General features: G+C 36.5%; 5 protein-coding genes across 7 annotated transcripts; 4 read left to right on the top strand and 1 right to left on the bottom strand.

Annotated features, from left to right (window-relative positions):
• The first annotated feature begins 3492 nt into the window (after positions 1 to 3492).
• LOC116109031 lies at positions 3493 to 6172 on the top strand. Of its 3 annotated transcripts, XR_004124710.1 has the most exons (7): positions 3493 to 3818; positions 3898 to 4049; positions 4444 to 4568; positions 4856 to 4946; positions 5050 to 5097; positions 5545 to 5680; positions 5835 to 6172. XR_004124710.1 is itself a non-coding variant. In XM_031395283.1 (6 exons), exons 1-5 carry the CDS (start codon positions 3772 to 3774, stop codon positions 5558 to 5560), a joined length of 354 nt encoding a protein of 117 aa, XP_031251143.1. In that variant the 5' UTR covers positions 3493 to 3771; the 3' UTR covers positions 5561 to 5680; positions 5835 to 6172. The 3 variants fall into 3 exon arrangements, 1 of the variants encoding a protein (XP_031251143.1); XR_004124711.1 differs by lacking the exon at positions 5050 to 5097; XM_031395283.1 differs by lacking the exon at positions 4444 to 4568.
• A 1994-nt stretch (positions 6173 to 8166) lies between these two features.
• On the bottom strand, positions 8167 to 13193 carry LOC116109022 (ubiquitin-conjugating enzyme E2 22). The gene is made up of 7 exons (XM_031395278.1): positions 13077 to 13193; positions 10475 to 10605; positions 9966 to 10110; positions 9807 to 9884; positions 9594 to 9706; positions 9350 to 9453; positions 8167 to 8785 (listed from the first exon to the last, which is right to left on the bottom strand). Exons 2-7 carry the CDS (start codon positions 10475 to 10477, stop codon positions 8419 to 8421), a joined length of 810 nt encoding a protein of 269 aa, XP_031251138.1. The 5' UTR covers positions 10478 to 10605; positions 13077 to 13193; the 3' UTR covers positions 8167 to 8418.
• A 14304-nt stretch (positions 13194 to 27497) lies between these two features.
• LOC116109024 (dihydrofolate reductase-like) lies at positions 27498 to 28757 on the top strand. Its single transcript, XM_031395280.1, has 4 exons — positions 27498 to 27652; positions 27971 to 28063; positions 28166 to 28264; positions 28359 to 28757. The coding sequence occupies exons 1-4, from the start codon at positions 27524 to 27526 to the stop codon at positions 28656 to 28658; spliced, it is 621 nt and encodes a 206-aa protein (XP_031251140.1). The 5' UTR covers positions 27498 to 27523; the 3' UTR covers positions 28659 to 28757.
• A 1882-nt stretch (positions 28758 to 30639) lies between these two features.
• On the top strand, positions 30640 to 41176 carry LOC116109035. Its single transcript, XM_031395289.1, has 2 exons — positions 30640 to 30806; positions 38528 to 41176. The coding sequence occupies exons 1-2, from the start codon at positions 30800 to 30802 to the stop codon at positions 40615 to 40617; spliced, it is 2097 nt and encodes a 698-aa protein (XP_031251149.1). The 5' UTR covers positions 30640 to 30799; the 3' UTR covers positions 40618 to 41176.
• Positions 41177 to 42271: 1095 nt separating this feature from the next.
• LOC116108975 (lysosomal Pro-X carboxypeptidase-like) lies at positions 42272 to 44531 on the top strand. The gene is made up of 9 exons (XM_031395213.1): positions 42272 to 42687; positions 42769 to 42955; positions 43045 to 43178; positions 43265 to 43377; positions 43473 to 43716; positions 43806 to 43961; positions 44075 to 44154; positions 44232 to 44281; positions 44374 to 44531. The coding sequence occupies exons 1-9, from the start codon at positions 42292 to 42294 to the stop codon at positions 44529 to 44531; spliced, it is 1518 nt and encodes a 505-aa protein (XP_031251073.1). The 5' UTR covers positions 42272 to 42291.
• Positions 44532 to 62083: the final 17552 nt, after the last annotated feature.

Genomic DNA, 62083 nt, shown 5'->3' with positions numbered 1-62083 from the left:
CTGTGTCGCTCTTCCTAGTCTCACCAAAAATATTTGGGAGTGTGTGCTTTATCCGTGACATTTGTCCTAGTATCACCAAACTTGATGCCAAATATCTCAAGTGCATTTTTATTGGTTATTCTCGCACACAAAAGTAAGGGTGTTCAAAATCGGGTAATCGAACAGGTTAACCGATTTTGTGAACCGAACTGGTTTTTCAATTCAGAAATTTTTCTGGACCGAAACTGAACCAGTTAAGGGGAAAACTAGTTAGTAAAAATCAGTTAACGATTTTGAATCAGTTTTAATTTTATATTTTATATTTTATATATTTTTTTTCATTTAATATTTCTATAATAAACCAGCTTTTTTATTTTTTATTTTTATAATAAACCAGTTTATAAGACCGGTTTTGGTTAACTGGTTTCCATATTCTCATAACTCGGTAACCAAACCAAAAAATCAATTTTTGTATTTATTTGTACCGAAACCGAACCAATTTTTCAGATAACCAAAAAATCAGTTCGATTCGGTTTCAGCATTTTTTTAACACCCCTACACAAAGGGGTTATTGGTGTTTTTCCCCTACCTTAGGGCATTTTTTTTCTTCTTTGGATGTCTCCTTTGTTGAGTATGTCCCATTTGACAGACAATTTTCTTGGTCTTCTCTTTCTTCTAACGATGATGATAATCTTCTCATTTACAATATCAATGTTCCGTCTTCTGCTCCATTGTCCTTTACCCCTGTTTCTCTAATCATAGATGTGTCATCCAGTATTGCCCCTACTACATCGAGTTCCTCATCTATGGATCCCTCTACTGACCCACCACTATCCGCTCCACCAGTCTTTAACCTTAACCTACCCATTGCCATGCGAAAAGGTACTCGAAGCTCTCGTCCCAATCCCAAATATTTGTTATCTTATGCAAGTTTGTCCTCTCCCTTGCATAATCTTATCTCGACTCCATCTCTATCCCCAAGTCTGTCTATGAGGCTGTGAATGACTCTAGGTGGCATAGTGCAATAAAAGATGAGATGTTGGCTCTTGAACAGAATCGCACTTGGGATCTTGTTTATTTGCCTGAGGGAAAACACACGATTAGTTGTAAGTGGATTTATACTGTAAAAGTAAATCCTAATGGCTCCTTGGCTAGACTGAAAGCTCGTTTGGTTGTTAAAGGGTATGCTCAGAAATATGTTGTGAATTACGATGACACCTTCTCTCCTATGGCAAAGATGACTTATGTATGTTTGTTCATTTCTTTAGCGGCCACCCATTATTGGCACCTATATCAACTCAATGTGAAAAATACATTCCTTTAGTGTGATCTCTCTGAGAAGATATATATGGAGCAACCACATGGGCTTGTTGCACAAGGGGAGAGAGGTAAGGTATGTCGGTTGAGGAAGTCCTTGTATGGCCTAAAAAAAAATCCCTCGTGCTTGGTTTGGGTGTTTTATCGATGTTGTTCACCAATTTGGACTTCAGAGATACAATTATGATCATTCTGTCTTTTTTTAGCATTCTGCCTCAATTCGCATATTGCTTATTGTTTATGTTGATGGTATAGTTATTACAGGTGATGACTATAATGGAATTATTGCTTTAAAAACCTTTGTTCAGAAACAATTTCAAACAGAGGACTTGGGTTGTCTACTATACTTTCTTGGGATTGAGATTGCATGATGCAAACGTGGCATCTTCTTATCCCAAAGAAAATATGTTATTGACTTGTTATAGGATGCTGGTATGGTTGATGTTTGACCAAGTGACTCTCTGATGGATATTAATGTTAAGTTGGCTCCACAAGATAGGCAAGACTTACAAGAGCCTGTAGGTACCGTAGATTGGTTGGGAAGTTAAATTGTTTTGTTATCATGAGACCTGATATTGCTTATACCATGAGTGTGCTTAGCAAGTTTCTGTCAGCTCCATGAACTACCCATTGGGATGCAGCCATGTGCATTTTAAGATACTTGAAGCAAACTCCTGGTAAGGGTGTTATGTATCGTGATTATGGCCATATGAATATTGAGAGCTTCTTTGATGTAGATTGGACTGGGTGTCAGTTTGATAGAAAGTCCACATCAGGTTATTGCATTTTTGTTGGTAGAAATATGGTTTCTTGGAAGAGTAAGAAGCAAAATGTGATTGCACGATCTAGTACAAAGGCAGAGTATCGAGCTATGGCTTTGGCTACCACAGAGTTGATATGGTTACAGTCTTTTATCCTAGAGTTGGGTTTCCATTCGACACAGTCAACACGATTGTGGTGTGACAATCAAGCAGCAATTCATATTGCCACTAATCCCGTATTTCACGAACGCACTAAACACATAAAGGTGGATTGTCATTTCATACGCGAAAAGCTATTGCAGAAGATTATTCATGTAGAACTTGTGTGTACTTGTGATCAACTAGCTGATATTCTCAAAAAGTCCTTAAGAGCACTCGGGTTAATTCTATTTGTGACAAGCTAGGCATGACAAGTATTTATGCTCCAGCTTTAGGAGGAGTGTTAGTGTGTATGAGTTTATATACTTAGTACTTAGAGGTAGTTTTGTCTTTGTACATACAAATAGTGATATATGTATATTGTAATAGACAGTAAAAGACATGAACTGAAACATATAACTTTTCTAATTTTTAAATTAACACTAAACATGTATTTTCTAGGTCTTATTATGATTCTTAATGCTTCAATTCTTTTAGGCCTAAGAGTTGATTAATTTAATGGACTAGGTTGAGATCGAAAGATGAAATCTAGTTTGTCTAATGTAATAAAACCATAGATTGAACAAACGCTAAATATAGGTTACCGTGATTTGTGTGACTATAGTAAATTCCATAAAGCTCAATGATCCCTTAAGACTTAAATTTAATTTAGAGATATCTTGAGTTAGTAATAAAAAGTTAATCTTATAATTGTTTGAGAGAAAGTTATTGGAATTCTAGGGAACTTGGTCTTTAGAAAATGCTTAACAATGTTAGCATTAATTATCAATACATAGGACTAGAATTGGCATGAAGTCTTTGTTCTAGGTTTAGTCATATTGTTTGCAACCAATGATTTTTGTTTTATCTTATTTTCTTTCAAATTTAGTTTATTTTAGATTGTTAGTTTTAATTGATTCATTCCTAAAATTTCAGTTCATTAAATAGTAATAAGATAGTTTTTTTTAGTAATTGGTTACTAGTAATTCTCTTGGGATTCGACATCCGTTATTTATACTATATTATTTGCACGATTTTGTATACTTGCGGATTGGCAGACAAGACTCACAAGATAATATATTTGATGTATTTTTTGAGACAAATTTCCTCTCGAGTCGTTTTTCAAATTTGAAGTTATGTATTAGAGAAAGGGAGAACGACTTTTCCCACCCACCGTTATGTTCTGTTAACAAATTCTGTTCTCAATAAGGGCACGATGGTCAATTTACACCAAACCGCAAAAATCAAAGTTTAAAGTTGAAATGGTTGCCGTGTATCACTCTAAAGCTGGCTTAGGAAAAAAAAAAACGAAAACAAAAAGCCTTTGCCTTTTCTCCCTGTTCTCTGTAATCGAAGCTTAAGCAGCTAGGGTTGGCGACTGGCGGCTGTTGAAGACGACGACTGAGCAAAGAAAAATGGTTGAAACCAACGATTCATCTTCGTTTCACTTCAGCCATGGCTTCTCACGCCGGAATTCTCCTCGTCACAAAAAAGCTCAAAAAGAATATTAAAGAAGACTTTGGAGCCTTCGTTGAGAAGCTTCAACTTCTCCCTCCGCCTTAACCTGCTCCTCCCAATGCTCCTCATCCTCTCAATTTTTCTCACCTTCGTCGTCTCTGACGTGTACGCTCTCTCGCTTGCTGCTCGGCTCGTAAAATAATGATTTTTTTTGTGTATTTATTAATTTGTGTTTGTTTAATAGATTTGATATCGAGGTTATGTTACCGGTCTCGGCCATCCGAAGTGGGCGACTACAAGCAGTGCAGCTTCTAGAACGGTGCCGGTGGATTCGACTCTCGTGGAAGGAGGTGCCACTTGCGTTGGTAAAACGGTGGTGGATGAACTGGCTTATAGGTTTGTAATTTTTGTTCATTGCTTCAGTATTTGAGTGAGAAATTTATTATCAAGCTCATGAGAAATGGCCAAAAATAGTATTAAAGTCTCGACATTTTTGCTTTTAATTTTAGATTTTGTATCATTGAAGATTGAAAAGTCCAATTTTTGGTTTAGAAGTCATTATGATTAAAAAAAAAAAAAACAAAAAAAAAAAAAAAAACTTAGTCAAGGTGGCATATAAGCCATTAGAAGAGAAAATTATAAGTCATTACTTACTGTTTTATCCTACTTTTGGCGGGGTGAATGTTGGAATTTTTAATATTCTGTTCTTATTTTCTTTTCTATATGTTAAATTTTTGTATCGTTTGGTTTACCGTTGGTTATGGATTGTTTTTGGGTGCTTTATTTTTAGTATCAATGGAGTGAGCAAGCATTATGGGACACCAACTAATCCTGTAGCACATGCTCGAGTACCTAGTGGATCATGTAGTGGGGCTTTTGTGGTTGTGGCAGCTAATCTTGTTGACTTCTCTTTGAGTGAGTTTTTCTTTTTGTATCGTTTAATAGCTTATTTATCTCTTACTTTCCCTAGCAGGTACGTGATTGATCTTGATAACATGATGGATTAAATTAATGTGGTCAAGAATGTGTTTGTAGTCGTTAAAATTTCTTAGCACTAAAATGTTCCATTTCTTCACAATTTCTCTGGTATATGCAAGTATACCTGGCTCTTAATGACAGTAATAATGTCAAAGATTCAATAATATATTTTCTATATCTATAATATGCGTTGATATTAATTGTTTTGTTTTTGTGTTTATCAGAAAAGGATAAATTTGGTCCTGTTTTGTCATGGGCGCAAAGAGTTAAAATTGTTGTGGGGGCAACAAGAGAGTTAAATATCTACATGAAAAGGTAGAGCCTCGTATCATCCATCGTAATATCAAATCCAGCAATGTATTGCTTTTCGATGATGATGTTGCTAAGATTTCTGATTTCGATTTGTCAAATATGGCAGCATGTATGCATTCCACATGTGTTCTTGGGAACTTTATCATGCTCCAGAGTAAGCTCTTTTTTAACTGTTGAAAATATGTGCTTTTCTACTTTCTGCATCTGTGTATGATAAAAATGACTACAAATTTATATTATGTATTAATGTTCTAATCAGAAATTAGTTACATAGAGGCAAGATGAGGTAAATGCGTGGATTGATCAAAGAACCTTTAAGATTGATGAATAAGAAATAACGTACCTACAAATCAATAGTAGAAAGAAATAATTTTAATGTGTACTATTTAACATTCACAAATAACATGTTTTGGCTAGCACCCTAAACATTGGAAGGTGATGCAATTTATGTATGGTCATTGCTATATATGCCACTCATCAATCAACAAGAAGACTATTTAGAGAACTACTCTGCACACTTGAAACCTTGGTTTCTTATTTTATTTTTTTACTGGAGCACCTATAAATACTCCCGGCCTTAATATATGATTTTGGATTGCAGATACGCTATGACTTGACAGATGAGTGCAATGAGTGATGTTTATAGCTTTGATGTTGTCCTGTTGGAACTATAATTGAGCGGAAGCCTGTTGATCATACCTACCGCTACCGCTGGACAGCAGAGCCTTGTGACATGGGTATGAACTTCATCTTTGTTCTTTTCTACCACTAACTCTTTTTGGAACATACATATTTTTTCTATTTCGTTATTCTCTATACTGATAGATAGCAAATTCATATATGTGTAAGTTTCATTCAAGCTGATTTTTATGCAATTCTGGATTGTTTTAGGCAACTCCAAAACTCAGTGAAGATAAGGTGAAGCAATGCGTTGATGCTAAGTTAAATGGAAATACCCTCCTAAGGCAATTGAAAGATGATAACTTTGACTGAAAATAATTCGTCAAATTCGAGCTTTCTTGGTGGAAGAGCAAAAGATTGTGAAAGAAGGTTTTGAAGATCCAGAAAGCAAAGTAAATGCAAGTTTCAAGGAGCTAGAAAGTGGGAGGGTGAAAGCAGAACTTTTTTGGATTTTAAGAATGAATTAGAAACTGGAAAAGCTGCTTCTTTTGTATTGAATTCCATATATTTATTGAATTTGACTTGACAAAATTTCTTTTATATATTTATGCACTATAATTTTACAATCTGGATTCTTATTTTTAAGCAAATTATTAATGCTGCTACTTAGCTTTATTTGGGTTTAAATTGACAAAATATAAATATAAATGTCAGGACAAACCGGTAATTTTAAAGGTTTCAAATTTTAAAAATCTGATAGTAACTTCATTTTTTAATAAAAAAATTGAAGGGACAAATTAGTAATTTAAATTTAAATATATAGTCGAGGGCATGCCAATAATTTCATATTTAAAAAGTGGATATATTGGTAATTGAATTGTTGACACATGTAAAATAATAAAAAAATTATTAAGTAAAATAATAAAGGATATTTTTGTCTTTATAGTCAAATAGTAACGGATTTTCTTAACCGAACATAATGGTGGGTGAAAAAGTGTCGTTTTGAAACTTGACGGTTGGAAAAGTGTTGTTTCGCCAAACCTTGGGTGGGAAAAAGTCGTTCTCCCTTAGAGTAACCAAACTCTCATAAAATGAAACATTACTTACAGGTATTGTAGCTACAACAAAGTGAGAACATTTGTCTAACATGACTTAAAAGTTCTTGGGGAATGGTTTTGACTACCTCTTTAATTAGCAAGTGCAATGTCAATCTTTTAATTTAAAAGAAATTTGGTAACTATATTTATCATGTCAATAGCATCATTCAATATGAATATGTTGTAATTAAAATTAACGGCCATCCTATTTTCTAAAATGTGCAAGTATGTAAGCTCCACATCAAACTCCATATATTAACCAAGCAATGCATGCTTTGCTAGGGTTAATACGCTAAAGCAATAAATATCAAACATAATTGTTAAGAAATTTGGCTTGTTTGTATTTCCTAAACCTTATATAAAGGGGGCTAATCAAGGGATTAGTATGTGTCATTGGTGTAGAACGTTACAAAAACATTGGTTTAGAAAAAGCATGTGAGGGCAATCATTGTAAACTATGTTGATTACTCGTGGGGTTAAATTTCTAAGGTTTTCTCTATATTCTATAATTGAGTAAGCGAGATATGTAATCTTGAGTGATTATATTCTCTTCTTTAATAGTGCAGTGAGTGCTAGGGGAGTTAAAAAATATCCGATATCCAAACTAGAATCGAAAACCGAGATAAATTGAATTGAAATAAAAAAAAAAAACTGGGTACTCGAAAATCAGGTTTGGTTTCGGGTTACAATATGAGAGAAAATAGGATTTTCGGTTCGATATTGGTTCGAATGTGCTTAAACCCGATTACCCGAACCAGTTTAGGGTTAAAATAAAAATCTTAATTTAATTTTATCTACTTCCCAAACCCAATAACCCTAGTTATGTACCCTGACCCATGGTGTGCTATTTCCACTCCACTGCTTCGGTACGGCGATGCTCTCGGCTCCCCTATTTGTCGTTCCCGTGCCGAGGTAGAGTATACATATTTATAAATAATTTAACTGTTCATTGTAAGTTACATAGGATTTTAGAGTGCATTTTCCAAGTATTTAAGAGACAAGCTTAATGTCTGAAAGTCCCTTTCACTTAAAAGGGGTGTAACCGACTTGGGTGAATGACTCAACACCTGCCCACCAATTTGTCATACTACACATGACATACCGGAGGGATATTTATCTTCATTCTAAATAAAGGTTTGTAGCACATCTTTATCATCAAGCTTAATACAATTGATTTATATTTTTCCTCTGAGAACACCTAGCTCTTCAAACTTAAAAGAACTCAAAAATCAACTGAATTAATGATTGGTTATAATAGTTTGACCCTTTCTTAAGTACATTTTTATTTTAATTATTCAATTTAAATATTTAAATGCAATTATATCAATATTAAAAGTAATAAAAATAATATTTATTAGTAATTAAAAATATTAATGCATCTCATTAACAATTGAACAGAACAAGAAAAAAGAAGACGACTCAAATTTCTTTTTACATAAACGTAAAACCAAGCCTCTAGTACTTACCACCCATTTTTTAAAAATTGGGAAAAGTTACAGCAATAATTAAATTATGAACCACACGATATTAATATTCTGTAAATTCTTCACAATTGAATTTTCTTTAAATAAAAAGAAGAAAAGTCAGTACAAAGGAAAAATGTTAGAAGGCATGAATGAAAAATAAGGAGAACAGCTGAATTTGATCCATCACTTTTTTCCTAATGGAAGTATCCATTACACCACACACAACTCCAATTCTTCTCGACTGTTCCATTATGCATGCCTCCACCAATAACACAAACTTCACCTATAACACTATAATCTCTTCAAACTTTTCTTTCTGGCATCTATTTTCTTCTTGTCTGCCTGCACTTTTGTCAACCCACCACCTTCTTTCTTCTGTACAGCTGGTGTTGCTGCAGCAGAACCACTGTTCCCTATATCGGATACAGGAACTGCAGCAGCCGGCTGGTCCTGATTATTTCCTCTGGTAGCTGTTGCAGGGGCCAAAGGTGATGGTGTTGGTGATGGCAATGGCAATGCACCACCTGTTGTCATGTTCTTCTGATCAACATTATGAACCGAGGTGTTGCTCTGGTCCACATTCAATGCTGTAGTTGACTCTGAAATAGCTCCCGACTTAAACTTTGGTTTTGGCTTTGCATGAATCCCGGTGTAAATCCTGCATATAACAACAAAACTTTAGGGACAATTATAGTGACAAGTAAAATAATTAGCATGATGTCAGCTTTTAATCTAACTACACAAGGTGGTCATGGTATACGTTCCAAAAATACGTCCATTTCATAGACAAACTCGCACATGTAACAGCCAGTTAATTAGAATTCAAAAATTCCCATCTGCATTAAACATGGATAACCATTATTATCCATACTAGCGGACATTGCATAAGGTGGGCACAATAATGGTAAGTTTATTATAAGTACTATTTATGGCCAAGGCAATTGAAATTAACCAATGCAGGAAATTACAAGAGTTTGTTCCACAACATCCTCAAATAACTAGACATGTCACACATACTGTGGAGCGGTAGTTAACGACCAAACCACATGCATTATTTTCATCCATGACCACTATAGCACAAAGGTGTTCCTCATAACACTTCAGATAATTCACCTGTAACGTTCCCCTGATTCCACACACTACAATAGAAAGCACATAACAGAATAAAGAAGGCTCACACTACAATAGAGAGCACATAACAGAATAAAGAAGGCTCTCTCACCTGGCATGTCTGGCATACTCCTCATAATTTTCTAGAAGCATCTTACCAGCCTGTTCATTCAAAGCTGATTCTGGAAATGGCTCAATCAATAAACACCGGACCACCTATTATCACAAAATTTTAGAGTAAGAATACTAATCACAAACCCAAAGATCTGAAACTAAAATAGCTAAAATGGACTGTTTAAGACTCAGGGAAAAAAAAAAAGGCAGGGAATACCACTACAAGTGCTAATATAACTTACAATGAGAACATGTCGTAATCCGAGACTTGGATTCCAATCCTTTTTAAGCGTATTGACACAAATTTCACCATTTGTTGCAATGTTCGGATGGAAAATCTTAGTCATGAAATAACCTACAATATCCATGTATCAAATATTCAAATTGCATGACAAGGATATACATTGTTCAGACACGATAAACATATACAGACATAACAATCTGCAACAACAAACCTTTAGGAGGAGAGTGGGGGAAGTCATGAGACAATAACAACTTCATGCGGAAAACACCATTTTCATATGGAGTTCCAGCTGCAAGGAACAAAAAAACTTACTTCAGCATTACAGTAGGCCTCAGAAGATGCAAAAATATGAAGGACAAAGGTTACATGCCTGGGCCTTCAACATCAGCATATATCGTTGAAAAATCATCATCATTTACTCCAACTTTAATGCCCTCTGGGGGTGATTCATCAAGACTCTTCAATTCCTTTGCAAGTTGCTTTATCACATTTGGTGGAAGATTTTCATTAGTGGCCTAGAACAACATTACAAAACAAGTTGTTAGAAGCCAAACAAAACAACTCATGTCATAAAGAATATCATCAAGCTTTATGCAAAAACTCCGGTATCCAGGATCCAGTCACCAACTGATGAACATTTACTACATCCTATTATATCAACTAATCGTGATAAAATGAAACAATATGCAACATTTTTCAATACTTCTTTCCATCATTAAAAGCTGAAAAAGTTGCATGGCTGATCTCAATACTAACATCATTTATCTTAGCATTTCCTGGCCCATATAAAAAATGCATCGTTTAACTGAGTCTAATACATCGTGAATTGTTTTATAGATTTCCACATTAATAAGGTCATATAAAAAACAAAAAATTTACCATAGCTACAACAGGAAATGGGATCCTTCTAATAACTTCTGCTAGGAAAGAAATCAAAACTCCAGCAAATTATGTGCCAAAAGCTTCTTGAACATTCAGTGGTAAGAAAATCAGGGTAATGCCAAATGTACCTGAAAAATAATGACAATTTCAGTCACTTGTCTCAAATTTAATAATGTAATAATTAGAAAAACTGACATCAATTCCAATCAGGAGTAAACGAAAAAGTAGCTATCATTCAAAGATGTTTATTACATATAAAACAGAGAAGGGGGCCCACAACGATGCACTAGCTATAACTACCCATGTACATGCAATTTGGCAAACAAGTCAGTAGATAGAAGACAAGAAATCTGATTTAAATTCAAAAATCAGAACCTTTCAACAATTCAGAAATAATGAAAACTACATAACTAACAAAAGCATGAGGGTGTCAATGGGCCTGATCCAGCTCCAGCAGACCATGAGTAGTATATAACAATGGCAAATGCAAAATTTTGGGTGGATTTGTTTAATCATATTGAACATAACATCCATCTTTCTAAAGTGGGCCAACAGCAAGTTTCTACAGCTTAAACACAAAGTTTTCAACAGTCTGCAGCCATCAAAAGATGTTAACAAATACAGTCACCCATACTTTCTGGTGTTCAAAAGATGCCAATCAAAGAAGATAGGGTCAGGTAGAAAGAAAGGTGCAAGGCTGGGTAGCCTAGCCTAGTTTTCGAGCAAAAAATTTGTATTTTTTTATACTAGTCAAATATAATATGATGTCAGCCAAACTCTAATTCAGAACCAGACCCCGGAAAGGGATTTGAGGTTATTCATGTAAACAGTCAGAGAACGACTGGAAAATTCATACTGTTAGCTCAATTATAAAACATAGAATTTCTAGATATATATCTACTTAATAAGTAAAATTTCCCCCAAGTGCAACAAGTAGGTTGCAGGGCTTCTGTTAACTATTCATTGCAACCCTGCAAACAAGTCCCCTCAGCATATATTCACACATAACTTAATACAAGGTAAACTCGTGCACAATTGATCCAAAGAAAAAACATTTTGCGCCTTTCAAATTCATGCAATCTCTTGAAACATAAAATCATTTATAGAAAGGCTCGCTGTTGAGCCAACTTAATATAATCAAAATGTATAACACTGTAGTTAACATTCAGTACACGCATCCTCCCAAATGCAAGCAGAAAACCAAAAAAATTCCTAAAGAAACATTCTCGTCTCTTAAAATGCCAAACAGCCTACTGTATCCTTCAATAGCTAAACTTTGGCAGATTATTTCTAGTAAAATGCAAAAGAATTATCAGTACTATTCCAGCGGCTGTAATATCTGTACTAAATCATGGAACTACGGTCATGATTCACAATCTCACAATAATAACTCTGTCACAAAAAATCTCCAGCAAATCTACTTCATGTAACAGTTAAAACAGATCATAATATTCTGCTAGCAATCACTAGATCCAGTATTATAATTTAAATGGTAAGGCAAACATCTTAGTTGAAAAAAAGACAAGACCAATGGGAAGACTCAATAGAAGAGCCAAATTTTCTAGCAATTTAAATGAGAGCCAATGTGGGTAATAATTCCCACTAAAGTTACTACACTAAGCACTCCTATATGCAATATGAATCTAACAAATTGGAAATGCAACAATTATAACTCTTACATCCTATTAAATTGCATTTTAAAGCTTCTCCCACCTGTTTCTAATATATTTTTCATCTTGCACCTGCTTTATTTATTTATTTTATCTTAAAACTAGCTGAGATGAGCAAAGCTGGACTTCTATAACATAGGAAAGCTCCGAAACTCATCAAAATAGTAATCAACAACCATAAAAATCAAATTGAAGAAAGAAGCATAATTGTGTAAGAACATAAGATAGAGATGAAGCAAAAACAATCGGAGCAACGTAAAAAACTAGAACTATGAACGAAGCCAGATAAGATGAAGAAAATGATAACTAGAAAAAAAAGAAGCAAATCAAAACCACTAATTCATAAGATATCCTAAAAATGCATAAAGACAACAGTGAGAGAGAACACCAGTAAGAACTCACAGAGACATAATAGAACCAAACTAGTAATTCATGAAATCAAATGAACCCATTTGCCAAATCCCTAAAAGTCAAATGGTTGATAGACTCATTCCCAATTCAATATAAGCCCTTACACAATGAACCTAATCAAAACGTACAAATATACAAAGTTTATTCGTAAAACGAAGAAAAGAACCTTTAATATACATGTATATAAAAAATTAAAAAAGAAACCCTCAGAATCAACAAAACTGAATCAAGAAAAGTATCTGACATTGCCATTTTACAAAGAAAGCAATCACATACAGTGAGATTACATATTCCAACATAATGCATCAAAGAAAAGCTAGTGAAATAAAGAATCAACTCATAAACAAGCATCAAAATCCAATCTTTACATCAAACTAACATACTTTTAACTCAGATTAATATAAAAAAAGATAATGACAATCACATTCAAGAGTTTAAAGCAAAGAGTGACGAATGATCAATCATGCAAATATATTGACAAATCCATAAAAGAAGCAAGAACCCAGATGGGAAATCACCTTATCTCATGTAATTATCCTCTTGAGAGAGAGAGAGTGAAGAAGAGTGAGAGAGAGAGAGAGAGAGAGAGAAGAGAGAGGAGAGAGAGAGAGGCGTGGTGTAGATGAATGTTGAAATACACAGACTCAGAAAGCGATGTCTTCTTGGAATGATTGATTATATTTATATTTATTTTTAATTGAGAAATAAAATAATATGAGTTTTTTTTTTTAAATTGAATTATTAATCTATTCTATTTAATTATTTCATTTTTGAAATGACGTGTCGCTGCACCAGATCCTCAGGATTTCTAGTCGTTGGATTCTTAATGTTTAGTTTTAAGACGGTGTAGTAACGCTCCCTGATTGAGCGTGTTTACCACCATCCTTGAAATTTATAAATAGAACGTTGACAGAGTAATGTTTGGAATTCATAGTACATATACGCGCGTGGGATTAATAAATTATTTTTCTTCTTTCAAAATGTAACATTAACTATATAGCAAGTTGGAAAATCTGAAATGACAATTTTAGCCTTACTACAGTATTATAATATTAATTATGTGGCCTTGCTATAAATAAATAAACGTTATAATGGAAGATATTAAAGAGGTTTTAAAATTTTAAGAAGGTTATTAATGTTCTAAATTTATTTTATAAATTTTAATAATTGAATTTTTTTGTATATATTGAATTCATATTATAAAAGAAGTGATATATATAACTTTTTTTTTTTGTTTCTTTCTTTGTATAATAAGGATAGCTCTAATAATAGAAATGGTGAAAGAAAAGCACCCACTACTAGTTAAGAGAGTGATTCGGTTGTTAACAACTGCAAGTTTATAACGAAAAAAATATTGAAAAAACTTTTTTATAGTAAATTATAATTACTTAATCAAAATAAATGTATTTGGAAAAAAAAAAAAAAAAAAGAGGTCGGGAGGAAATAAATCAAAATCATATGCCATCAAGCCTATGGTATAAAGGGGAATGTGAATTTTTCTTTCCCAGTGTTCCTTTATGAGAAAGTGTACGATAATTTTTATAAGAGTGTTCTTGGCTCACATTAAAAAAGATGAATATTGAAAAAACTAAAAAATAACATGAAAAATAATAAGGGCAATGTGTAATTTCCAGTTGAGTGGTGTAAGGGGAATCTAGTTAGCTTTAAAAAGTAAGATTTAAGGAGGTTAGGGGTTGGTGGAGGTTGAGGTCCGAAGTTTGTGGGTAGTGAACAAAAGTCTAGCCTTTATGTCCTTTGTGGTATTAAATTTAATTTCAATTTGAATTTAACCGACGCTTTGGTTGGTGACCGTTAGACTTGCCCACTCCAACACCAACTAGCCGTTAACAGTGCCGGGGCCCGTGACAGCTCCAATGTGTTGGTGTGTTTGGCCAAGCAAACAGATTCCATTTTTGGTGTTTATAGTTTTTTATTGCAATATTAATTTAAGGATAATAAAAGTATATGCACGAAAAATAAATTTACAAAAATTATTAGCATTTGTATAAAAGATTAATACAAGAGATCCTACCAAATTGAAAACTATTAAAACAAAAAACAGAGAAAAGAAAAAGACTCTAAGAAATGTTCTTAAATATGTTTTAGAGTAAACGACATATTCCCACCCAAGTTTGACGAAATCCCAAGTTAGTACCACTGGTTTCATTTATTCCAATTCACACTCTTAAAGTAACAGTGTTATGAATTTTTAGGGTTTAGAGGGTATAATTACCATAATGCCCTAACCCTAAATTAATTAAAATTATGTTTTAACCCCTAAAATAGTAGTATTACAAAACTTACTATTTTATTTTCAAATTATATCAAAAACACTCTCGGTCACTATACACCATCACCGAAAACAGCTCGATCTGGGCTGTTTCCAGCGACGTCGAACCCCTGGTCACCTCCATCACCTTCCCCGTAGTCCGTCGTCCAAAACCCCTCTGGTTCCCGACTCATTGCCCATCCAATCACCGGCACCGTTAGGCTTAGGGTTTCGGTGTCTTCACCGGATTTTGGTCGATTCCGGCGGTGAAAATCCAATTGGACACCACCAATGCAACCACCGTCCCCAATCTTAAAACCCCTATGTCTCCAGCAACCGTTTCGTCGTCATTCGCTGGCCGAGAGTTCGTGTTCATTGGCCGTTTTTCGTTGCCGTGGCGGAGATCGGCGAGTGATGAGAGGGGTTGTGAATGGTATGGTTTTGTAGAGGGGGAGGAGGGGTTTAAATGGTGGTGACTAGGGTGATTTTGGATGGAGAATCACCGGAAAAGAGTGAAAAACGTCGAGAACGACGGCTGCTAACGTGCGCCGGAGGACTGTTAGAGGGGTGGTCTGCTAACGTGCTCCGCCCATGTAAAATGACCAATTTACCCCGTTACCGTTACATCAAACGTTTTTCCGTCACTTTAAGGGTGAGAATTTGGAATAAATGAAACCAGTGGTACTAACTTAGGATTTCATCAAACCTTGGTGGGAACATATCGTTTACTCTATGTTTTATAATAATATCTAAAATCATTCAACATATGGATCAAATAATTAAAGGTATGCAACCGATACATAATAGCTAACCTTGTTGGTAGTAACGCATATGATTGTCTTCTATTGTTGTTCCATCTTATATGTTATCATCCTATTGTGATCGGTTTCTTTTCTGTCATCTTTAATGTTCATTGTTTTTTTTCCATAGATTTTTGTCAGACTATAATTTAAATTTTACTGCATTTTATTGGAATTTTAAGAGAGAAATGAAATTATTGTTTTATAATTATGAGGAATTAATTGTTTGAGAATATAATATAATAATTGGTTAATTTTGTGGATTTTGGATGTCTTAGATATACTCCTTCAAATGGAAAAAAAATTAGCAAGAACAGGAACTTTCATGGTTGAGAGCGTTAATATAATAATTTGTAAAGGGTGACGATCCAATAAAATCAAGTCTGTTACATTACCATTTAATTTATGTGCCGCTTTAGAAGCAGATGGCCATGCATTAATCACAAGTTTCAATTACTGAACATTTCAAAGCACGAACTTCATACAAATTAGTGTAAGTAAACGTATCACATCAATTTAGTGTAATACTGTTCATCCACACCAATTTGGTATGACACTATTTATCTACTATAAATATATTTTATTTTTTATTTGTATTTATTGGATAAGGGGTACACCCATGATGGGTTACCCAAGCGACGTGTGTGAGATGAATTGTCAAATGCAGTTTCTCTTCTAACCGCTACTTATAAAAGAAAAATTCTTTCTTTGAGTCATGAACACTGTTACTCTAAAAAAACGCAAGAAAAATATACGCTCTCTCTCTCTAGAATTTGGAAAACAGAAATATGATTTATGGTCTTTTTCCAGATTACTTTGTTGCTTTAGAGATAAGGAAAGGAGGTATTTATGCTGTGTAAATTCATTGTAGTTCATTTATATACAAAGTGATTGCAATGGTGACTATGATCTTGGGATTATGTTAGGTATATGTTATTCTATTAATTTCAAAATTGGTATCAGAGCCGTGGTTCATTGTTTGAAATTCATACTGATGTTGAAGATGTTATTGGTTTTTCAAATGCAGTTCTGATTTTTTTCAAATTTTGTACGTAAAAAGTTGTCTTTTTGGTAATGATTCTTAGACCATTAAATTCCTTATGAAATTATGAAGAAAATGGTTTTTGAATCATAAAAAAATGGAGTTAAAATGACTTAGATATGCCTCTTTGAAGTTTCGGGTTTCGAATGGGTTGATTTCCGGGTCGGGTACCCATTGTAGACCCGGACAGGGTTGAAGACGACACAAACCGACACGTCGTTTTTGATCCACCCTTATGAATGACATGTCGTTTTTATCCTGTTAGTTTTTTTTTTGAAAAAAAATTCAAATAGGCGTGGGTGGTGAGACTTGAACCCAAGTCTTCATGGTTGAAGCCCAATACCCAACCACTGAGCTAATTTTGTTTTGATGTTAACCATATTCACAACCCATTATATTCCTATCCGGCCCAACCATAATCCAAATAAATAAATGGGTCAAGTTGACCCGTGGACCCGATCCATATGACCGAACCGGTTAGTCAAACCGATCAACCCAACCCGCAAAGTCAACGGGTCAGTCAAACCTGGTCAAGACCCGACCCGAAAAGTCAACGGGTCAACTCGGGTCAGGATAGACCCGTTTAGTGTGAAACGGGTTGACCCGACCCGTATTGTGTGTGAGCGCGTGGAAGCTCCTCCGGCGCGTGGGAGCGCGTGGGCATCCTGTTGGCGCGTTGCCGCTTCTGGGGGCACGTGACAGCTTTGCGCGGCGTGGGGGGCGCGGTGAAGTATTGTAAATTTTTTTTCTTTTACTGTAAGAATAAAAATGCATACTTGGTATATTGTTATGAGTCTAATTTGTTATGAACCATAACACGTGTATTATTTATCAAATATAGTCAACCTTTATTTGATAAATAAATAGTTTTTTTTGTATTTGTTACAGAAAAATGTTACGTTATAGATGTGCAATGGTTGCTAGAAACCCGCTCAAAGGGAAAGGGTTATGAACATGATTAGAACTCTACAAACTCACACATGATTTTAAGAGACACAGAGGATGGTTGGTGCAACTCGTAAATCATTTCATTCATGTGAATGAAAAGATTCAGGAAATTGTCTGGATAGGGGGATTAAAGGAAGATGAGTCAAAATTCCAGTTCTAAGAGAGACTTTGGTTACCCTAATCTCGTTGGTCTCCTTGATATGGTTGGACCAAGCTGAAAGTTCATAACTTTAAAGATGACAATAAAAATTATAGACGTTTGGTCAACAACTAATCAAGGATACATAGATTGGGGTGCAAAAAGGACAGCTGGGGCATCTATAGGAGTCTCCACTCGTAAGGACATCATAAGAAACTGGGAGTTCCCCTACTTAGGGTTAATTACAAGTTAGATAAAGACCTTAGGATAAGGATTATCGATCCTTCCCAGTTTTAGGAATGTGGCTGTACACTTAATTTTTTTTTTTTTTTTTTTTGTTTGTTTTGGAATTTGTTTGTTTTAATTATTAAAAGTTGAATTCTATTTACATAATGTAATTAATTTGTTTATTAAAATTTAAAATTTTATGTGAATTGATGTTGATTTATATTTATATAATTGTGACTAAATATATTTTTAGAATTGCAATTAATTATATCTATGATAATTGGAAATTTTGGATGATGATTGTTGACATTGTTAACTTTTGATTCAAATCTAATTAAAATTATTATTGGTATAATTAATTAAATGAACATGTATGTTCCGAGCATTGAATAACATGCATTATCCAACGTGTAATTTTGTTTAGAAATGGCATCTGATCTAAGAACATTGTCGCCGAACTAACAAAGGAGAAAAATTCAACGGCGACAATTATGAGATATGGAGCATGAAAATCCAATATGTTTTGGAAGAAAAAGAGGTTCTGAAGCTCTTACTACAACTGGAAGAGCCTGAGAGGGAGTCACGGCTCAACATAGACGAGACGTGCCGCTTATGACATATGGAAGAAGAAGAATTCCACTGCTCGCATTACTTTGTTGAGAGAGCATAGACAATGATCTCATGAAGAAGTACCGGGATTATGATTAGCAAAGGACATGTGGTCCGCACTTGCTACAAAGTTTGGCGGTATGTCCATTACCAAACTCCGGTCACTCACTATAAATTTGACACATATAAAAAAACCTGAACATACTAGGAGTACATTTACGGCATTTGTCAACATGATAAGTGAGTTAAGAGATGCAGGTCATGTCCTAACAGATGAACAACAGGTTCAAGCTGTCATAAATCATTGCCTCAAAATTGGGAACATATGAAAATACACCTTACCCATAATGAGGGCATCAGAAATTTAGAAGATGCCATACGCCATTTGGAACTGGAAGAAGATCGCCTTAATGCGAGTAAGGCAACTGATGTGTATATGGCTGGTTCCAGTTCACATGGTGGGAAGGGATTTAAACGTAAATTCCAAGGTGGATCCCAAAGAAAAGGCAATACTGAAAAGGCTCAAGGAAGAAGAGAAAGTTCTTCAACACGGAAAAGGAAAGCATCCTGCCAAGAAGAGGAATATGGCAAAGGTGAAATGCTATAATTGTGGTAACAAGGGACATTTTGCTCGCGATTGTAGCGAGCCAAAGAAGGTAAATTACTTGTTTGCACAAGTAAGTTATATAAATGTTTCCAGTTCTGTTTTTCTAACTGAGTCTCATCCTTTGTGGACTGTAGATTCAGCAGCAACAAACCACATAGCGAAAGACAGGAGTGCTTTCGTGGAATTTTGACGAATACCACGGGAAACAAAATGGATATATGTAGGTAACAATTCAAAGTGGAAGTTAAAGGGATCGGCACATGCAAATTGATCATGCGTGGAGGTCGAATCCTATACCTACATGACGTGTTATATGCACCCGATATTCGTCGAAATTTGATTCCCGTGTTAGAACTTGTTAAACTTGGTTTTAATTTAAATTTTTCTAGTACTGGTGTCCATTTATTTTTGGACACAACATACTATGGTTGTGGTTATTTTTCCGATGGTTTATAGTACTTGATGTTGCTTATAATAATAGTAATGTTTGTTTTTCCTTATTACATCTTCTAATAATGATGAGTGAATGTATGGCATGCAAGGCTTGGCCATATTGGCCAACAACGAATGAATATACTAGCAAGAGAAGGCTTGTTAGGTCTTAACAAAGTAGACTTGACTATTGTGAACATTGCCTAGCTGGAAAAACAGCAAGAAAACCATTTGGAAAAACGATAAGAGCTGAAGTTCCATTGCAACTAATTCATTCTGACATATGTGGTCCAATGAATGTGAGGGCTAGACATGGGGCTGTTTTATTTCATCACATTTATAGATGATTTCACTCGATAGGTTATGTTTTCTTGATTTCTCAAAATCAGAAGCTTTAGAATGCTTCAAAAGTTTAAAAACTTAGTTGAGAATCAATTAGATAAAAAGATAAAAGTTCTACGAACCGATCGGACGTAAATATTTATCTGATCAGTTTAGAAATTTTTGTGATGAAATGGGAATAGAACGTCAATTAACTATTCCCATAACTCCGCAACAAAATGGTGTTGCAGAACGAAGAAACAGAACCCTACTTGAGATGGTGAGGTCTATGATGGCACAAACAAACTTGCCCATTACCTTTTGGGGTGATGCCTTATTGACTGCCCCATATATCCTCAATCGAGTACCAAATCTATACTACTACACCATATGAGTATGGACAAATCGGAAACCCGATTTGAGTCTCCTAAAGCCATGGGGATGTGCTGCCTATGTTCATGATCCTTCCATAAATATGGAAAATTAGGTCCAAGGGGAAGAAATGTATCTTTATAAGTATTCAGAACATTCAAAGGGATACGTCCTCATAGGAGAATAAGAAAGTGTAGCATCACTGAGTTTGAATCACGAGATGTCACATTTAGAAACCGATTTTCCTAAGAAGGGAAATAGGTAAAGAATGTTTCTATATGAACACAAGACCAAGGCATTCTGTGCCGCAATCAGTGGTTAACTACATCCCAGTGGGAGCAATATGGAAGTTGATGAATCAGTTTCAGATCCTCCATCATTCCCTACTGGTGATCCACTATGGTAGCTAGTCCAAGTGGGAGTAACACCAATCAATCTAATACGTCGATCAAATAGGAAACAAGTTCCACGTCGACGATTTGAGATTGAGGGGGAAATTTTTCTAGCTACTCCAAGATAACGAAGAGCAAGGAATGTAAATGAGGCTTCAATTGCCCTTCTAAGGAAAAAGGATGAAAGCATGGAAGAAGAATTGTAGTATATGAAATCAAACCAAGTATGGGAATGGTTGTTGATTACCGAAAGGACGCAAAGCCATTGGGAACAAGTGGGTTCTCAAAATCAAGCGTAAAGCTGATGGCAGTATTGAAGATACAAAGCTCGCTTAGTCACGAAGGGGTATACACAACAAGAAGGAATAGATTATGAAGAACTTTTTCACCTGTGTACGGTTTACCTCAATTCGACTTATTCTAGCTATAGTTGCTAGCATGGATCTGAATTGCATCAAATGGATGTAAAGACTGCTTTTCTCATGGAGAATTACAAGAAGAAATCTATATGGATCAACCAATAGGTTTTATTAGAGAAGGTCAAGAACATAAAGTATGTAGACTTTTAAAGTCAATTTATGGCCTCAAGCAATCCTCAGACAGTGGTATATTCGATTTCATAATGCGATAATGTCGTATGATTTCAAAATGATAAATGAAGATCATTGTATATATACAAAGAGATCCAATAACAAATTTGTTATATTATACTTATATGTTGATGATATATACTATAGTGGAAATGATAAGGGATTTGTAATGAAATCAAAGGATGGTTATCATCTCTTTGAGATGAAAAATATGGGTGAAGCTGCATATATTCTGGAGTCAAGATTTCAAGAAATCGCTCAGAAAATTAGTATCTCTTTCACAGAAACATACATTAGAAAATTCTTGAACGATTTCATATGAAGATTGTAAACCCATAGACAACCCTATCGCGAAAGCGAGACTTAAGTCGTAAAAGTGTCCGAAGACTCCACAGAAAAGGAACAAATGAAGAATGTTCCTTATACAAGTGCTGTTGGAAGTCTCATGTACGCCATGATGTGCACTAGAGCCGACATCTGTTATGCCGTGGGTTGGTAAGTAGATACCAGTCCGACCCAGGACAAGCACATTGGAAAGCAGTGAAGAGAATCTTAAGATATCTAAAAGGACAAGCTGATTACTCATTATGTTATCAAGGAAATGATTTACACTTGAGAGGCTACACCGATGCTGATTGGGAGGAGATTTAGATGAGAGGAAATCTACTTCCGGATATGTTTTCTTACTAAATGGCGGGGCCATATCTTGGAGAAGTAAAAAACAATCAGCATAGCCTATCTACAATGGAGGGGAGTTTGTAGCATTTTCAGTTGCAGTGCAAGAAGCCGTTTGGTTGAGACAGTTCATGAATCATCTAGGAATAATTAATGTTGCTATTGAACCAGTAAGAATAAACTGTGATAGTCAAGCAGCAATAGCATACACTAAGGATCCCAAATATCATGGTAAAACGAAACATATAGATATCAATATAATTTTGTGCGAGATTGGTGGCACAAAAGGAGGTAAACATGAAGTACGTATCTACGCATGACATGGTTGCGGATCCATTCACAAAGCCTATACCGAGAGATACTTTCAATAGACATGTTAGATCTCTAGGCTTACGTAGGTGTTTGATGTACTCATACTTTGGATTTCCCAAAATTGTTCACATTTGTTATCAATATTAAATAACAAATTTGTCAATGCTCAATTTCGATTATTATGGAACTACATGAAGGAGCATATATAGCATATTAGTTATGTAAATATAATATGTCTATTTTGAAAAGCATGTCGGACAGCTAAAAGATTGGCCTTCTCACACAGGCAATCGCCTCCATTACTTCGTAGGAATGGAGAGAGAGACGATTTTAAGCTTATTATCTAGGTGATAATAGAGAGCCAAGCTTAAAATGTTTAACGTCACTAGAAAAAGAATTAAAATATGTCATAATGAAGTGACCACAAGTGATAAATGATCACTTTATCTGTCTAATTGCCAGATTAGAGTTTGATGAATTATAAGATATGTAAAGTGAACTAAAGTTAGACATTAGGCATGTCTGAACTAAAATCTATACAGATTTACAAGAAAAGAGACATGCACTCCATGGGAAAGGAGGAAATGCTGTAGCATGTGATTCATACCACATGTGAAAACATTGACCAAAGGGGTAATGAAAGTCAAAATCTAACTTTAACATTGTGTGAGACCCTGAGTTTTTTGAATAAAATCTCATAGAAATACCTTATTACTCTATTCTGTTTCTTGAAAACTTCATTTAATGATTGCTATCTTAGAGTGTTACCAAAGGATTAAGATAAATTCAATCTGCTGAGACATTTCTAGAAAAGCAAGTTAAAAAAAGTTGCAAGAATCGAGAAAAGAGGAAGATTACGATTTTGAATTATCACATTAATCACATGTATTCAGTGGGACCAATTATGTTTACTTTTATGTAAAGATAGAACATAATTATGAATACAACGGATATTTTTTTTGTAAATGAGATTGTTAGAAAAATGTGATAAGTAATCTAGGGTATTGCATACAACATACAACCTGAGTTTCACAATTCGAGAAGTTATATATTCCTAACAGATATATGACTAACGTGCTCTCGAAGTATGCATGGTCACACGGCATATTTACTAAGGTATGAACCTTAAAGAAGCATAGAGAGAGATAGTCCCATCATGTGTGAGTGGGAGATATTGGATAAGGGGTACACCCATGATGGGTTACCCCAAGCGACGTGTGTGAGATGAAACTGCCAAATGCAGTTTCTCTCTAACTGCTACTTATAAAAGAAAAATTCTTTCTTTGAGTCATGAACACTGTTACTCTAAAAAAACGCAAGAAAAAATATACGCTCTCTCTCTCTAGAATTTGGAAAACAGAAATACGATTTGTGGTCTTTCTTCCAGATTACTTTGTTGCTTCAGAGATAAGGAAATGAGGTATTTATGCTGTGTAAATTCATTGTAGTTCATTTATATACAAATGTGATTGCAATAGTGACTATGATCTTGGGATTATGTTAGGATATATGTTATTCTATTTAATTTCCAACAGTATTTATATTAATTTAATTATTTTTATATTAATATTTATAATAATAAATTCATAATAATTATATAATTAAAAAAATGATGAAAAATTAAAAACAAAACTTTATTCAATACAAATATTAAACTACAATAACTCAAAATAAAAATTAACGCTAATATAAAAACACTAAAATTAAGTATTCTGGTAGATTAGTTCCGGATCCTCTAAAATCATTAAAATATTAGAAAGAACTATAACTATTTTGAGATCATTGACCTTGTTGTTGAGTTCTTTTTTGTGTAATTATTGATAGCTCATTTTGAAAAAACTCACGCAGACTTAGATCAGTTATAGAATTGAATCAAATTTTGTTATCTTCTCGATATTCTGTCAAAGCCAATTTTGTCTTTTTTTTTTTTTTTTTTTTTTGTGTGGTATTTTATATTAGATGCAATGTTTTTTCATATTAAATGTAATATTTATTTGATTAAATAAATGATTAATTTTATTAAATTAGTAAAAATTTTAAAATAATTATTATTTAATAAAAATATCATTCTCAATATTCAAATAATATATAAAAAAATAATTACTGAAGTAGATTAATTGTTGATTATTAATAAAAAGAAAAAGAAAAAGAATATTCTTTTTGGTATAATATTTGGTGTAATTGATTAGAAATGCAATAGCGAAATACACAAAAAATTATACTAATTTAGTATGAAACTTACACCAATTTGATGTTTATGGTTGGAGATAGTCTTACCAATAAAAGATAACGCATGGTTTGAATAATCATGCATCCAACTAGTGTCTATTGCTTCAATAAAAAAATAAAGTATCGTGGGAGGAAACAAAAGATAAGGATGAGGATAAAGATAAGTGTTCGAGTTGGAGAGAAAGAAGCATGTAAAAAAGTGATTAGGTGTAACTTACCTTATTTTTACTGATACATGTTTTTAGCTAATATCGAAGTTTCGCATGATAAGTGACCATAGGAGAGAAACAATTGGTAAAATGATTAAGTTTAGCTTGCTTGTTCTAGATGGTGAATTTGATTATGATCGAATGGTTAAAAAATGTATGATTCAAATCTTAGTATTAGATCTCCATCTTCAATGCTACAAAATTTAAAAATGTGGGTGGAACATGTGAAAATTGATTCTATGTTGCCTAAAATAGGAATTAGATAAGACAAGTATTATGGCTCTGTTGAGAACATTAATTAATTATTGTCATTTATTTGTGCTTGATCAACCAACATTAGTATGATTGAATAGATGATAAAAGATGTTAAACGCATTTATTATGTGAAGTTTGACTCAGCTTTTGGTTACGATACTACCGAGGCATCTAAATATGAGTTAGGAGATTTATTTAAGTTAATGAGTGTATTCAACTCCATTTGTTTATCAAGTTTGTAAGGTTATATTGTTTTAAATTTATAACTTATGTTTGGATTTTGAATACCCTGTTTTGAATTTTGTATTTTAATATCCAAATATGAGAATCTGAGAATAGAGGAGAGGGATGCAATTTGAGAATTTAGCCAAATGTGAAGGCAGGTGCTAAGGTTTTCCAAATATGTATGGGTCTAACTAGAATTTCAAAAACCTAAGGGGAGATGGTCGGGAGTTGCCCAATACTGTATAGCAGGTATTGTACCCCTTCTTAGATTAATTAATTAATATCTGGGAATTCACGCACCCTAAAGTTTCATAAAATATAATAGTAATGTTATCTTTACAAAATCTTTTATACTATTTTCATTACACTTTAACCATTTTACTAATAATAATTTTATTATAATATTTAAAATTTAAAATAATTAAAATTTTATATGGATATAATATATGTCACATTATAATGTAATAAAAATAATGTAAATAATGATATAAAGGTAATATTAATCCAAATATAGTTAACGCATGTGGTATTAAAAACCCATCAGTGACATCCCTCCACGTTTTTATAAATTATCACTCAACTCCATTTTCTAACCGTAATTATTGACTAAAGTTGAAATAATTCTATTTTTCTCTTATGCAAGATGATATGAATGTTGTATTACATATTTGCCCATGTAGAAAATGAATCTAATTCAAAAAAATTAAAAATATTAGACGACCCAAAAAGAAAATGACAAAAATGAAAAAGAAAAAAGTAAAGCCGGCATAAACTATCAAGTATCGACAATGGGTAGTGCTGTTGGCCTTGATTTGGGTCAGCATGGCTTGATCGTGGCCATGCCATGCTTGGTGTGGTGTCGATCTTGCCATACCAGGCCAAATCAATCGGTGGATCGTATTGATCGATTCGGCCCAATGTGGCCAGGTCAAGCCATGCCAACCATGAGCGCAAGCCAAATTTATGTTATTGGTAAGAGTGTTAAAAAAAATACAAAAACTGAACTGAATCGAAAAATCGGTTAATCGAAAAAACGGTTTAGTTACGGTTTAAAAAATTCAAAAAACTAAATTTTTGGTTTGGAAAGAAATAAAAAGCGGTTAATCGAAACCGGTTTTATAAATAAATAAATATATATATTAAATAAAAATAAAAATAAAATATTATATTATATATTAAATAAAATAATAATAATATTTTTAACGTATTGCTAGTAGTGGTCAATGAATATATATAAATGTTTAATTTTTATTTGGATATGTATTATTTATATTTACAATTTAATTTAGGAAAAAATAAAAAAATAAAAGTTTTATAAAAAAAAAAAGGGAAAACTAGTTCAAAACCGGTTAACCGCTTTTTTTCAAAATGGTTAACCGGTTTTTTGGTTAACTAAAAAACCAGTTTTCCCCTCTAAACAGGTTTGGTTTCGATTCGGAAATTTTTTGGAACCGAAAAACCGATTTGGTTCAAAAAAGTGGTTAACTGATTCGATTACCGCTTTTGAACACCGTTGTTATTGGCCTTTTTTTTTTTTTCATACAATTTCTTAATTTTAAATTTTAAATTCTTTTAACTTTTGAAATATTTTAAATCCACGTCTCAATATATTAATGGATGACGATATATTTGTTGACTTATTTTTTTTAATAACTTAGACAAAAGTAATTACAATGGCGCCTTGACTTTAACGTTTTTAATACATAATTTAAAAACGTTAAAACTCACATGAGTATTTTTACTTTACTATTGATTTTTTTTTTTTTTTTTCATCATCAATTATTTTTTTTCATTGAAAGTTTTGAAATATTTTGTTAAGTAATTTTTCCAAACAATTTATAAAAGATTCGTTGTTTCATTTCCATCTTTTTTTTTTTTTTTTTTTCCCTTCATTCTCATTTCCATTCTCAGTAGTACTAGGATGCCGGGTTAATTGGAACCAATGAGCTAGCAAAACCCTTTGGATCTTGGGTTGATATTTTTTAAATAACTAGCGGATGTTGAGTACAATTATACATATATCATATGAAAAAAAAAATCAATTCTTTACCTATGATTGGTGGCCATTAATTAAATTTTTTATGAATAAAATAAGATTAATTTATGTTTAAGCTATTAATTTGTGTTGTACGAGTGTGAAAGGTGGAAGATTTGTGTTATGAAGAGTGCACGTGCAACACCAACCCCCAAAGCACCAACCAACACACTTAAATGGTAGCTGGCTGCCTTAAATAAGTCAGTAATACAGAAGTGGGTAAGGTAAGAACTAATATTATATTTATATAGCAATCAAAAGGAAAATATAATTAAAATGGAAGACCAAAAAGAAGAAGTGAAGAAGATGAAGATATTATGCCTGCATGGATTTAGAACAAGCGGGAGTTTCTTGAAGAAGCAAATTAGCAAATGGGATCCTTCTATTTTTGCTCACTTCGAGATGGTATGTTAAAATATTGTCAATTCTCTCTGTGTCTTGTGGATTCACTTGTGCTAGCTCTTCATTAATTCCCCAGAATGATTATCAATGAAATTAAAGGTCTTGGAAGCGGTTAATTATTCCGATACTCATTAAACATTTTTAAGCTGTCTTTTCTCTTTAATCGATTCAATTAAATTCTCTATCAACTAAGAAATTCATTGAAGAACTCTTCAATTTAGTAGATACTTCTAGCAAATGTTTTAAATCAATGGGGTTTAACTAAATCTCAATAGAGGTTATGAGATGAAGCAATGTAATGATGTTCCTGAACTGGTACAGGATTTCCCAGATGGAATATTTCCGGCCGGGGGCAAATCTGACATAGAAGGCATATTTCCACCACCCTACTTTGAATGGTTCCAGTTCAATGAGGTAAAAACTCTCCCTTTCCTTAATTTTCATTGGGTTAAACTTTTATTTATTTATTTATTTCATAGAATAATCCTCCTACATGAATATGAAATTCTTAATCAGGATTTCACAGAGTACACAAACCTGGAACAATGTATAACTCATTTGTGTGATTACATCACCACTAAAGGCCCTTTTGATGGTTTGCTCGGCTTCTCTCAGGTTTGTATAAGATCGATTAATTAATATACAATTTTCACTAATTGATGCAATAATATTGCTTCATATATTATATTTACTTTTGTTTTTTTGATAGGGTGCAACACTCTCAGCTCTTTTACTGGGCTACCAAGCACAGCGGAAAGTGTTGAAGGATCATCCGCCCTTGAAATTTTTTGTGTCAATTTCAGGCTCAAAGTTCAGGAAACCAAACATATGTGAAGTTGCCTATAAAGATCCCATTAAGGCCAAGTCAGTTCACTTCATTGGAGCCAAAGATTGGCTAAAATTGCCTTCTGAGGAACTGGCCGCTGCCTTTGAAAACCCTCTAATCGTAAGGCACCCCCAAGGCCACACTGTCCCTAGACTAGGTAATTTTAGTTTTGATTTGATTTGACTGTATTTCAATTTTGTACTTCATTACTTGATTGCTCATGAATGAAGATTGATCCATTGATTAATGGGCAGATGAAACGGCCGTCGAACAACTACGTAGCTGGACCACAGAGATAATAGAGTCTGATTTAAGTGGCAAAAATGAAACGAAAGATGGAGTATTGACTATTAAGATGAACAACAAAGAGAAAGTTACAATGGAGAAGATAGAAGTAGAGGGATTGGAAGCCCAAGCCTAATAATAACAACACAAGAAGGCTTCAATAAGTTCTAGGAATATTAAGAGAGTGTAATGTTTAATAACATTCTTCAATATGTTGAACGTTACTATATGTATTTTATTGGTAGTGGGTCAACATAAGAAATAATCCCTTTTCCTTCAAAAATTATAATTGTGTTGCACGAGTTTGTTCTATCATCTGTGGGTGGTAATTTGTTTGCTTAATGTAATAGTAGGACTGAACCTTTACATAATGGCATCTTGAAAAGCTCCTCTTTTTGCTTGATTGACTCTGGAAAATGGGGTGGCGTTGTTAGTTTTTCAAATTTTGGAGGAAATAAGGATGACAATATTCACTATACGCTTTTCCCCACCTCTTTTGGGAAGGGGCTGTTGTAGGCTATTATTGTAGCCCATAACCATGAATGAAGAATCGTCCCCTAATGATTAAATATAACAAAAATAATAAAATAATTTGTCTAGTTGATAGATGTGTAACAACCAATTTAATTTTAATTTAGCAATTTTAATGATAATAATAACAATGGTAATTGAAGAAGTAAAAACAAGGGGCCATCAATAGTTGACTTTGTCTTGAAGGATGAATTGGTCCACTTTGTATTGGGCATTTGGGCCCATTAAATTGGGCCAATGCTTTTTGAATTTAGACTCTTTTCCATCATTGTCACAATTCAACAAAATGTGAACAAGTTGATTTTCACATTTTTAATTTACATTATACAAATAATTTAATACTTATAGTCAAATATGAAAGATATTATCAAGATTTAGGCTTATTCCGACTTTAAACAAAAGTCTATTCAATCATTTTAAGACTTATTGGAAATTCAATTTTGTAATCCTCAATTTCTTTATGACTAATTAATATAAGATTTGAGTATTGCAACAATTTATTTTCAAGTGTACGTAAACTGGTTTAGATATCCTTAGTTATAAAAAAAATACTAATATATATATATATATTAGATAATTGAACAATTTTAAAAATCATTTTATTAGAATAAATTATCAATTAAAACTAAATTAGTACTCATTACTTTGATCCAATTGTAGGTATAAGATTTGGGAGTCATAAACTATAATTAAAAAGCACCGACTTTTAACTCAAGAAAGTGTAACAGAACCTTAATCCAATAGTTTTGAGTAACCTTTTTGACTTTAAATCTTTATTTATTGCATTAATTAAATGAAAACAATGATTAAAACATAATGTCACATTTTAGATGTCTACTCTAATCAAATAAAATAATACACAATAATAAATAACTAAGAATAAATCAATTTAGTCACGCAATATTTTGGATTAATTTCAATAGATCCATAAGTTTTAACCACTTAACAATTTTTAAAATTATTAAATACCTTTAAAATAGTAATTTTCAACAAAAGTATAAAAATTCCCTCTACAAATGGGAATTTCATAGTTTTTTCCTATAAATTTTTTCTAATGTTTAAGATTTAAGGATTTCTCAACAATATATAAAATGAACCGCTTGTTTAATCGTCATCTAAGATGATAATCAATATTATTAATAAAAATAAATTAATATATATATATATATATTATTATTTTTTTTTTCCAAATTAAATTTATTTGTATTTGGTTTTGTTTTGACTAAGGAGTAATTAAGACAAATGAGAAGACATGCGACTCGCGAGTTGAACAAAAATTAAAAATAATTAAAATAGAAAGCAAATATTTATTATTCCAAGTTTCCAACTTTCTAGTAATAAAAAACAAAACACGAGTAATTCCATTGGACAGTGGACGAGGACGACGGAGATATAGAGAAAGATTTATATTTATATAAAATACATAAGCAATTAATCAGTGGCAGCTTAAAGAGACCAGGAAGATCCGAGACCTTCAATACTGTTGAAGAGTTACCACTCTCTTTATAATGGAAGGTATATTCTCTCTTCTTTTAAACCCTAAATTCTTTCTTTTGACTCTTCCTTTGACTCAATTTTACTTGGATTGACTGGCTTTTCTGCTGATCTTTATCGCTTCTAATTGAATTCTGTGAACACGTTTGATTGATCTTTTAGCAATTGTAATTAGCATCTGGATGTATAGTTTATGGTAAAAGTACGATTATGTTGAGTGAGTGTAGATCAGTATTTGCTATGTGTTTGAATGCATAATGCAGGGGTGTTTTGACAATAGAGGAAGGTGGTAATTTAAGAAGCAGGTGGTAACTGGATGAAGATTAACTAATGTAAGCCAAAAATTCTCATCTATATCCATTGTTTCAGTAGCACCTAGGAGTAGTACCTCAAAGAATGATGAAAACTCTGAATTCGTGTGAAACTGTATTAGGTGTTGTCTATTTAATCATTGTGATGAATATGGGTGTTTGTGTTAGTTTGCTTTTGCAATTCGTTTATCAGTGTTCCTGTCTAGAAAAGTTGCCAGGGGTTTATCAAAAAGTCAGGTGGTGACAAACTTGTTAAAGCTATGGATGTAGAAGAATGACTCTTGAGAGACGAGATTCAGTCGTTATACTTTTTTATTTGTTAGTCCCTTTCTAGGATGGATGAGGTTACATTATTATGACTGCCTCCTCCCTTAATTTTTTTTGTCAAGTGGCAAATTTATATCTAACAAGCACATACGAAGTATTAAAATGCAATAGCCTTTTTTAACATGCAGTTCACAGTTTGAACTTTGAAGAATCATTCAGTTTGTTTTTTTCCCACCAAGTAGTTGCTTTGCTCATTAGACATTCCCTTGCTGGATTCAAATATGGTATCTTACAATTTGGATACCAAAGTAATAATTCTTTTACATAATTGTGATATGATATTCCTCATTTTAATCCCTTGAACACTCTTGTGTTCATCAAGTTCCAAACTGGTGGCTACTTCTAGAACATAAAACCCTAGTATCCAAGGGATTCGAAGTTCGAACCTTTGACATCTTCATTGGAACCACGTGTCTTAATCATTCCACTCGACCCCTGGGGTTGATGCTAGATTTCCTGATACTCCATGTGTTATTAACTTGATTATTTGATCATCCTTACAAGAAGCTAAAGGCAGCAAAAAGTACCAGAAAGTCTTACTTTTTCCTGTAGTAATCCTTGCGTTTGAGTGAAGTTTCATATAATTACATGTTCGTTATTCTTCACCTTCCCTTGTATTTATATTGGAAACTAATTACTTAGGTATCAATTTAATTTTTTGATGCAACTGTTCGTGGCCCTTTCTCTCTTTTTGGTTTTGCGGGGGTGGGGGGTCTATATAGTTTAGGATTGGATAAAAGGTTAGGATTATAAAGAATTCATGTATTTATATACATACAAAAAATAGAGGGGATGGAAGGATCTCCAACGCTAGGATTGCAAAGAATCCATGTATTTATGTATATATGTACAAATAACAGAGGGGATGGGTGGAACTCTAATAATAGAAGCTAGTGACATTTTTTGGCAACTTTTCATTGGAGTTTGAGTAAATAAGTACTGTTGTGTCTTGATGTTGATTGGTGTAATAACGGAGGGGGTAAGTGTGAGTAATTATGTGGGACTTAATAAGGGAAAATAAGAAGCGGGGGGGAGTGGTTTGTTTTAGACAGAGAGAGAGAGAGAGAGAGAGAGAGAGAGAGAGAGAAGTGGGGTGCTTTAAAAACTAGGGTTAACAAATTATGTAATTTTTCAATGGGAGCTGACTGTGTTGGTAATGAAGAATGGGGAAATATGTATTAAACTAGGGGCATCAAGTTTAGGTAATTTATTGCCAATAGTTGACTGAAAGATGTCAACTTCAATGAAGAATCGGAAGCGTGGTTTTCTATAGCTTATTTTTAATCCTCTGAGGCTCATTAGGTTGCATATGACTTGGATTTGCTGCTCAAGGATCTCAAATTGTGGAAAACAGATAGCCATAATGGGAGGTGGGATCTATTCATTGACCCTAAATTTCTCTCTTTTTTAATTCCAACTTTTTAATGAAGTAACTGATTTTCTTTCTCCATTAGGTTTCATTGTGATTATGCAATGTTTGGTTTTTATTTATCTCAACAGTACTCTTGAATTTTTTTATTTTTTATTTATGGTATTAGTCCCTTAAATCTGATTACTTCATATATGGTATTTAGAACATTATTTTTTGTTTTAGGTTTATCTTCTTTTTCCCGGAATTTTAGTTTCCTTGTTTTCTTTGTTACTTGATTGTTTAGTTATTAGTGACTTGTTTATTTTGTTAGTTGTTGATTGTGTTATGCTTGGTTTGTTGTGCTGACCTCTTAAGTTTTGATCTATGTGATTCAAAATTAGCTGGTAGCCATTTGAGAATAAGTGCAGTTAAAGAAGTTAATAAACTAAGCTGATTAATTCTTTGAAAGTAGTCTCAGTTTTTGAATTTCAGTAATTATATACCTTTAGCGTGTTGTTTGGTTGTGCAAATATTCATTTGGGATTTCCTTGTGAGAAAGAATCTACTATTTCTGGTAAGTTGAAATCCTAATAATAGTACTAAAAGGTTTTGTTCTACTTTTTTTATCTGTGAAAAAGATTTGAATTGATGACATTTGGTTTATGTTGAAATGTGTCCTACTAATGGGGTGACCAGAATAAGAGAACATCATGATTTTTGTCGCCAGCAAAATACAGGTTAGTGATGTATCCTTGTCATAATGGGAAACACCAAGGATTTGCTTTGTGGGGATCAGAAATTNCTGGTAAGTTGAAATCCTAATAATAGTACTAAAAGGTTTTGTTCTACTTTTTTTATCTGGGAAAAAGATTTGAATTGATGACATTTGGTTTATGTTGAAATGTGTCCTACTAATGGGGTGACAAGAATAAGAACATCATGATTTTTGTCGCCAGCAAAATACAGGTTAGTGATGTATCCTTTTCGTAATGGGAAACACCAAGGAGTTGCTTTGTGGGGATCAGAAATTAAAAAAAAAAAATTATAGGGATAGAAGAAAGAGAGGAGAAGATGTGGAATTGGAAGAAATTAGAGAAACTTGGGAGAGAAGTTAAGTTTAGTATTTCACACTCTATCATGGGAAATCTAGTTTTGAAACATAATAAGGTCCTATATGTATATAATGGGCAGGCTTTCCATTAGGAAACCCTTAATACTACCCAAAATATGGAAACGAAAACAGTTAAAACCAGAAAATGTAGCAAAGTTCCTATATAGTTTGTATGACTAAATCTAACATATGTGGGTACCTACCCACGAAATCGTACATCACATTGCCTAGCTGGACATGACCTTAGTGTCTAATTTCTTAGACTTGGGAAATAACTCAATATAGCGACCCTAGTGCTATTTGCTTGATAGTTTCAGGTTTCAGACTTTTCTGTGGGTCCATGTGCTACTGGGACTGTGTTCTAATGGATCAAATCAGAACTTTTATATAAGAAACCAGGCATCAGATCATGAAATTGACAATGCTAAATCTTGGGCAATTGGTTGGAACTATTCAGAGTGCATTAATTCTTCTCCTGGCTGCATACATGTGGGTCATTTTTGGTGCAATTCTTGTGTAAAATTATGCCTGGATTAATTTCGGAGAATGGGATTTCATCATCTGAATGTCATTTATTTTAAAGTTATAACTGTGGATAGAATATAAATAACTGTGCAGCAAGTTTTTATTTTTCTGAAATAGATACTACTATTGAGGTTCAAGTTCTAATAACTTCTTGGTGTCATTTAGAGAAAGTGTGCAAAGCTAATATGGTGCAATGATGGATGAGCGATTCCTTTTTGCCATCTTAGATAAAATAAGTGCTTTTAATGAGATATGCATACAGTGATCTTGAGTTGAGAACTGGAATTTGTTTCATGTGATTTTATTAGATAATGAAATTAAGGGCTTTTTCAACACAATTTTTCAAATTTCTTTTGGAAAATGAATTTGAAAAATGAAAACTGAAAATTGAATTTTTGTTTTTTATTTTCAAGATTAAGATTTGATTTCGTATTTTTTTTTTCTGGAAAATAGTATTCAGAAAATCAAAACTGAATGATGTCTTTCGTAGAGGTTTTTGAAACTGAAAGAAACATGCGTTTGATCTAATTATTATGATGCATAACAATATTGTTAATAATTTGAAAAATAAAAAATAAAAAACTCAAAAGTACTGTTTTCCCATTTCCTTTACAAAAGTTAGAAAATAGTATTTTTGGATAACTGTTTTTTTAAAATGACAGTGTTTTCTTAAAGAATCGCCCATGAACATATTTTTCAATTTTCCTAAATTCAAAACACAAAATCATTGATGAAAATATCAACAAATTCACCTTGATTGTTTCTGCAATTAAAAAATCTTAATAAATTCTTATTTATTTAAGAACAAAATCTTGTAGGTTTCTCGTGATCTAGTTAGTAAAATTTGCAGAATATTTTCTGTTTTTCTTTTTCATGTCCTAGGTGGTCTATTTTACTTTTAGGTGATATGTTAGTTCTGAGTAACCGTGTTAGTTGGTTGCCCTTAAACCCTTAAGTAGCATATGGGCAATGTCACTTCGATCTGTAGTATTCATGTGGAACTGCTTGCTGTATTTCTGTTCTTTCGCTTGTGGCGGCATAGTTTCAAGGCAATTAAACAGAATTAGGATTTTTGTATGGATGGACAATGGTTTGGATTGTTGTAATTGGCATATTGTTTGACGAGGGCATTCTTGGTTTCTGTTAAGTTTCATAGAGGTGAAAGTTAGGTTACTTCAATGTTTTTTAGTAGTAACTATTTATGGACTCTGAGGGTTAGTTTTAAGAGTGAAAGAGGGTTTGTACATTAATTGATTCGGATTGTTTATGTTGCAAATGAAGAAAGAAACACAAGACAAGGTTGCTGCAACTTTTAATGTTTAGGGTTTAATGCTGGAAGCAAGAGGGATAATGAAAAGAGTTGGTAATTAAATCTGGTTGAGTACTTNAGTTTCAAGGCAATTAAACAGAATTAGGATTTTTGTATGGATGGACAATGGTTTGGATTGTTGTAATTGGCATATTGTTTGACGAGGGCATTCTTGGTTTCTGTTAAGTTTCATAGAGGTGAAAGTTAGGTAACTTCAATGTTTTTTAGTAGTAACTATTTATGGACTCTGAGGGTTAGTTTTAAGAGTGAAAGAGGGTTTGTTAGTAGGAAATACTAGTGAAATAGATTAAGAATTTGGGTTTGTAAACATTAATTGATTGGGATTGTTTATGTTGCAAATGAAGAAAGAAACACAAGACAAGGTTGCTGCAACTTTTAATGTTTAGGGTTTAATGCTGGAAGCAAGAGGGATAATGAAAAGAGTTGGTAATTAAATCTGGTTGAGTACTTAAAAGGTGTTGTTTGTTGCAAATAATTGAATAAATAAAAGAGATAAAGAACTAGAACAAGGAACAGAGGAAGAGGAATATGAAACTGAGAGGACTCACAAACTTGCAATTTCTAGCAAGGAAAAAAAATAAAATGCCGAAGATAACTTGCTTCTTTATTCTGTTAATCAACTTTGAGAAGCTTGAGAACATATTGATATTAATATAGGCTTCTTTCCTACTAGGATTCCTACAAAATAGGATTGTAGGATTGATACTATTGATATGTAACCCAAAATTTCCTAATACCATTTAAGTTTTAATGACTTACTATAGACAAAAATAAAACCTATGGATCTCTATCCACAGCCCATTCAAATGAAATAATACCCATGCAATTAGTATTTGATAAAACTATTCAAGTAAAGAACTACTAGTCATTTATCTATCAGATATACTTATTTGTAGACTAAAGAGATGAAACCTTTGGTCCTTGTGCAGGCCATAACTGTTCTATTGAGGTGGCACTGAGTGTCTTCCTATTTCATTATCTGAATGATTCTAGTTGCCTATGCATAGGGTTTCAACTTATTCTTGAACTGAGAACTAGAAGAACATTATTCTTTAGTTTCTGTTCTGGTGTAACTCTATCAAGATTCCAATTTTCCAAAAGGTAATTTGAGGGAAGAGAATAGAGTTCTAGTTCCATTCCAAATTTCTCTATCAAACTACTTCAGATGGGTGCTTTGTTTGATTCTTAGTTCTTTCTCTTACCCCAAATTTGGTGATTTCTCTGATTGATAATTCTTTCTTTTTTCTTTATTGAGGGGTCATGAGGGGGTGTTTAATTGTCGTTAACCTTCAGTATAGGTTCATTAAAAGTGTTGAGTGAAGCAAGATGGTTGAGGTTTTTAAAAATGATCCTTTACTTAAGCTTCTTACAATTTTCCTTCGTTTTTCTCCATCCTATCCCAAATTGGTAGAATTACAATATTAGTCTAAATAGATATGGTTTGGGCTTTTATTTTACTCTTCCATGAAAATTTTGAGCTCAATATTGTAACTTTTCTAAGCTCGGGAAGGAGTCTTGGGGTAATTTTGTGTCTATAAATGTTATTTTTGACCAAGGAGGGGATATTGACTGTGTTGGTATTGTGTGTACGCCACTTCTTAGGATTGTGTGGTCTGCTGTTCCACATTTGATCTTCTCCTTTGAATTTTTATAAATAAATTTCCTTTTCTTTCTTATATTTTTTTCCGTCTGCTGTGCTGCAAATATTTAAGTCAATTGTTATTGACTTGAGAATTTTGATATGTTGCATGCTTATAAGTCTTGAATGTGATTTTTCAGTTGGCTAGAGAGTGAGAGAGAGGGAGAGACATTTAAACTATACTATTTTTTGCTCAATATTTTTTTCCTTATATTACAAGGCTTCGAGGATGTTTAGGAACCGTAGTGGAAAATTGCATGGTTGAATTCTCATGGGGGTTTTCTTAACTAGTTGAGTTTTCATCATTGTGCTGCTTCAGTTATTATCTGACCAGGGGTTTGTTTGCCTGTTATGCCATTGGTTTGGTGGCCTGATTATCATGGAACACACTGATTTACCTAAAGATATATTGACCAACCAAATGGTTTTATGTTACGGGCTTATAAAAAAAATGAGTAAATAAACTGATATCTTATGTTGGTATAACTACTTGTTAGGTTCTGAACTAGTTTTGTTGATTTGTAGACTGCAATGATGGTCGTTATAGATTTCATATCAATATGGAAAATTTTTGGCTGGACTTTTTTCTTATTGTTATATTAAACGTTAACTTGTATGCCATGAGAGAAGCAGTTTCTTTTGACATTCCTTCTTGGACTGTGGGTCCTATATAATTATATCGAATTTTTGGCTTAAAAGTTAGCTGATTATTGTGTACTTTATATTCTGTTTGAGCTTCTTCTGAAAATCTGTTATTTCTGTTATTCTGGAGATGAGGAGATTTCTCAGGAACACAATTCGTTTGCAAAATTGTTGTTACTATTTGTACTTCAATTATGAAGATGCAATAAATGTGAAAGGAATATCTTCTTAACATTTCTTAATATAGAAATCAACATCACTGCATAACCTTGTGAATCCTAAGCATCAAATCCCCAAGGATGGGATAGCCTAAAACAGATTACATGTTAATGATTTTCATTTAATGAGGTATTGTGGGCCTTCATGTATTTTATTGCTGATTTTCTAATTTTTTTTCTTCGCTTATAGTTCTTTGCTGAATTTATGTGAATTTTGTAGATATGATGTGAAGTTATATTCAAACACCTGAACCAGTCAATTAATACGATAGGATTTGTGTTTGGCAGGTGGATCCCCAGACCAGGAATCAGTAGGGTCTGGGACAAAGAGGTCTAGTGTATCTTCGGGCTGTAGGCCACGTGATCGCAAAGAGTTTCTTAATAGATTTGTTGATAGTGAAATTCTGACTGCAAAAATCGAAGATTGGTTTATTTCGATTTCAGAAAAGACAGCTGCAAAAAAACCACCATTTGATGTCCCTTTTGAGTTGATAGAACTGCAAAAATTTGATTATGCACTGGAAGGAGTTTCGTTTCAACAGTTGACTAGGATGCCCAATGCTGTTTATGCTTCAACATCCGATGCGGTTGAAGCAACTGCTTATCTTGCTATTGAGGATTTTCTACATGCAAGTGTGAAAGGCTTGTGGGAGGCATTTTGGAGTCATGATGAACCCATGCCTTTCTCTGTTGCCTGTCTATACGATGCAAACTTAAAATTCTACCAGGCCGAGAAGGCAATAGCAAATGGGAAGCTTGGAGGTCTTTGTGCTACTGGTGTATTGCTCAAGAACTCTAGACATCCACATGGAAAGTGGGACCATATTCTTGAATTGGCTCTTTTAAGGCCCGATATTAGAAGTCTTGCTGTGGATAGTGACCAGCAGCCTTCTTTATCTATTCTAGGGGAAGCTCTTTTCTATGCGCTTCGTATACTATTATCAAGAAGCTTAAGTAGAGTAACTTTTTCTCTGAGCTCAAACACAGTGTTTGTTCTTCTTGTTGACTCTCAATATGGTGGGGTTGTAAAAGTTGAAGGTGATGTAAATAAATTGGAGTTTGATGTGAATAATATTTATGACTGTGCTGCTGAGTGGATAAAAAAGCATTGTCGAATTGCAGTCTCTCCAATCGATAGGATTTGGAACAAGCTTGGAAATGCCAACTGGGGCGATATTGGTGCTCTTCAGGTACTTTTTGCAACTTTCCACTGTATCGTGCAATTTGCTGGATTTCCCAAGCACTCAATTGAAGATTTAGCTGCTGACCATAGTTCTCGCCTCCAAACAAGAAGAGTTGAAAGGCAGTTGGGGGATACCAGGGTGAATGGAAATGGTCTATTTCGGTTCCAGCAGCGGAGTGCTTCTCCTGAAATAGTTGAAGTTCAGGATGAATCTATCAAAGTAGAGTCTGAAGAGTTAATGAAGCTAGAGGTAGGATCTGTATTATGGTTGGAGGATTCAAACTTTCAAAAGGGTTATCAGATTAATGAAGTCCTTAGTAATGGTGAACTCAGATATTACATTGCTTCACCAGTTGAAGATCCAGGAAAGTCTCTGTTTCTATATGTTGGTTCACATCCTTCTCAGCTGGAACCAGCTTGGGAAGACATGAATTTATGGTATCAAGTTCAGAGACAGACTAAAATATTAACAGTCATGAAACAGAAAGGTTTATCTAGCAAATATCTGCCACAGTTAAGTGCTTCTGGGAGGATTGTTCACCCTGGTCAGTGTCAGAGACCCAGCTCTGGTGGGAACTGTGATCACCCTTTGTGTGGCACTCCAATTCTTGTGACCAGCCCAGTTGGTGAAACAGTTGCAGATATGGTAAGTGAAGGCCGATTCGGTTCGGATGAGGCTATCAGGTGTTGCCATGATTGCCTATCTGCACTTTGCACTGTGTCTTATGCTGGGATTCGGCATGGAGACATCCGGCCAGAGAATATTATCTGTGTCAGATCTGGTGTGAGGCATCCCTATTTTGTCCTTATTGGTTGGGGACATGCTATACTTGAAGATAGGGACCGCCCTGCTATGAATCTTCATTTTTCATCAACTTATGCTCTGCAGGAGGGGAAATTGTGCTCAGCATCAGATGCAGAGAGCCTGGTTTACATGCTTTATTTTTCGTGTGGTGGGGCTTTGCCTGATTTGGATTCAGTGGAAGGGGCACTACAGTGGAGAGAGACCTCTTGGTCAAGAAGAATAATTCAGCAGAAGCTTGGTGATGTCTCAACCGTGTTGAAAGCATTTGCTGATTACGTAGATAGTTTATGTGGGACGCCATACCCTATAGATTATGATATATGGCTAAGAAGGCTGAGAAGAAATATTAATGAGGAAGATCATGGGAAGGAAATTGACACATCTGGCTAGGACTTCATTAACTGTTGAAAGTGGGAGCATTCATTTAGATCACTATCACTTTCCGACAGCCAATAGATTTTTGATGAAGTCTAAAAATAAAAGTTGTTGGAATTCATTGGACATCTGTTGGATGAATTGGCAGAATCCGAAATGATTGAGAATGACATATCAAGTCGTGAAGGTGATTCTTTTGCAGTTGTGTGTCTTGGAAATCTCTGGCACTTGAAGTTTCAACAAAGATAAGTGCCTGTGTCTTAACTTTTTCCAGGATGCTTTCTGGTGTGGTCTTGGAAATTATATGATCCTCAGGTTATGTAGAGATTTGAAAATTTAGTTTTTTTTTTGTTTTTTTTGTTTTTTTGTTGGGTATATTGTATTTGTCATTCCTTGTAAAGATAGGGTCCATTAGATTGTCCGGAAATTTGTGTATTTATGTCTGAGATTGACTGGCTAGATTCACCTGCCTAGAGCACCATGTTTTTCTTTTCCTGTAAAGGGTTTGTGATATTTTGTGTTTATCGGCTTTGAAACTTTCTTTCAATCAGCATTACATACAGTATTATTTTTATTTTCTCTTGTATGTATTTAGTTGTTTATTTTTGTTTTTATTTGGTCCTGGGCTAAGAAGCGATGATAGAAAGAACCATACAACAAACTGTTTATAACATTAATATTTGTTATAACTTCGATACGCTTTTATGTTAATTTGCTGCAAAACCAGTAAGCTTATTATACCAATTTGTCGTAAAAATACTCCACAAACAAACAAGTCTTGTATATGTGACACAAACACACGTAAGCAATTGAAATAATACAACTGTCATAAGGTTTCAATATTTCACAGGCTTATAGAAAAGATTATTAAAGTAATACAAACACTCTTAAGGTTATTTCCACTACACCCCTTCAACATAACAACTTGGCCTCTATAATTAGCTATTTATACTTGTTACCGTCAAGTTTTAGTGTTAAATTAATTGAGAGAAGGCCATAAAGTTGAAAACTAAAATATTTTGCAAAGTAAAAATATAAAAATTTGATGGGAGTTGTATGTAATTAAGTATAATATTTATTGTTTGTTGGGTAAGGGTTATCTACAAGTGATCAAAGTTATGGGTAGCGACAAGTCAGGAATGTTGCATTTTGTATTTCTTAACTTTATCGGCTTAATATGTTTTATTGACTCAGCATTGCGCTGCGTATTAAGGCATTACATATGGCTGAGATATATCCTAATTCCTAAATATGATTAGCTTTATTTGCAATGAATTAATTTAAGACAAACTATACTCAAAGTTTACACTGCTGTAATATCTAGATATTTTAATTCTTAGTGCATGCTCCATTGTTTTGATAATGGTAATTTCAATTTGGACCACGTAAGGTCACAAACCAGTCCTGCTATTATCTCTTGGCAGGCAAATGCCTTTCCTTGGTGGGCTATGATTCATGAACATCTATCATTGCTTCAGACTGCACGCTTTGATAATGGTAATCTTTTGTGTCTGAATTAATTTTTTTCCAATTTGACTTATTTTTCATACAATATCTTATTTGTTGTTTTCATATGAATCTTAGTCAACATAATCTCAAAAGATTTAATTAAGAATCTTGTTGGTATAAAAGGATGTGCCTGGTTGCATACTTTGAAGTACAATCTAAACCTGTCTGTTAAGTACCAAAATGAACTCTTGTCAACTTTCACTCCAATGGCAGCTTCTGTCCGTCTTCATAATTTTCTCCATCTCCGTCACCGCTACAAACTTCAACATTCCAAGGCTTAGTCCTATTAGAGGATCATATTTTATGGATCTTCAAATTTTGTCCACTGATGTTTCGGAGGACTTCCAGACATTTTTTTACACACAAACACTTGATCACTTCAATTACAGGCCTGAAAGCTTCTCCACTTTTCAACAACGATACCTCATTAATTTCAAGTCCTGGGGTGGCGCAAATGCTAATGCACCAATATTTGCATATTTTGGAGCCGAAGTTCCATTGGATGGCGATTTAGATGTTATCGGATTCCTTACCGATAATGCCAACCGCTTCAATGCTCTTCTAGTATATATAGAGGTAAAATAATTTGCGCAGTTATATGTATATATATATTTGTTTAGTAGAAAATTATTACGGACTTGTTCTTTTGATCATCAGCATCGATACTATGGGAAATCAATCCCTTTTGGATCAAGAGAAGAGGCACTGAAAAATGCAAGCACTATCGGCTATTTCAACTCGGCCCAAGCTATAGCAGACTATGCAGAAATTCTCATGTATATAAAGAAAAAATATCAAGCTGAAGATTCACCGGTGATCGTCATTGGAGGATCATATGGTGGAAGTAAGTAATGATTTTTTTTTTTCTATAACTAAAAGAAACAATTACCAACTTCTTTCTTTGATTGGTTGATTGATTTTATTTTTAACCAGTGCTTGCTGCATGGTTTCGACTGAAATATCCTCACGCTGCTCTGGGAGCTTTGGCCTCCTCAGCTCCTATCCTGTATTTTGATGACATAACGCCTCAGAATGGATATTATTCTGTTGTCACCAAGGATTTTAGAGTAATACATATTACAATTTGATCCTTTTTGTACAATCTTCGTAGCCCTTAATTTTGGTATATAAATAAATGAGCGGGACTTTGCAGGAAGCTAGCGAAACATGCTACCAAACCATACGAGAGTCATGGTCAGAAATTGAAAAAATTGCGTCCACGCCAAATGGTCTTTTAATCCTCAGCAAGCAATTCAGAACTTGCAAGTAAAAGCAAAGTCTTTGCCACTCGTTTTGGTTTCTTAATTAATGTAAATATATAATATTATTTGGTTAATTATTCTCTTGTTTTCTTGGAATAGACCATTGCAAGATTCTTCTGAGCTCAAGGACAATTTGTTGTCAATGTATGCTACTGCAGCTCAATATAATCAACCGCCAAGGTATCCAGTGAGCATGGTGTGTGGCGGCATCGATGGGGCGCCTTCTCAAACTGATATTCTTGGCAAAATATTTGCAGGTGTTGTTGCTTTTAAAGGAAATAGATCTTGCTATGTTAATGCCCCCATGAATGAATCTGAAACAGATGTGGGATGGCAATGGCAGGTAAATTACTTTATACCAAGTTATCTGCTTTTATAAATATCTAAAATCTTTTGGCGAAATCGTGAAACTAATTGATTGAAGTTAAGTAGACATGTAGCGAAATAGTGATACCGATAGGGATTGATAATACGACAATGTTCCCACCTAATCCTTTCAATCTAAGCGTCTTCATCGATGGGTGTGAGGCAGAATATTCCGGTGTCCATCCTCGCCCTCATTGGGTCACAACTTATTATGGAGGCCATGTATGGATTTTTCTCTATTATATCTTCAATTAAGCACTTTTAAATGCTTCATTAATTTTCTACTGTTTAAACTAACCTATATACCTAATCTTGGCTAATTATATCAATGGCAGGATATAAAACTGATTCTTCAAAGGTTTGCTAGCAACATTATTTTCTCCAATGGATTAAGATATCCATATAGTAGCGGCGGGTAATATATATATGAATTTGAAGTACAAAATAAATTTTCTTCAATGATACATATGTAGTTGACTATTTTTAACGCAGGGTGTTGGAGGATATATCAGACACCGTTGTTGCCATTCACACAGTAAATGGTAAGTGCTTGGAGTTGTATAATTGATAATACAGGAGGAAAAACATGAAGTTGGACGTAACTCACATGATTATTGATTATTTTAATTTGCAGGTTCTCACTGCTTGGATATTCTTAGAGCAAATCGTAGTAGTGATCCGGATTGGTTGGTTAAGCAGCGTGAAACTGAGTTGGAGATCATTGAAGGATGGATGTCTATGTACTATGCTGATCTTAAAGCATCCAAGCAAATACAAACTAATGGGATATAAACCTAGAATTCTTATAATGATATATAAATATGTAATAAAAAATCTATCCAGAGAAACGGAGTATTATTAGAGTAATGTTACACTTACAAAAAAATCTTACAAAAATCTCCATAGAAAGTAACGTAATAAAAAAATGAATGGTAAAATGAATATAATAAATTTAATTTTTTGTTTTACTTTTTTATTTATTTTTTATCATCTCACTTTGTATAAAAATATTTATAAGATTTATTTATAACGATATAAATATGTAATAAAAAAACCGATTGAGAGAAGCGGAGTATTATTATTGCTTCAAATTGTGTTTGTCCAAAAGAAATTGATGGGGGCGCATGTTCATACAAAGGCAAGTGCCATTTTCTTCAAAAGATACTGATCAACCAGTTTTATACATGGCTTGGGGATATTCACCAATTAAGAAAAAAATAGAATAATCTTTTTTTTTTTTTTTTTTTTTTTGAAATCCGGTAATTGTATTAAAGGAAAGAATAAAGAATAACAACCTATAAAGGGATCACCCCTTTAGAGACAAGACCTTGGGCATATGCACCCAAGTCACAAGGCTATACAAAATACCAAAAGGAGCCCAAAAAAAACCACACTGCTTGAACGCAAAAGAGAAACAAACTACCCAAGACCCTAGAGTCTATACAAAAAAGTCTGCACAAGCCAAGACAAAAACAAGGCTGGAGCTTTTTGACCCTCCAAAGATCAAAAAGCAAAATCCACAAGACCAAAAAGACTACACAAGCTACTGCACCTAACAGTCAGCTCAGATCTACTTTCCCCTGTAGTTACAAACCAAACAAGTCGACCAATCAAACCAGCTAAAATACTCCATGGCCAACCACAACAAACCTCCAGAAGAGTCAACCAAATCTGCAGGTATCTTACTGCAGAATTTTCTGCTACAGCTTCCTGCAGATTCTGCAATTCCTTCCACACCCACCACAGTCAAACCTTGGCCTGCTACTGCCCAAAACAGAAGCCAAAGGCCTGAGAAGCCTAAGACTATCCAACAACCACCCATGATAAACTTCGAATTCTGCCCAAGAAAAAGCACAGAAAAAGAGAAGAAAAACACACCAAATGAGGGGAATCTAGGCAGACCATTATCAATACAGTTAGGAGGAAGGTTCTATAGAATTTGAGGTGGGTCTCACTCCTCATCCAATAAGGTCTTGTTGAATGGGAGGATTACTCCTCTTATAAACCAGTAGGCTTGAGCGTACCTAGTCGGTGTGGGACTCCAACACTCCCCTTACGGTTAAGCCCATATGTTGGGTTATACTTGTTATTGGAGGTTTACCCGCTGGTCAAAATACTCAGCTCAATTGAACCTGAACTCTGATACGATGTTCAGGCCCACCTCAAATTCTATTATGGTATCAGAGCCAGCTTCCAATCCTGCTCTTATAAACTAGTAAGCTTGAGCGTGCCTAGTCGGTGTGGGACTCCAACAAGTTCCAATCCAAAATCACCTTTCGAACTCCTTGAGACGAAGGCTAATCAGTCTAAGTTTGACAGTCTCCAAAATTCGTTGTTATATGCACTCACGAGTTCATTTTGTCCCTTTGAAGAGACGCCAGTTCTGCTCCTGCCAAATAAAATAGACTGACGCCCCCAAGAGGAGTCTCCGAATCACAGCAAAAATATTATTTCCTGTGAACTTCTGAGCACACCATAAAATAACATGGTTCCAGTCAACGTTAGGAGACCTAAATTTCCCCTTTTCTTGGATAGTTCTCCAGATGGCTTTAGAGAAGGCACAACCCAAAAAGAGATGGTCGTGGCTATCCAAAGGGCCATTAGAAAGAGCACAACTCAAATCTTAAATATTAATACATAAACTCATTCTGTCCTGTCTTAAGAGTTTGCATTTTATGGCGAGCCAAAGAATAAAAGAATGGCTTGGGATACTTGTACCTGTCCATAACAAAGAGGACCAAGAACCTTAATTCTTTGGGGAGAAAGATCACACCAGGTCTGCTTAGACGAATACCGGGTTTTCTTTCCTTCCGAATTTTGCCAAAAGACCACATTCTTGGAATTAAGAGCATTGAGAGGGGGCAAATGGGAGACTATTAGTGAGAAATTCTCCTGAAAAGTTGCTGGCCAAGTCCATTGCCCTCTCTCAGTGATATCACCCGCTCGAGCCTCATGGCCCAATCCCAAAGAAAAGAACAAACGAGCAGGCACCAGCTTGCCAAGGGAACCCAGAGGATGCCAACGGTCATACCACAAAGAAGTAAACTGCCCATCTCCCACCGAGACTCCAATATGGTCCATAATCTGATCTCGTAGCCCAAATATTTTGCGCCAGCACCAACTAGCATCCCATGGCATTTGGACTTGCCAAAAGCATTTGCCACGAAGCCTTACAGAATGGATCCACTTAACCCACAAGTTCCTGGACATCACACTCCAGATGTGATATTTCATCAAAGAAATATTCCACAGCCCTAAAGGTATTATCCCTAAGCGACCTGCCCACTTAGGGGAGCAAATATCCTTCCACGCAACCCTTACCTTCCCCTTAACCATGTCACTTCTGGTCCAAAGGAAAGTTCTTAACATCTTTTCTATAGTTTCCGTAATAGATTTAGGAAAAGTGAAGATCGATTTAGGGCAGACAATTGTTTTTCCAGGCTTTGATTCTCTTTTTTATTTTATCCACAAAGGGGCGAGCAATCAGAATGACGAAGCCGACAAGTAACCAGAGGGATGTCTAGGTATTTAACTGGAAGCAGTTAAAATGAAGAATTGTATGTTTCAATTAATTGATTTACAACCATAGGTACAGGCTTTATATAGGTAGAATACAATCTACGGAATCTCGTAATTATGTCAATTACAATATACTGACATAATTATAAGATTATAGAATATCAAATATATTATGAGTATCATAAAACTAACAAAATTAGGATATTACGATATATTTAGGAAATATTCAGTAAATCTTAACACTCTCCCTCAAGTTGATGCGTAAATGTCACACATGCTCAATTTGTCTAAAACTTGTGAAAAAATATGTTTGGAGATAACCTTGGTAAGAATATTGGCCAGTTGATCCCCTAATTGAATCTTGGGCAATTCAATAATCTTTTCATCCAGTTTTTCTTTGATGGAAAATCTATCTACTTCAACATGCTTCGTTCGATCATGTTGAACTGGATTGTGAGTAATGTCACATGTTGCTTTATTATCACAATATAACTGGATTGGTTGATAGCCCAAATCTTGCAGGAGAAATCTTAGCTACAAAGCTTCACAAATCCCAAGTGCCATTCCTCTAAATTCTGCTTCGGCGCTTGAGCATGCCACAACATTTTGTTTTTTGCTTCTCCACGTGACTAGATTACCACCAACAAAAGTGAAATAACCAGAAATAGATCGTCTATCATCCACTACTCCAGCCCAATCAGCATCAGTATATGCATTCACATTTTGGTAGTCCTTATTTTTAGTAAATAGGATTCCCTTTCCAGGAGCATGTTTTAAGTACCTCAAGATGCGAGTAACTGCGTTCATATGCTGTTCTCCAGGATTATGCATGAACTGACTGACTATACTCAATGCATAAGCAAGATCTGGCCTAATATGAGATAAGTACATCAATCTTCCCGCAAGTCTCTGCTATCTCCCTTTGTCAACTAGTACTTGATCAATTTTGACTCCTAATTTCAAATCTTCTTCGATTGGTGTATTAGTTGGTTGACATGCTGACATATCAGTTTCCTGTAGTACATCCAAGGCATGCTTTCTTTGTGATAGAAAGATACCTTTGTTAGATCGAGACATTTCGATTTCGAGAAAATATTTCAAAGAACCTATGTCTTTCATCTCGAATTCTTCTAACAAGTACTTTTGCGGAGCTTTCCTTTCTTCTGGATCATTTCCTGTCATCACCATATCATCTACATATATAATAAGTGCAGTGATCTTTCCTTGTTGTTTTTTAAGGAACAATGTCTGATCTGAATTGTTCTAATGGTAGCCAAAAAACATCATAGCCTTGGTGAACCTCCCAAACCATGCCCTCGGAGAATGTTTTAACCCATACAATGACTTCTTTAACTTACATACCTTTTGGCTATGTTTCCCTGGTAAAATACATCCTAGTGGAGGATCCATATAGATCTCTTCAGATAATTCTCCATGTAGGAAAACATTCTTCACATTGAATTGCTGTAACGACCAATCTAGGTTTGCAGCCAAAGATAACAAGACACGTACTATGTTGATTTTGGCTATGGGTGCAAATGTCTCTATATAGTCCATCCCATGAGTTTAGGTGTACCCTTTTGCTATTAGTCTTGATTTAAATTGTTCGATCGTACCATCGGCTTTATACTTCATAATGTAAACCCATCAACATCCAACAGTCTTCTTTCTTGGTGGATGATCAACAAGTTCCCAAGTCTCATTATTCTGTAATGATTTCATCTTTTCATTCATTGTAGCTTTCCATTTTGGATCAGATAAGGCTTCCTGCACACTGTTAGGAATAGATACAATAAATAATTGATTCACAAATGATAGATTTGACTCTAACAGATAATGGTTAGACACATAATGACTCATGGGGTATTTGATCTTACTAGATAGCTCAGGTTTGTATGTTGGTTTAGGAATCTCTCTAGTACTCCGTGGTGATAACTGTTTCCTAATTCGTTCAGACTCTAAAACAAGAACATTCTCAAATGATGGTTGTGACATACCAGAAGTGAGAGACTCAGATTGAGAAGTTTCTACGGATGGGTTTGATTCCATGGTAGCGTGCCGAATGCACCAAATTAATTAACCTTACTAACCTAACTACTGAATTGTATAAAGGGCAAGCAAGGGTCGATCCCACAGGGAATGATTCGATTAATTTCCATATTCTAAAACAATAAAAATAACAAAAACGCAAATTAAACGCAAATTAAACTCTAAACAGTAAACCTGACAACAGTAATGAAAGGGTTTTTGTAATCAAGGCAAACTAAAGTAAAACAGAGAAATAAAATATCAGGTTAAACAATCAGTTCTCGGTTCAACCTAAACATGCATTGGACATAAAGTAACCGTAACACTGTTCTATCTCGTCATTATGGACTATGACAATGACCGGTAGGAAACAACAAGCTCTGTTACCCGAATTCTCCCTTAGTTTGTCACTACTGAAACAAGCTCTTCGAGTAGATACTAACCCTTGAACAACCTAGAACAAGCTCTCTAAATTTAATTCAATGGCAGCCTTAAGAATTGGAGAATAGATCAATCTAAGCAACAATCACGCAAGCTCGGATTATTTAACTTAGGTTATGTTATTCAAGACAATAGACCGAAAACTTGTCCATAATCAGCTATCATCATGCGTCAACGTTGAATAGAAAAAGGACGATTACGTATACACATTCCTAATTCTAAAGGATAGTATGATAAACAAATTTAGTAGGTCAAAACTAAATCACTCAAACAAGAATCACAGACAATTAAATCAGAATAACATAAACAATTCTAATAAAAACAAGATTGAGAACAACGTTACTGAAGTTAAGTTACACCAATGACATGAAATTAGGCTTCAAAATCCCCTTGAACTGAAGAAGGAAATTAGCCGCACATCTTGATGTAGAAAGCAAAAAAAACTAAAAGAAAAACTCTACTGCCCTTCTCCCGTTTAACCTAAAAACTTCTAATTAAATAACATGTGTTTGCCTTAATTCTTCCCAGGAATCACGGAATTTCTTTCCTAGACGTTTCCTAGAAGATAGACTTCAAGATTTGTCAAAATCTTATCAGATATGGAAAACAGAATTCGTCTCCAGCTTGCACCAGGATTCTCGCAATGTAAAAGATCTTTTCTGGGCTCGGTCACTTCATAAAAATTGTAGTCCAGGATGTGTAGATGAATCTGGGCTTTTGAATCACCAGCTTTCGATATCTGACGCTCCAGTTAGGCTTGTTCGAAGATTCAATACTCAGCCAGGAAATCCTTCCGCTACTAGGATTCCAGGTCCGGTTTTCCAACAACTACTGAGAACCCAAACGAACTTGGATTCTCGCCCATAATACCTTCCTGAAAATCTTGATTCGTCTACTTTAATTTCTCTGAAGAAGACTTTTGCAATCGTGGAATCTAGCTCCCTGAAAAACCTGAAAAACGCTGCACTGGTCAGAATAACAACAATTCTGGAATTTCCTAATCTTTTATCATTTATTTCCTAAAGTCTATCCAACTATGCCAAACTCACAAAATAAACTCTAATCAACTCAAATAGGCATAAAACATAACAAAAAACATAATATGGAAGGAATAAAAATATCTAAATTACACTCTTATCAAATTCCCCCACACTTAGCTTTTGTGCGTCCTCGGACAAACTAATTCAAACACTAAAGAAAAGCTACACTCAAGTCATATCCAGAACACCATCATGATGCATAAGCAACACTATTTAATCCATGCATATTCATACCTATCTTAGGAAGTAACAAAGATAATATAAAGTAGAGTTAATGACATTCGTATCTCTTCATCATTTTCCACAATTACTCTAAATCAGTCAATGCAAACAAGAAAACTAATTACAACCAATTCATGTACAACTCACCCCTCAACTGTTTCTCTTTACTATTACAAACTGGGTAGCAAACTAGAACTTTTTTCTTCTCATTTATGTCATATGATTGGTAGCACTAGAATAAATTATCCATGCACTATTAGAAACAAATGTACACATATTTAAAGACCATCATTTCCAACAGTAGCTACAAATGATGAGGACTGTTGGACATCTACTTTCTTTTCCACAACAACATTGGTAGAACTTTTCTTTTTATCGTTGTTGAGCATGTCGGGTTTAGTTGCCTCTCGTCTAACCTCTGAGTAACTTGCTTCCAAATTTGGAATCGGATTTCGTGGAATTTCTCCACACATCCTCCCTTTTTTTTTACTTTGACCCTTTTTTTTTATTTTTAACTTTTTTTGACTTTTTGACCTTTTTTTTTTTAAATTGAAAAAGCTTTTTAAAACAAAAAAAAAAAAAAAAAAAAAAAAAAAAAAAAGACTCTAACCCAAACTCAAAGCAACTCGGCTTTAGATGGTGATGGTGGTTACAAGGTGGCAGTTAGCGCGTCGGCAACATTTAAGCAACAAGTTTTCTCGGTGACTTCAAAAAGAAGTTCCTTTGCGCCTTCTCTCTAGTAGCTAGCCGACGTCGTTCACTCTAGTAGATTGACTGCTAGGTTTCTCGGCGACAATGGAAACATCAGATCACTTTCAAATCGGTAATGACGTGGTGGTTTGATCTTCTCGGCAACGACAACAACAGATCAGCAAGCTAAGCTTCTTCTCTGACGATGGCAACATCAGATGGGTGACGAACAACAACAACAATAAATCGATGACTTCAACTTCCGGTGTTCTTGGCATCGACAAAGATTGGCGATTAATTTGCGGCGATCGATTCTCGTGGACCGGTGATTGATTGGTGGCCAAAGTTGGTGGTTGAGTCTGATTGAATTTTAGTGTTTGGGTTGCGATTGGATTTGGTTGATTGGAAATAATTTTCCTGGGTATTTTTGTTGATTTGCAGCTAGATTTGATGGTTGGTGGTTGGGTTGTGGGCTATATATATATATATATCTTTGGTGTTTTTTGTTGTTTCTAGTAGTTAAAGATGGAGGTTGGATTTTATGTTTGGGTTGTGGTTGAATATTGATTTTTTTTTGGCTGGAGGTTTGTGTATTTATAATGGTTGATATGGCAAAATGGTGTTTTCTGGTGATGTTTTCTGATGACCAAAGTTTGGAGGATTGGTAGGTGGGTATTTTCTGGTGACCGAAGTTGGAGGTTTGGTTGGTAGGTTGGTTGATTGCGATCGTTTTCTTCTTTTTGGATCAATGACGACTAGATGATTACTCGCCAGAATCGGCGGCTGCTCTATAATGAAGAATTTTTTTAGATCAGAGATTGGCTCTGATGCCAAGTTAAATTGAGGAATTGTATGTTTCAATTCATTGATTTACAATCATAGTTACAGGCTTTATAGAGGTAGAATACAATCTACGAAATCTCCTAATTATGTCAATTACAATATACTGACATAATTAGGAGATTCTAGGATATCAAATACATTATGAGTATCCTAAAACTAACAAAATTAGGAGATTGCGATATATTCAGTAAATCTTAATAGAAGCTTCCCTTCATCAAAGCCTATGATATTCTTAACAAAGATTCTAGTAGCCTTGAGTGAAGAGGTAAGGAGAGAGAGGGTCACCTTGTCTCAACCCTCTTTTTCTCGGGAAGTGCCCGTGTAATTCACCATTTATGGCAACAGAGAATGAAGTAGTCGTGATGCATTCATGGATCCATCAGATCGACATTTGGGTTGGGAACCCAAAAATTTTAAGGCATTCCAACAAAAACTCCTAGTTGACATTGTCGTAAGCTTTTTGAATATCGATTTTAAAGGCACAATGAGCGACTCCTTTTGATCTTGTGGTATAAAGATTTCCTGAGTGCACATTGTTGCTTATCCTTCTCGCCGGGACATAACACTGATTGCGTTTCATCAATAATATCTGTTATGCCTAGAAAAGTAGGGTTAACGTAAAGCCCAGTCAGCGCAATTGGTCAAGGTCTGAGCAGGTCCTGAAGCCATTCAGACGCAGCAACGTCGCATGTAGGCGTGAGCAGCATGCTCCTATCAGTGCAATAGGTATGCGCCAGACTGAGGAAAGGCTGGAGGTCGTCCACATGTCTAATCCCTGCCTAAAGTGAGGAGATCGCGCGAGTAGGTGAATAACGGGACGTAAAGGAAGATTTGCACGAAACCTGACCCCTTTTTACGGATTCAGTAATGATTACCTCAATGTATCCCACTATAAATAAAGAGCTTCTCTCCCGTTTGTGGGATTCACGCATTTTTACTCTTGATTAACTATATTTTCTCTGTAATATCTCTCTCTCATTTGTATTCTTATCAGCTCGCTAAGCAGTGACCTGATCCTTTAATTATTAATACAATATCAATGGATGTAGGATTCGCTTGGTTAAGCATCCGAACAACTTTAAACTTTGTCTTGCCATTATTTACATTCTCAATCCCCCATTCACGTGTGTCTTTTAGGCCAACTCAGCATTTCACACATGCGGTTAGTTGGTGTCAAAATCACGCATCAATAGTTTGGCGCTAGAAGGAGGGCCTGATTTAGTATTCGTCCTTCGTCAGGAGAATCTCTAACTAACTAGTCCTACAACAGCAAATGGCTCGTCGATTTGAACCTGAGCGAACCAATCATGGTGCTGAGGAGATCCCCCAAGTACAGGAGGACACTTCTCCTGAGGTGCCCTTGGTTCCCCAGAATGCCGCGGGGGATATCCCTTCAAGTTCTCAACTTGACCCTGCCATCATAAGCTACCTAGAGAGGTTCAACAATACTCTCCAAATGGTCAACCAAAGGTTGGACCATTTGGACCGGGGCATGCCACCCGAATCAAATGAGACGGTGCAACCGTAAAAAACGCCTACAGGTCGCGGGAAAACGTGGCAAAGGGCGATAGCCCGTGTCGCGAGCACTGTAGTGCTCCGAAGGAAGGGTAAGCAAGTGGCGAAAAATGGGCCTAAGGGCTCTAAAGGGCTGGCGAACACCGACCACGTCCCGAGTAAAATACTCGTGGCGTTAAGACTAGGTGAAAGGTCGTAGCCCGAGCCGTCCCATGCCACGTCGCATGCGCACCCCCATAAAAGTGCTGGGCGGGGTGATTCTTATCACCGCCAGAAAAACGATCCTGATCGTCATCGTGCAGGAGGTTCCTACACTTTGCGGGGTGGTTCGTACCACCGCGGAGGTTGTGAAAATTCCCCGCACTATTCATCGCCATCACACGACTCTAGCCAGCGTGTGTCGAGGCGGCCGGAACTGCCGGTCGAGGCGAAGAGGAATCTGACCTCCGGACTTTCCTCAATCGCAATCGCGAGGATCGAACTCGTATCGGTGAAAGCAATCCCCAAATAGCTCTGCTGCCTCAGATTGAGGAGCTACAATGAGCTCTAGATTAGCTAAAAGCTCAGCAAAACGAGAAAGGGCAAGTCGCAGTAGCGTCTCCCTTTTCTTCGGCAGTATTAGCTGCCTCTCTCCCATCAAGATTTAAAATGCCTGATATGCGGGGGTTCGATGGCAATTCTGATCCGCAGGATCACTTGTATGAATTCAACGACCTGATGAAGCTTCACCAGGTTTCAGATTTGGCAAAGTGTCGTTGTTTGGCAGTAACTCTAACCTCTCATGCCAAACGATGGTTCAGGTCGCTCCCAGCAGGATCGATCAGCTCGTGGCCTCAGATGAGTGCGACGTTTCTGAGGCATTTTCAAGCGAACAGAAAGTTCTCAATGCCTTTGAGCTACCTCAACAATATAAGGCAAGAGAGGGATGAATCATTCCAATCGTACATCGATCGATTCTACAGAGAACTTAATAAGGTAGCTGACACTCCCGAAGAGTCTGTTTGGACTCTCATCATAACGGAGGTTCGCCCACAGACCGACATGTGGAAAGAGTTACAGGCTGAGGATGATGTTTCCCTTACCCGCTTCTATAACCTCGTATTGAAAATTTCGTGGTGGTGCTCCACCGCCGCGACCCCGACGCTTTAGGCAGTGCGCCTGGTTGGGGAGAAAGTAGAAGAGTTGATCGCAGATGGGCTACTGACGATCAACGAAAAGGAAAGAAGCTGTGCTATGAGCCCAAAAAGTCTTATGCTCCAGTTCACCATCGCGATCGCGACATAAATCAGTATACGCCTTTGAATGCGTCTGTATCGGCTATTCTTGACAAGTCAAAAGAAGCCAACCTGCTCGGAGAACCTGAGCCCATGAAAAATCCCTCATCAGCCAGAAATAGTAAAAAATACTGTCGCTTTCATCAGGATAATAGGCATCACACCGATGAGTGCCGGGCTCTCAAACAGGCGATTGAAGACCTCATTAAGCAGGGGCATTTCAAGGAATATATTGATGACTCCACTCCCGCATAGGAGAAAAGTCAAGGGGAACCAGGAAAAAAACGTCGTAATCGCAAAGGTATTTGCAGCATTGGAATGATCTTCGAGGGACCGTACCTTGCTGGGAACTCGTGAGGTGCCCAGTAAAGATATGCTTGTGCAGCCCATCACGACCCCATCAGTGTAATGAGCATGTCGCGGCGACCACAAAAGGTTCATAGGGAGGAGGAAATTACCTTCTCCGAAAAGGATGTAGTTCGATTACATCATCCCCACGATGACGCTCTTGTCACGCCTCTGATAGGGCGCTATGACGTCCACAGAATGTTGGTGGACAACGAAAGTGCCGTGAACATCCTGTTCTAGGCAGCTTTCGAAAGAATGAATTTGGACGAGGCAGACCTGAAGCCCGCCTCGATCCCCCTATATGGTTTTACAAGGGACCACCTGATCCCCAAAGGACGATCTCGCTTCCAATCACGCTGGGTGACTTTGACGAAGTGACCAAGGTAATTGAATTCTTGATAGTGGATTGCCCATCCGCTTTTAATGGTATCCTGGGGCGACCTTTGCTGAGAAACTTCAAGGCAGTCACTTCGATATACCATCTGAAGATGAAGTTCCCCACCTCGACGGGGATAGAGGAAGTTAGGGGATCTCAGCGCGCATCTCTACACTGTTATGTAAAAACAGTGTAGATGGCGTGCAAAGGGAAAGGTATCTTGCGCGGCATTCCCTGACAGGTGATGGCGATCAGCTGGATCGAGCCACAGCCTGGCCCAGCCGAGGATAATATGGATCCTTGTATTTAGGAATGCCCCTCTAGTGGGCCAGTTGAGGATTTGTCTGAAGTATCGGTCAACTAGAGTGAGTCGAGTAGAGTGTTAAGGATTGGGAGCAATCTCAACCCTCAACTCGCCACCGAACTGACCAGCTTCCTCAGAAAGAATATCGATGTGTTCGCATGGTCGCATGCATATATGGTCAGGATCAGCCCGAATATTATTTTCCATGCATTGAACATCAACAGTGAAGCCAAGTTGGTTCACCAAAAGAGAAGAGCGATGGATCCGGAGTGATATGCTGCCCTGAAACTAGAGGTGGATAATCTTCTTCGGAATGGATCCATCTGAGAAGCGCTCTATCCGACATGGGTTGCCAACCTGGTTCTAGTAAAGAAGCCTAACGACAAATGGTGGAGCTGCGTCGACTTCACCGACCTCAACAAGGCATGCCCAAAAAATAGTTTTCCTTGCCCAGAATCGACCAGCTCGTGGATGCCACCTCCGGGTACGAGTTGTTGAGTTTTATGGACGCGTACTTGGGATATAATCAAATCCCGATGTACGCACCGGACGAAGAGCATGCATCCTTTGTTACAGATCGGGGGCTGTACTACTACAAAGTTATGCCTTTCGGCCTTAAGGACGCTAGCGCAACTTACCAGTGGCTAGTTAACCGAATGTTCTTCGAACATATCAGAAAATCAATAGAGGTCTATGTAGATGACATGCTGGTCAAATCGCATGTTGCTTCAGATCACATAGCGCACCTCGCTGAGATGTTCGACATCCTCTGACAATACAGAATGAAGCTAAACCCCCTCAAGTGCTCATTCAGAGTATTCTCGGGAAAATTCCTAGGATACATGGTTAACCAACGGGGAGTAGAGATCAACCCCGAGAAAATCCAAGCTCTCCTCGATATGAAAAATTCGACTAACAAAAAGTAGGTCATGAGCCTCAATGGGCGAATAGCGGTACTCAGTCGCTTCATATCGAGGGCAACAGATCACTACTTGCCATTCTTCAATGTTCTAAGGGCCAATAAAAAGTTTGAGTGGACTCGCGAGTGCGAACAGGCATTCTAGAGTATTAAAGAGCACCTCGAAAAGCCACCTCTTCTGTCCAAGCCTTTCTTACAAGAGATCCTCCTCTTGTATCTGTCCGTCTCTCAGTTCGCGGTCAGTGCAACCTTCGTTCGGGAAGAGAACAGGGTCCAATGGCTAGTGTATTACGCGAGCAAGCGTCTGTTGGATGCCGAGATACGGTATCCGAAAATGGAATGGTTAGCCTATGCCTTGCTAATCGCTTCTAGAAAGTCGCGGCCTTACTTTCACGCCCATACGATCCATGTAATGACCAATTACCCGCTCAAGTAAGTCCTCTAGAAACCGGAGGCGTCGGGTAAATTGCTTAAATAGGCAATGGAATTAAGTCAGTTCGATCTGAAGTACAGACCGAAAGCAACTATCAAAGGGCAGGCTGTTGCCGACTTCATATCAGAATTCTCACATCATCCGACGAATGAGTCGGAGCAACAACCCAACGAAGTCATTCAGGAAACTGCTCAAAATTTATCGATTTGAAGCCTCTACGTCGACGGATCGTCAAACGGAAAAAGGGCCGGGGCAAGTGTTCTCCTTTTGAGTCCCGAAGGGGCTCACATTCATGGCATTCTTTGGTTTGGTTTTAAGGCAACCAATAATGAGGCCGAGTATGAAGCTCTACTCACTGGACTACGGTTGGCCAGAGAAATAGGTGTGACCGCGATCAGTATCCACAGCGACTCCATGCTGGCCGTTAACCAGATTTTGGGAGAGTACCAAGCCAAGGAGGAAAATATGATCAACTATCTGAAGAAAGCTAAGGTCGCACTTGAGCCGTTCAAGCACTTCACAATCACATAGATTCCTAGAGGTAGCAACTCTGTGGCAGATGCCTTGGCAAGGATAGCCTCATCATTGGACTCAGATGCACCAGAGAGCATTCTTATTCGATTCATCGAGGCCCCTAATATTAGCCCGATCGAACAGGCCGTGAATGTAATAGAATCAGATTCCTGGATGACCTCTATCATTCAGTATCTCAGAGATGGAACCTTGCCCGATGACAAGGTCGAGGCAAGGATCCTCCGAACAAAGTATGCTTGTTACACCCTCATCGGAGACCAGCTGTACAGCCGAGGGTTTAACGCCCCTTTCCTCCGATGTGTGACCGACGAAGAAGTAGATTACATCATGAGAGAGATACATGAAGGGATCTGCGATAATCACACCGTCGCACGATCCCTCGCCAACAAAATTGTTCGTCAAGGGTACTACTGGCCCCTAATCCAAGAAGACACCTACAACTTTGTCAAAAGGTGTGACAAGTGCCAACGGTTCTCGAACATACCGTGAGCTCCTTCCCACCAACTGATAACCATGACCAGCCTGTGGCCATTCTCCATGTGGGGAATTGATCTCATCGGTCCCATGTCAATTGGTAAAGGGGGAGTAAAGTATGCCGTGGTCGCGGTGGATTACTTCACCAAGTGGGTCGAAGCAGAACCGTTAGCCGCGATCACGACCAGAAAGCTCAAGGACTTCATCTTCAAGAACATTGTGTGCCGCTATGAGATTCCTCATACTCTTATCTCAAACAATGGTAAGCAATTTGACAACGAGGAGTTCAAGTAGTTTTGCGACGAGCTGGGTATTCATAAAAAATTTGCCTCGATCACAAGGCCGCAAGGAAATGGTCAAGTTGAAGCTGTTAACAAAACCATCAAGCACACTCCGAAGGCAAAGCTTGGCGCAGCCAAGGGGAATTGGGCTGACGACCTCGCCGAAGTCTTATGGGCATACAGGACAACTCTGAGAATCTCTACCTTAAAAACCCCTTTTTTGCTACCATATGGCTGCGAAGCGATGATCCCTGTGGAGGTAGGAACCGGTTCACTTCAAAGGGACCTATACAACGAAGCCGACAAAGAAGCGCTTATGCGCGCAAATCTGGACCTGGTTGAAGAACATCATAGCAAGGCTCAGCTAAGAATAACAGCCTATCAGCAACGTGCGAAGAGGTTCTTCAACTCTAAGGTCAGGAGAAGAGACTTCCGAGTCGGCGACCTTGTTTTGAAGGAAGTTCTTCTCGGTACTAGGAAACCAAGTGCGGGAGTTTTAGGACCGAATTGGGAAGGCCCATATTGCATCGCCAAAGTGATAAGACTGGGGACTTATTATCTCAAAAGGCTGAATGGTTCTGAAGTACCCCGAGCTTGGAATGCTGAGCATCTCCGACCTTATTATCAGTAAGTTCGAGCTCAATTATTCCCTTGTAAAGGTCGGTTTTAATTTTTGCAATCTTTGTAATAGCAAGTGTACAATTATGATCATTTGTAATCATTTTCCCATATATATACAATTTTGTTCGTATCAACTTATACCAATATTATTGTAAACAGTTAGAATGCGATCTCATATGTAAAAGAACACGAAAATTGTAAATACTCATGAAAGAATGTGAAAAACACTCTCTTTATTAATGGAAAAAAAAGGAAAATACATAAGTATAATGGGAGAAAACAAGAGAAGCGGATCATTGATCCTCTCCCCCAGGCTGGTCGCCAGCCTCCTGATCGGGCATGGGTTCTTCGGTAGCGAGCTCAGCTTGTTCATCATCCGGGTCGGGCCCTTGAGTCGTTTCCTCAACTTCAGCCATGGAAGCGAGTTCGCTCCGGTAGTCGTCAGGGAGGTCGGATAGATCCATCTCAGGATTCCTCGAAAGAAGGGCAAAGATAGACTGAATCGTCCATTCCGCAGCCCTATTCTCAATCTTCGCCTCTTGCTGCTGCATCTCTGTAGTTAACGAAGTGACACGACCTCGAGTAAACTGAAGCTCGGCCTATAGCTCTACTCGCTGCTTCTCGGTATTCTCCCACAGCTCGCCCCTATCCAGTTCTGCTCGCAAGGCTCGCTCGACGGCCGCTTTCAGCTCTTAGTCTTTCTCACCAGCCTCCCTGGTGAGTCTGGCGACCATCCTCTGGAGCTCGTTCATCTCCTCCCTTTGCCTCTCCAGCTCGGCCTTCTGAAAGTCCACCGTGTGAAGAGCAACGTTCCTCTCATTCAGGTATTGGTTCGCCGAGGTGACGGACAAATCTCTTTCTGCGTCGGCAGCTGCTAGGTCCCGCTTAAGCCGCGCATTCTCTTCCTTCATCTCCACCAATCCCTCAGTGGTCCAGAGCTGGACCTTCTGCAGAGACATGTGCATGGAGAGCAAAGCCTGCATAACGAAGAGAATAAAGTTAATTATTTCGCATAAGCAAATGTCTTCGCCAAGGGCAGTTCGTTTACCTGGCTCAGGTGGTGGAAGGACGTGGTCACCAGGTCCATGGTCCTAGAAGCCATGAATTGTTCGAAGACCTCCGCGAGCCCTCATTCGAGCAATGCGAAGACTACCAGCTATAGGTGGTCCGGTAGATGTCCCATCGACTCCAAGACGGGGGTACCAGTGCCCGTCGCGGGTAGAGTCCCCCCTGCCGACTCCTTTCTCGACCTCCTCCCAGGGACAGAGGTCGTCTGTTGTCTCACTTGCTGACCCCCGGGAGTGATAGGGATGCCACCTCTCGGGCTGGACGCCCAAACCCTTCGGTTCGAACTCCGACTCTTCGATCTGAATCAATCTCCTCTTTTTCAGCTTCTGGGCCGTGGTTTTCTACTTAGGGCGAACAGCGCCCTCAGGTCGGGCCGGGGCGGCCGTTGGTGTGCTCCCATCGGAGGGACCGTTGGGAGCCGCTCCAGCTTGTTCGGTGGTATTCCTTCGGGGAAAGGAAGATCACCCTGGTCGTGGTGACTTGGGCACTCTGGGAGGCATGGTTGCTGCATGCGAACACCGTTAGTAAAATAGTTTGCTATGCGAAGGGTCAAAAAGAAGTCAAGATACTTACTTGGCGGGGTCTCTAAGGCCGTGTCTTTGTTGAAAAAGCTGTATTTCTGCAAGTTCGCGGTCGTCACGAGCAGCCTCGCGTCGCGACTTGCTCTGGGCAGAAAACTGAAGGTTGTGATCCCGTCCGGGTCTGCGAGTAGATCTAAGTTGGTCGTTTTGTTAACTGCCAGAAAAATAAATAGCTCGTTAGCAAAGGACATAAGTTCAATGAATTCGAAAAGGAAAAGCACCTACTTGGCTCCCGGAAGCGGCAAATGCTGTCGTGACGAAAGAAAAAGAACTTTGTCTCGTACGGTCCTACATTGCTCGGGTAACTGTGTATACCCGCTTCTATTATAGGTTGCCTGGACAAGTAGTAGGAATCCTTCTCCTTGCTCTTCTTTAGGATATATGAGTAGCCGAGCCCTACCGCGGTTAGCTCGCCCATCCCATTCTCGTGGCACGCTATGTACATGGCCACGACGATCATGTACGCATTCAGCGTGAGTTGCATTGACGCGATCCCGAAATAATCCAGGACCGACCTGACGAAAGGGTGGAAAGGAATCATGCCCCCACCCTTGAAAATGTCCTCAGAAATCGCAGCCAGCCCTAGTAGCGGAAACCAAGCTGTGCGTGTCCTATCACAGAAGACCTCCACGCTGATCACGTATTGGTCTATCACCCTTTCGAGCTCTTCCTCGGTAAGTACTGAGAAAATCTCCCGAATGGGACCCGCAGGAGCATCCTGCATGGGCGAATTGGTCCCTTCCTCGGCTCTGGTTGTTGGAGGGTCCATTCTGCTGCAGTCTGCAAAAGCGACAAGTAGGGAACCATTCAGTCCTCGTACATTATCTCGTACG

The sequence above is a fragment of the Pistacia vera genome, unplaced genomic scaffold (assembly GCF_008641045.1).
Source record: "Pistacia vera cultivar Batoury unplaced genomic scaffold, PisVer_v2 Contig570, whole genome shotgun sequence".
NCBI lineage: Eukaryota > Viridiplantae > Streptophyta > Magnoliopsida > Sapindales > Anacardiaceae > Pistacia > Pistacia vera.
The sequence above is the reverse complement of the archived record's forward strand: the minus strand, read 5'-3'. Positions and strand labels throughout refer to the sequence as shown.

Excerpts from the sequence above, each read along its gene's own strand:
- LOC116109031 (XM_031395283.1), top strand. The coding sequence starts at position 3,772 with ATGCTCCTCATCCTCTCAATTTTTCTCACCTTCGTCGTCTCTGACGT. Across the intron at positions 4,050-4,855 it reads GTGGATGAACTGGCTTATAG|AAAAGGATAAATTTGGTCCT; the intron begins GTTTGTAATTTT and ends TGTGTTTATCAG. Across the intron at positions 4,947-5,049 it reads TTAAATATCTACATGAAAAG|CATGTATGCATTCCACATGT; the intron begins GTAGAGCCTCGT and ends CAAATATGGCAG.
- LOC116109022 (XM_031395278.1), bottom strand. Across the intron at positions 9,885-9,965 it reads TGCTGATGTTGAAGGCCCAG|CTGGAACTCCATATGAAAAT; the intron begins GCATGTAACCTT and ends TGTTCCTTGCAG. Across the intron at positions 9,707-9,806 it reads CCCCCACTCTCCTCCTAAAG|GTTATTTCATGACTAAGATT; the intron begins GTTTGTTGTTGC and ends TGGATATTGTAG.
- LOC116109024 (XM_031395280.1), top strand. The coding sequence starts at position 27,524 with ATGGAAGACCAAAAAGAAGAAGTGAAGAAGATGAAGATATTATGCCTG. Across the intron at positions 27,653-27,970 it reads TTTTTGCTCACTTCGAGATG|GATTTCCCAGATGGAATATT; the intron begins GTATGTTAAAAT and ends GAACTGGTACAG. Across the intron at positions 28,064-28,165 it reads AATGGTTCCAGTTCAATGAG|GATTTCACAGAGTACACAAA; the intron begins GTAAAAACTCTC and ends ATTCTTAATCAG.
- LOC116108975 (XM_031395213.1), top strand. The coding sequence starts at position 42,292 with ATGAACTCTTGTCAACTTTCACTCCAATGGCAGCTTCTGTCCGTCTTC. Across the intron at positions 42,688-42,768 it reads CTCTTCTAGTATATATAGAG|CATCGATACTATGGGAAATC; the intron begins GTAAAATAATTT and ends TTTGATCATCAG. Across the intron at positions 43,378-43,472 it reads AAGCAATTCAGAACTTGCAA|ACCATTGCAAGATTCTTCTG; the intron begins GTAAAAGCAAAG and ends TTCTTGGAATAG.